Source organism: Myodes glareolus, chromosome 25 (assembly GCF_982192425.1).
Source record: "Myodes glareolus chromosome 25, mMyoGla1.1, whole genome shotgun sequence".
Lineage (NCBI taxonomy): Eukaryota > Metazoa > Chordata > Mammalia > Rodentia > Cricetidae > Myodes > Myodes glareolus.
This window is the reverse complement of record NC_142050.1, coordinates 29,828,485-29,900,573: the sequence shown is the minus strand read 5'-3', so window position 1 is coordinate 29,900,573 and position 72,089 is coordinate 29,828,485.

Below are 72,089 nucleotides of genomic sequence, written 5' to 3'. Positions count from 1 at the left end.
AAGTTCTTGGAGGGTCTTAAGATACCCACAGAAAGTAGTCTACTTCAGAACAAGTCTACAGAAGGCAGGTCATCATCAAAAGTGTCAGGGGATGGTGGGTCTCCATTCCTAGCTGATTTCAAAGACTGGGGAAGTCAGTGTGCTTGCCCTTGAAGTAACAGATCTCAAGGCCAAAGTGGTCTTGAAGCAGGAGCATCATCTCATGGAGTGGGAACAGTGATGGATGAGTTGCTTTTCTGATGCTGTGAAAATACACCATGACCAAGACAGCGTATAGAAGAATTTATTGGGGCTAATAATTCCAGAAGGCTAGAGTCCATGATGTCAGGGAGGAAGCAGCAGTCAGCAGACATGGGCCTAGAACTCTCACATCTTGAGCCACAGCAGCAAAGAAGAGAAAGTGAACTAGGAGTGACATGAGTCTTTGAACCCTCAAAGCCTTTCCCTGGTGATACACTTCCTCCCCCAGAGCCACACCTCAGCCTCCCCGAAGGGCACAACCATTCAAATTCCCGAGACTATGGGGCACAATTCTCAAACAATCACAAATGGGAAGCAGAGCCCTAAAACCACCTTGACCCCACAGGTCTCCTTTGGTTCTTTCTATGCATCCTAAAAATCCTCTTCTTCCTTCACTACCCTCCTCCCAGGAGAGCATCGATGAGTTACCACGTCTACGTTTTGCTTCTGTGTTTGATAAATCACATTAAAATAGTCCTTCACCACCAAGTTCATCCTTGGACCTCCTCAAGTCTCTCTTTACTTCTCCAGCCTAACAGGATCTCAGTCCCAAGTCACGATCCGAGCATCTTAAGGTTGATCTTACTTCCTCTAGCCTGGTCCCTAACTCATTTCCCACAAGGCTCTCTGAGCAATCGTCCCCAAATTCAAGCCTGCTGAGACTGACCGGATCTCTTCTTTTGAGCATCTCCCACTATGGCAGGGAGTCTGCATCCCACTTGCAGAAACCCAGCGGCTAGCACGGAGCAGGTGCGTGCTGTGGGTGTGTTGCACGGGTGATTGAAATGTCTAAGCGCTACCCTGCACCTGCAGCCGGCTGACGAGTTCAAGCAGTCCCGTCTTCAGCGCACGTGGCTTATTTTTAGCATTAGTGTTTTATTTCCCAGTGAAATTTGGTGCCAGCTGTGGTCACCTGTTTGATTGCTCTCTGAGCTCTGCCTTTAACTGGAAATTAATTTGGATTACTTAAGCTTTCCTTGCCCAGCGGAGAAAAACTCTGGCTGGGTAAATCCAAAGCCGCTGGCGATTTTTCTTTCTCTGTTTAATCTCTTTCTCTCATGTGCCAACTCTAATTTTGTGCTTTCTGGCTTCCTGCCCCCTCGGTGCCCCTCTTTAATCGGCCACATCTGACCCTCTCCCAGATGATGCAGGCTCACTGTAGATCTTCCTCTTTCAACTTATACATTCATTTCGGGGACACGAAGGTCAATCTCGTGGCGGGACTCAACTCACATGGCTTGGGAAGTCCAAGACAGCTCCAACAATGGAAAGCCAAAATCCCGAGTTCCAGTCTGCTGCCCTCCCAGCCCATGCCTTAGGGAGATCAAGAGTTTCAAAGGCCAAGTCCAGGCAAGTATTCTGATTTTAGCAGTAGGGACTCAGAGCCTGGCAAAGAGGAGAACAGGAGCCTAGTGCCCCTGAGGACTGAACCCCGGAACTCAAGCATATGAAGCAAGCTGTCTTCCACCCTACTTCAGCCCCAGTCCCTTTTGCTTCTCCTATTGCTGTTGAGGCAAAATCACACTAAGTGTTTCAGGTTGGCCTTGAACTCACTCTGCAGCTCACATGCTCCTTAAATTTGTAATTCTCCTGCCTCAGCATCACAAATAACTAGTATCATGTTCTCTTTTTGAAAAAAACAAAAAACAAAAAACATTTCTATCTGGAGTCCTTCCTGACTAGTGAAAATTAAGGAGTGTTTATGCACTCTAGTTGACCTGAAAACCCTACTTCAAGCCCAACTGGGTGAGCAAAACCGAATCCATCTGACCACCTATGTCCACTTCTCTCCATTTTTCCAGCCCGGGCAGGTGACTGACAGGTGAGCTTTCTTTTTTAATTTTTTTATTTATTGTTATTATGTGCATATGGGTGTGTGCTTGCTACAACATGTTTACGCAGGTCAGAGGACAGCTTTGTGGGGCTGGTTCTCTCCTTCGACCTACACATGGGTTCTTGGAATCGAACTCAGATTATCAGGCTTGCATAGCAAGCGTTTTACCTAGTGAAGCATCTCGCTGGCCCTGCCCTGAGCTTTCAACCAAAGTCTGACCACACTCTATCTAGGCTCTATAACTACATTGTCGTGTTCCTATCAAGAAATCCTACCAAGACCTAAAAGAAAGGGAGATGGGGGTACCCTTGGTCCTATATGAGATCTAGTATCAAGTAGGAAATTTATAGAAGCCAAAGGTAAGCTGTCAGGATGCTAGGAATGGTAACTCTGAGGAACACGCTGCTTTTTTAAAGCGTGTCTGAATATTGACAGTTTTATTATTATCATGACCGGTATTTGCTGTGCCTGATATGTCTGCTCAGGGGCTCTAATTTAGTAGACTTTTAATCCACTTTGATTTGGACACTCTAATCCAGGAGTACATATAACATGTGTTTTCAAACCATTTGCTTCACACCATTGATTCATACTAAACTTCTGAGAAGCCACACCGGCTCTTCTTAGTAACTGGATGGCAACTGTGGATTTCTCTCTATGTTGTAATGACCTTTGGTTCTATACTTTCGCAAAAAAATTTTAAAGAAATTTTCTCTTTCTTTTATAATGAAAGTAACATGTGGTTACTATAAAAAAAATTAAGAAGGGAAGCTAGAGAGAGAGGACTGAGTGGTTAAGAGGGCACGCTGCTCTTGTAGAGGACCTGAGTTGGCCTCCCAGCACCCATGTCAGGAGGCTCACAATCACCTGTTACCCCAGCACCAGGGGATCTGGTGCCCTCCATGTGGGTGTATATGTATGTATGTATGTACACATATGCACACACACATATACCCTCATAGAATGAGTAGATAATGTTTTTAAAAGGTCACTATTATTCAAATATACTATATACATTAACATATAGCCATTCTGTTCCTTGTCCAATCTTGATGCATTTTAGAGGGATGGAAGGGTAGATAGAAGGACGGATGCAAGCATGGGTGTGTGAATGCATGGGTGGGAGAATGGGTGGAAGGCTGGTTGTGTGTATGAGTGAATGGACAGATGGCAGATGGATCAATGGGTGGATCATTTATCTAACAGCTTGTCATCTCCAGAATATAGAATTATAGTTCCTTACTTTATCCTCTTAATTTACATTAAAATTATTTTCTTAAGTGACTTTTCTGTCTTCTATTTCTTTAAAATTTCATTACAATGCATCAGTTGTTTTATCAAAGCCCTTATTGGTGCATTTTGTAACTTCTCAGTTCTCGACGTTGACTTATGCAGTTGGATCTGTCCTTGTGGGGTATAACCAGCAACAGTGTTGAGAGAAAGTCTCCAACCAAGAGCCAGGGGTGTAATACAGTCAGCTGAGTGGAGGGGATAATCTCAAACCAATACCCATCTGAGCTATGAATAGTGTGCTGAGTGCTGAATCAGTCGTTCAATTGAGTAGCTGTGCAGCCCATGCCAAAAAGTGAAAGACGGGTTCCAAACAAGCAGGGCAGAGGATTTGGAATGACACAGAACCCCTATTCAATACAAAATTCAGCTGCAAAAAAAAAATTGGAAATAATTCCAAAACACTTGACAGGGGAAAATATGATTTCATTTAAAGTTTCTTTTCTGGGATTTCTTTGACTGACAGTTGGATGGAAAGTATACATTAAATGCAGCTTTTCTCCCATCTTAGTTCTTCTTTCGTGAGTTGTCTGTTATTTGCCTGGTTTTGCACAGAGGGTTCCTTTTCTTTGTCGATTTGTGAGTTCTCTACATATTCATTACATTAGTTCCTTATCCTGTAGTCTGTGAAATGTTTTTTTAGGTTTCCTGGCTGTTACTTTGAATGGCCGTTTTCAAATAGAACTTACAGCATACAGCTAGATAATCCTGTGTCTTCCCCTGTAGTTTATATTAAAATATTTTTATTACATTGTGTGTGCGTGCATGTGCACACACATGCCTGTGTCAACAACACATTAGTGGATGTCAGAGGACAACTCAAAGTCCCGGAGATCAAACTCAGGCCATCAGCCTTGGCTGCAAGCCCTTTTTCCTACTGAGCCATCTTGCAGGCCCCTCTTGGGGGTTTCTTTTTCTATTACCTTCCTTCCTGACTGGCACCGTGCCCTACTTCAGAGCTTCTCCTAAAATGAGCTGAGCAAGGAGAGGAGGGGGCTCCTTATCTAGCTATTCCAATCATCTCCCAGTATCTCCCGTCTTCCCACAATAAAAGGTCACGTGGAAGTGGACAGATCTCCCGATCTTTCTTAGTTGCAGCTCCAGAGTCTGAAACAAACGAACACTTGTTGAGCATTTACAAAGTGGCGAGAAGAGGATGTCCTAGGACTAACCCACCTCCACTGTAATGCGTATTTTTCTCATCTGCCCCTGCCCCAGTACCTTGAACACACACAACCCCCACTATTGTGTAATCCAGAAAGACGCCGTCTCACCCAATTTGTCAACCCAAAGCTACTCATGATATAGACTCTTTCTCCTACCTGTTGCTTTGGTTTGATTGTGAAATGTTCCTCACCGGCACATGTGTTTGAAGACTTGGTGTCTGGATGGTGGCTCTGCTTTGGGAGACTGTGAAACCTTCAGGAAGCAGGGTCTAGCTGGATGAAATTGAGTGCTGTGGATCAGGCCTCAAAGGTTATACTTGAGCTCTGCTTCCATCAGATTCAGTGCTTCCATGTCTGGGCCATGTAGGAAGCTGCTGTCACGCCCACTCCTCCATGGAGCCTCCTGACACTATGCCTTTCCCACCATGGTGAACTGTATCCCCTAAGACTGTGAGACAAAATAACCCTCTCTTCCTTTAAGTTGCTTCCTCTTAGGTATTTGGTTACTATGGGGATAAAGGGAACAAATCCACCTGACCATGCACACATGGACTAAAGGCTGCAAAGACCTAGCTATTTTACCGCTCTTCCACTTAGCTCTGAAACTGATGCATGCTGTTCGCTCTGACAGGACTGAGAAACAACTCTGAGGGTTCTTGGGAGCAAGTCCTTCGTGGACATGTCCCTTCAAGATGATCTTACAGGGACCTGGACCAGACTGCAAAGCAGGAGTTATTCCTCTGCCATGATACGTTGAGAACAACAGCCACTGTATTGACTTCATTATCTTTTAATCCACAAACATGGCATCCCAGATAATGCAAACATTAGTTTGGGAACCAGAGGAAGATTTCAAGGAAATAATCTTTCCTTGCATGACTTAAAACACATGCATGTGTGCTCATACACACACACACGCACACACACACATGCATGCACGCACGCATGCATATATAGTGTTCTTAATAATTCTTCAAGTACTTTTTCATAATGAGAGAAGTAGTTAGATGAGATTTTGTAGATGAGGACTAGCAAGATTATAGAATTTCGCATAAAGCACATAGGAACTAAGGAGAGGAGGTGTTACCCTCTCTATATTAATATCAGGTCATTTCATACGCAAATCCATGGCCCCTGAAATAAATCCATGTGAAATCAATGTTTGTATTTGGTACATTAGGATCTGTAGCGTCAGATGCAGCTGAGATGCTGCCTCTGAAAACACAGCAATGCTAACATGGGAATCAACAGCTTGTGGCTACTCTTGGTGATCTGCCACGTGCTTCCTTAGCACCCATTTGAGCAGTGCACATATTCAGCAATGGGACCCTGCCATGACCCATCCCACGCAGGCCTCCTCTCCAGAAATTCAGTCTTGTTGGGAATCTGACTTGGGCTTACACAGGAATGTACACCTTGACGTGAACATAAAAGATCGATCTGTAAAAATAAGTTTCTGAGTGTAAGATTACATAAGCTTTGAAGTTTATAAAAGGGACTCATGAGAAAAAAAATCAGCTACCCCGTCATTTTAACAAAGTCTAATATCTGTTCTGCAAATAGGGAGATTCTAGTGTCTAGTTCACCTGTATGCATTCAAGGCAGGAAGCAATTTACCTTGGGAGGAATTAGCAGCCACAGTCAGGATTTGCAAGTTCTCCTTTCATTTCCGCCTAACAAGAGAGAAATCCAACTTATTTCAAATTCATTATCCCCAAGGAGATGGACTTTGTCCCTCAATCTAATCCGGTTTGAAAAGATTAAAGTAAATTACGGAAGGGATGCTTAAAATATACTGACCATATGCTCCAAGGTCGGAGGCAATGGAAAGGAAAGGGCCCTTCCTTGATTGCCGGTACAAAACCGGCCATCACTGTACAAACACAGCCACAAGGCAGGATTCTAATTAATCTCCACCCCAACATGTGCATGGATAGCAAATAGACACCTCCAGCAAACGAAGCCAGGAGGAGTGAAAGCTAAAATCTTCAGAAGCCCAACTTGAACTTACTACTAAGACCCTCTAAAATGCATCCCTTTGATGAGTGGTCCTCACCTCCCTGTCATTGCCACCCTTTCCTCTTCATCTCTAGCATCTCACTGTCCTTGGAGAAATGAGACACTTCTGCTTAAACAGTGGATTGGTGGACAGAAAGCAAGGGCAACACTGCTGGCCTAGACTGGGCACTGCCAGTCACATGCTTCCAATGTTATTTTCATTATCTTTTAATTATGTGTATAGGTGGGGGTGAGGGAGTATGTGCACATGATTACAGGCGCCTGCAGAGTCCAGAAGAGGGAGTCAGATCCCTTGAAGCTGGAGTTAGAGGTGGTTGTAAGTCATCCAATGTGGGTGCCTGGACACGAGCATGGGATCTCTGCAAAAGCGAAGCGCACTGCTAACCACTGAGCATGCTCTCCAATCCTGTGGATGTCCACGCCTTTTGATCTCTAAATACTGTTGTCCAGACCTGACTCATGGAAAGCAGTCAACAATGAATGTGAATGCGTAGCTGTAAGTGCTGTTTGAGATAATTTAAAAACTGAACGCAACTTAAATATTCACAAAATTTGGCTTCCTGCAAAGTATGGCATGCCAATACATTGAACTAAAAGTGATATAGCAGCTAAGCAAGCAAAGTTAATAGGTTTGGCTACACAAAAGTCTGCATGGCAAAAAGTTATAAGATTTACAACATCAAAAGACAAATGGGTGTGTTCAGGTAACAAATGTGACAATTGAGCTAATTTATTTGATGCAAAGAGGCTCTTTAAATCAGCAAGACAAGAAGTATCCAATAAAACATGGCCAAATGACCACGAGAAAAGGCCACTGACACACAAAGAAGTGTAAACCACATTACAACTATGCTCAACTCCTTACATTCGAGCAAAGTAGCACCCAGGGAAGACCAGGGCTTAGAGAAGGATTTCCTCTCACTCATTTTGGCTGAAAGTATAAATCAGTACATCTTTTTGATGGTCAGTGTTATAGTCTACTAATTTTTAAATCCTTCAACATTTACATTACAGGGGTTTAGTCTTACACCTACACCATACACATAAATATATAGATAAGTGGTGAGGGAGAATTGTCTGTATTCTGTCAATCATATTTTAAATAAATGCTGATTGGCCAGGCAGGAAGTATAGGCGGGAAAACCAGACAGGAATTAGAGGTGGAGCAAAGAGAACAGTAGTATTCTGGGAAGGGAAGCAGGAAGCTTCCTCCGTCACTCATGCCCAGATCACCGAAGAAGCAACATGTGAACTGACAGCTGAAAAAGATACCAAGCCATATGACTAAGACAGACAAGAATTATGGGTTACCGTGAGATGTAAGAATTAGTTAATAAGAAGGCTGAGCTAATGGGCCAATCAATTTATAATCTAATGTAGACTTTGTGTGATTTTCTTTGGGATTTGCCGGCTGTGGGGTACCCGGCGGGATGGAAACCCCAACAAGCTAGCCGCCCCTCATGTTATGGATAGGAATATGCATAATACTGCCATTTATACTATCAAAACCTATAGTATATTAACTTAAACTGAAGTTATGGTAGAACACAATGCTAGTGTTAGAAAAAGTGATACGGTGTGATATGGGTGGATGTGGAAAGCAATGTCCAAGAACCATGATATGCTCATTGATAAATACAAACACATGTTGAAGATGAGGCCTAAATAGTAACATATATAGGATGCCTGGGTTTTGGACTGTCACCTGTGGCCGTGTTGAGGTCAGAGGGACTTGCCACAGCTGGGATGCTAATCTGGGTAACCTCCACTGCCACCCAGTGCCAGGATTTCATTCAGCCCAAACTCCTGCCAAGAGCCATGTCTGTGTCCCTGGCCCTACCGTAGCCAGGGTCTGCATTGATGTGCACGGCTCTTGTTACCGCTGAAGGCTGTGCAGACGCTCAGGGTCTGAGCCACCACCTAGGGCCATGTTGATACCTGAGGGTCAGGTTGCCACCAGGGCCTTACAGATTGGGGATGCCTGTACTATCACCTGGGGCCAAAGTGAGGTCTGACCCCAAGCTATGGCTAAGGGCCATGTCTGGGTTCTTGACCCTACTGCAGCAAGGGTCTGTGTTGATATCTTTGGCTCCTGTTACCTCAAAGGTCATGTGGCTGTCCAGGGTCTGGACTACCACCTAGTGCCGTGTTGAAGTTCAGGGACCACACGCTTGCTGGGCCCTTTCTGATCTGAGAGGCCTGTACTGCCACCTGGGTCCATGGTGTAAACTGAACCCAGCTGCTGCTGTTGGCCATGTCTGATCCTGTTGCAACTGGGGTCTGTGTTTGCATCTGTTGCCAGTGTTACCACAGACAACCATTTGTTGAACCATGTGTTAAAATAGTAGGGCCTCGCTGAGTTGGTTCCGCTTATCATGGGCCCAGGGAGAGCCAGCTCCTCTCACTGGAGAGCAGACTCTTCCCCCTTGCTGGTCCTGCCCTTCCTAGGAGAAGCTGGTGACACCCCTCACCATGGGCATGGAAGAGCTGGCTCTGCCTCTCACCAACTCAGCTACCAACCAGGCACACATTCAGGACTTTGAGTGGGTTCTCCCCAACATCTAGCCCATCTATGACTGTAGGAGCACGTGAAGAGACTGGCCTGGTGTAACTAAACACTCTGGGCAACAGCAGACTATCCAAGGAGACATTTGGTGAGGGTCCAGCACTGGTAATGTACCAGAAGCCAGAGGCCTTGAACCTGACCACACACTACACAATGAACATCTGCAAGTAAAGCTGTTTGGGCAAAAGAGCAAACTACATAATGCACTGTAGCTCCCCATGCTAAGAGGAACCAAGAGGCAATGGAAGGATAGAGCAGAGGAGGGGGCTTTTTTGGTTTTGTTTGTTTTAATATTTTTATTTTATTTATTTTTATTTTAAGTTTTCCTTTGGGAAGGATGAGACAAGGGTGAAGGGCAGATATGGAGGGGCTGGGAAATGAGTGGGATTGGAGTGCATCCGATGTGAAATTCCCAAAGGATTTGGGAATCAATAAAAAATATGTTTTTTTAAAAAAGAGTAACACATATGATATACACCTGTATACATAGATTTTTCTCACAGGGCTGCAGGAAATGTCTTAAAGGGCATGAAAAATACAAACACTGGAACTTCCAAATACATTAAAGAAGCAATATTTACATTTTATGTCATATGATTCTGAATTAATTGTTTTCTTATTCTATTATTGCATATTTACCTTAGAAATAAAACTAGCTTGAGCCACTAGCATCACCTCTCTGTTGGAGCAATTGTTTAACTACTAGGGATGCAGTGGTACCCAGGCAAACATGACCTTTTCCCAAGTAATAAGAGATAGTGTCTTAGTCGGGGCTTACTTTTGCTGTGAAAACACTCCATGACCACGGCAACTCTTACAAGGGAAACATTTAATTGAGGGTGACTCGCTTACAGTTTCAGAGGTTCCGTCCACTATGATCATGAAGGGGAACATGGCAGTGTGCAGACAAACATGGTGCTAGAGCTGAGAGTGCTACATCTTACAGGCAACAGGAAGTAGACTGACTGTCACACTGAGAACGGCTTGAGGAAAAGAGACCTCAAAGCCCACCCCCTCAGCAACACACTTCCTTCAACATGGCCACACCTCCTAATAGTGCCACTTCCTTTGGGGGCCATTTTCTTTCAAACCACCACAAATAGCACCAAATGTAAGGTCTGTTTCAGTGCCATAGACCGACTGAGGTTATCTTAGTCCCGTTTTTATTGTTAGAACAGAATTTATAATATTGTTAGAACGTTTATAATAGAACACGGGTTTATTTTGGCTTGTAGGTCTATAGGTTGGAAGTCCAAGTGCACACTAAACATGTCATGCTATTTGGAATCATGACAGAAAGAAGAGAAAGTTGGTGCGTGTTCAAGAGAGATAAGGCAAAAAGGGCAGCCTTGCTTTACTGCAAGTGAGCCCCTCTGGAGAAAGTAATCCAGGCTCATGAGACCTGCATGCATCCTTCTCAATGAACTAATTACCTTTGATGCCACGCCATTCTTCAGTACTATTTCACTGTGACTGTAATTCAGTTAGGGTCTTTATATTCCAGCCTTCGTGGGGAGCAGTCTGACCTTAAGACCTGTAAGCACCCCAATGATCAGGGAGAAGTGGAAGTTACTTTTACGGAGAACAGATGGGAAATGAGTAAGGAGATGTGAGGTAACCTGACGATTATTGAGGGATTTTCTTTGGGGTTGACCTATGTGCAGGTGAGGTGGTAAGGACTGGGTTTCTTCCCAGGTTGGTTTGAGGAGGTCACCAAGGAATCTGGTCCAGGTTCCACCAGAAAGAGCAATTGCTTCCAGAAGAATTCTGGGTAGACAGGTAGAATTCTGAAGACAGTCATGGCTTTCAAAAAGCTTCAGTGCTGGGAATTTTAGAACCCACAAACCAACAAAGAAAAGAAAACCGCTACCCTTGGGTACTTTCAGACAGGAATGGAATCTGGGGCCCTGAAGAGGCTGTGTCAATTCCACAGCCAGCTCTTCGCTCAGCGGTTTCAGAAAGGCATCTGCCTTTGCCGGGCATGAGGAGGAGTGATGGCTGCCACAGAACAGATGGCACCAGAATGGACCTGATTACGTGCGAAGATGTAAGATTCATTACCGCTCAATGAGGGGAGGAAAGCACTACCCAACCGCTGGTCCTGGGACAATTAACTGGCAATTGAGAGAAACAGTAATTTTAGAATCTCACTTTCCGCTATGCATTGAGATAAAGTCCAGTTGGGCGGGGGAGTTAAATGTTTTCTTTTCAAACCTTAGAGAGCTCCAAACGACTTCGAATCCAGCACTTTCCAAATCTCTAGAGGAGACAGATTAATACAGGCCTCGAAGTGATACTGGAAATTAAAAAAAATTAAGATCTTTATTATAAAGTTGCCTTACAAATGTAAGGCACAGAAGCAATCAACAAACAGAAATATTGCCACAAATGTAATAAAGGCTGGTGAATTTAATGTTTAAGCCCTTAAACATTGATCAGAAATAAGACTAAAATATAGGAGAGTCAAATAAGCTGACTAAAGGTACAATGTAATTAGTGGACTAAGATTTATGATGTTGGTCCCTAAAACAAAACAAACAACAACAACAACAAAATGTAATTTAAGCATGAAGGTACTGTATACTATTTTCAGTGCTGAATTGGTATATATTCTAAAATAATATCCGTGGGGCTGTGTTTCTATTTAAGACATGGGAATCCCAAGTGACTTTTGAAGCTTCCCTAGAAACAGAGCTAGTTACCTAAGCCGTGACATCATGGCTTAAAAGCCAAGAGACTACAATGAAGCCTAAATGTCCTACAATGCATATAGTGACACACACTTCTCAGGATAGATGAAGTCCATACCTACTTCTGTCTGTGAAGAAGCAGCAGGAAGAAGAAGCTGATGCAAATTCAAAGACATACTTTATTATTATTATTATTATTATTATTATTATTTAAGAGATAGCATATATATGATGGTTTGAATGAAAATGGCTTCCATAGGCTCGCAGGAAGTGGTACTATTAGGAGGTGTGGCCTTGGAGTAGGCGTGGCTTTGTTGTGTGGCTGGGAGTGGGCTTTGAGGTCTCAGATGCACAAGCCAGACGCTGTCTCCCTTTCTTTTCCTGCTGCCAGCCAATCCAGACACAGAAGTCTCAGCTACCTTTCCAGCACCATGTCTACCTGCCAGGTGCCATTCTTCCCACCATGAGGCTAATGGGCTAAATCTCTGAAGCTGTAAGGCAGCCCTAATGAAATGTGTTCATTTCTAAGAGTTGCTGTGGTCATGGTGTCTCTTCACGGCAATAAAATACGAACTGAGACAGCATATATGTATACAATCATACATGTAAGTTATCTTGGTCATATTTGCCCCTACTCCTTCCCTCCAATTCCCCCTCACCCACATCAACACTCTGAACAGATCTTCCCTCCCGAGATTCATGATCTTTCTCTTTTTATAGTCCACCGCGTCTCATTAGTGCTGTCTATATGCAGATGGGTGGGGGTCATCCAATAGAGCACAGGCACCCTAAAAGTGGCCATTACCCCAAAGAAAGGTGACTCTTCTTCCCTAAGCAGCCATCAACTGTCCCTCTCCCCTCCTTACTGGAATTTTTCACTGCTTGGTCTTATGCAGGTCTTATGCAGGTTACCCCAGTTGCTGAGGTATGTAGCATGTCATGGATGGAACAGCCGTGTCATGTCTAGAGACTGGCATTTCCCAATACCTCTTCTCATCCTTGGGTTCTTTTCTTTTGTTTCACCCTCGTCTACAATGCTCCCTGATCCCTGGCTCCGGGAGAGTGATACAGGTGTCTGTAGTATAAAAAATAAAAACCCAGAGACAGATATTGGGGTTCAATCTGAAGGTCAGAAAAACAAAACAGCCAGACGCTGGCTCTCGCCTCAACCTCAGCCTGAAATGGCGATCCTCCCTCCAGGAATCCTCAGAGTGAGACAGACTGAGAGCTGTCTCCTCCCATTTTGTGGTCTTCTCTAGTGCTGGGATGAAAGGCGGGCACCACTACCGCCTGGTTTCTATGGCAAACTAGTGTGGCTACTGGGATTAAAGGTGTGTGTTATCATCACTGCCTGGCTGGTAAAGCTGACCAGTGGGGCTGTTTTACTCTCTGACTTCAGGCAAGCTTTATTTCTTAAAACACAAATGAAGCATCACTACAGGTGTTCCAGCCACAGCTGAGCATTTATAGTTGTTTATCCTCAGCACTGTGAGCAGCTTTGAGTCTCTGCATTAACTACTACATGTAACATTTTACCGGCTCTGAGCTAACCTAATGGTTTAGAGTCCCCTCAAAGCTCTGGCCACACAGCCGGTGCATAGCACCCACATGGCACCTGCACAGGGCTCTTTATCAAATGAAATAGAACCGGGAGAAAGGTTAATGCAAGAGAGGACACTGGGTGACTTCAGGACCTTCCCATGTTCTTGACAGTGGTTTGTTGAAGCCTGGGCACGTGGCAGGGGAGCAGAAAGGACAAGTTCTACAGCAAGCACAGTGTAGTGACCCTCCTGAGAATGGGAGCGAAGGAGGCGGGAGGGGGAAGGTCTTCAAGGGAAGCCACATCTCTAACCCTACTAGTATGAGCAGGGCCGGGACACATAGACAATATCAGGTTTTACTAGCACTGAGACCCCAGCCCTGTTGAGGTGGAGCCATGATGCCACATGGGACACCTAAAGCCAACAGAAGCTTCTTGTCCAAAGCAGAAGCTTCAACAGAGCCTGGACTCTGCTTGAGATAATTGCAGACTTGGCTCCTCATACTGCAGGCTAATGGAAGACACCCTCTAGTCTGTGGATAATTACTTATAAGTATTCTTTATCCCAACGTCCAATATAAATAAAGAATCACATCATCAGAGAACAGGGAAATGTGGAGTAAGAAGAGAAACAGTAAATACGAGACTGATAGGACCCAAACCACTGTGAAAATGAGCAAGAAAAAGAAAGTATACAAGGCCCCTATTAAATTGCAGATGCAGAGAGCAAGACAGTGCTTCCTAGGGCTAGGGTGTAGTAAGGAAAAACTGGGGAGATGTCTTAGTCAAGAGTTTCTATCACTGTGCTAAAACACCGTGTTCAAAAGCAGCTAGAGAAGGAAAGGGTTTGTTTCACCTTACAATCCTCAGGTGACACTCCATCACTGAGAGAACTCAGAAGGGATTTCATAGTGTAAAAATGCTGAGAGCAAATGTTAAGTGTGCTTCTCAGGAAAAAAAAGTATTTGTAAGGTAACGCATATTCTAACTAGATATATTTAGTCATCTCATAATCTGTGCAGATTTCAAAACAGCATGTTGTACAATTTAAATAGATATAATTTTGATGACAAAAAGGGATAATAATCAAAAAAGAATCTAAGGAAAATAGGAAATTTTAGAGGAGAGATGAAAACTATAATAAAAATCAAATGGGCATGTTATTAAATCTTTAAAAGATCAACAGTTGTATAAAACCAAAATGACTACAATGAATTAGAGGGTTCATAGCATATGTAATAGAAAAACATGACAACATGAACACAGGACAGAAATGAGTCAGCAGCGAGGCAGTTATAGTTTAACATTGTTCACAAAGTGGTAATTTGAAAGTATGTATTTATAAATCAAATGATTCACAGGATAATTTGCAGAGATATTTTATAACTTCAAAAGCCAATATAGATGATAAAAACAATGTATTGAAGCATTCAGGTTACCTAAAGAAATGCAAGAAAGGGGAAACCGAGTAACCAGACACCAAGGTACTAAGCCTAAATGCAACCATGTCAATAATTGCCCTGAATGTATATGAGCTAGCTGCTCTAATTTGGAAGCAGAAAGCATCAGATTGTAGAAGAAAATTAACACCCAACTATAACCCATCCTAAGGAAGACATTTTATACCTAAAAATGCAGACTGATTAAAAATTTACAAGACGCACAACACAACCTCTACACGTAAGACTTGGAAAAGGTAACAGCCGGGCAGAAAGACTGTAAAAGCCAGAGGACCAAGACAGCTACTGCAAGAGTTTGTCCTTCTGTATATGACAGGGACAGCACCAGCTGACATGCCAACACGGAGGGAAGAAAGTTCAGGCGTTCCCACCCTTAAGTGAAGAACTACAGACCATTAATGACAGCCGAGAGAGGGAGAAGAGTCTTCCCCAGAGATAAGAGAACTAATTGGTTATCTAATACCCAGTGGTCAGCCCTAAACACACGCACACACGTATATGAGCAACACTGAACGGACTCAGCAGGTTGTATTTATAAATCCATTCGTATATGTATATACATAGCAATCATGATAAGCCATGCGAATACTAATCTCACTACAATTGTATCAACGACATCAAAGTGACTTTCAAAATAAACAATACTGAGTATAAAATAAAACATTTCATCATAAAATGTTAAATGCAAAGAGATAACATAGCAATCATAAACATCTATGCACCTTAAAATGGAACATGAAAATATACAAAAAAATGAGAAAGCAAATATAGAAAAACCTAGAGCTATGATTACATTTCGAATTCTCCCTTGGTAATTTGTGGATAAGAATAAGATGAACTCAGGAAGGCATGGTAGATTTTAAAGACTACTGAAAATTTGTAAAGCACTGTACCCAAACATTTATAAGGCTATCTTAAACACAAACGAGATACACTTAAAATTGTCCACAAACAATTATAAATATGTATCAAACAACTGAAATCAAACTAAGTATGTCATATTCCCACAACATTGAGTTTCAAATCAAATAATGCTATGTTATGATTTGAGTATATGTCTGTCTGTTCTGTAACTCATAATAAAATTTAATTGTCATTGCAAAAATATGAAGAGGCAGGACCTATCAGAGGTTAGTGGCCATGGGGATTCACCTCCACGGGTGGGATTGGTCCCGGGAGTTCTGCCCTCTCTTGCCTTCTTTCCACTGTGTGAAGCACAAAGAAAAGTCTTTTTGCCAAATGGCAGACACATAGTAATACTGGACTTCCCAGCATCCAGAAGAGTGAGCCAATTCACTGTGAGTCTTCCGATAGAGCAAAATTCTAAGACATATTAAGGGATTTTAAAGTGTCTCCAAACATTCCAAATTTAAACAATATATTTATTTAAGAGACATGAGCAGATAAGAGAACTCACGAGGGAAAACAGAAATGATGGACTGAATGGTAATGAAAGCACAGCATTCAGCTTCGTGTGGCGTGGTTACAATATGTATTTTAGATGGACATTTGTAGCTTTTGATATTTATATTAAGAGAAGAGGCCTGGAGAGGTGACTCGGAGGTTCGGAGCACTGACTGTTCTAAGAGAGGACTCAAGTTCAGCTCCCAGCACCCATATGGAGGCTCACAGCCACCTTGTACTCCAGTTCCAGGGGATCTGATGCCTTTTCCAGCCTTCACAGACACACCAGGCACACACATGGTGCACAGACACACCTGCAGGCACTCCTACATACCCATCAAATAAAAATACTCTAAAAAGAAGATGCAGAATATAAAGCCAGTTAGCCAAGCTTCCCCAAGAAGACTGATAAAAGGAAAAAAAGATAAATTCATAGAAAGAAAAAAAATGATAAAAAGAAGAGTAGATATCAAAGAAAGAGCTGAGAAAACGAACAGTCATGATAAGGCTCCAAGAACAGGTAATAAGTAACAAAATTGTAGCAAACCTGATCCAGGCCTAAAAAGGGGAAAACAGAATGAGAGATGTGGCATCACTACACACTGCGTCTGTGTTATCAGGATGATGAAGGACAAATACGGACATCATAAAGTCGACATATGCCAAAATGAATGTGAAATCAACTAATTACTTAAACACTACAATTTTTCCAAACTGATACAACAGAGAAAGTCTAAATAATATAGTCCTCAATCTACTTAAAATTGCATTTGTAATTTAAAAAAAAATCCATCAAATAAAGGTTACTTTCAAGTAGCATCACCAGTGAATTGTGTCAGGCATGCAGATACTAGTAACGCTGGTCTCACAAAGTCCCTTTTTCTTGGAAACGAAGGAGGACGCTGGGGCTCGAGAGGTTTAGGAACAGACGACAATGTGAGGATAAGGAAGAGAAACAGGTCAGGGGAAATGTTAACCTAGCCTGAGGCTATATGGAAAAGTCTGGCAGAAACCTACTCATTTTCAAACCAGTTAAAAATACAGCTTAAAGGCAGAGTTTGAATTGGGGCAACCCACATGGGTAGATGTCTTGGTTTATATTGCTATGACCATAAAGCAAGTTGAGGAAGAAAGGGTTTATTAGACTTATACTCCTACAGCACTGTTCATTGCTGACGGAAGTCAGGACAGGAACTCCAACAGGGCAGGATCCTAGAGGGAGGACCTGATGTAGAGACATGGAATATAACAGCCTACTGGCTTGCTTCACATGGCTTGCTCCATCTGCTTCTTGTGGAGCCATGGGCTAGTGCCTCCCCATTGATCACAAATTGAGAAAATGTCTTAGAGATGGACCCCATGGAAACATTTCCTCAACTGAGGCTCCTTCTCTTAGATGATTCTAGATTGTGTCAAGTTCACACACATACCCAGCCAGTACAGTGGATAATGCTGTTCATGATAACCGTAGGTTATCAACTGAAATTCCCAGTGTCAAGCTGGGATGCCTAACTGTGAGTCAGGAGGCGCAGTAGTAACATGACTGTTATTGGTGTTAAACAAGAGTTATCCGGTTGAATTTGAACTGTTTGCATGTAATATTGCAAACATGATCAGAAGCCCATAACTGGGGAATCCATAGGCCCTAAAGGGTAACCCACTAGCTTGGTTTTGCCTTATGACCATGTTGTCAAACTGCCTTCTAAATGTTTGTGTTTATAACCATAGATGGTTGTTACTCTCAGCCTTGGTCTTTGCAGTGGGCAACCATTAATGCAGAGACTTGTAGTTGATCAAAGTGCTGAGAATAAGTGACTACTGAGTGCTCAGCCTTCAATCGGGCATCTCTGTCGCCCCTGCCCCAATGCTCAGGGAACATTACTGATGGGGGATAGGAAAGCATATAAGAACCAGAGGATGGAGAGGACCAGCATCAAATGCTGTCTTCTAGACTTGACATAGAGGCTGCTCTTATGAACTGATAGCCGCTGTGGGTACCTGGGCAAGTTCTGCATAGATGAGGACCCGCCAACATCCCGTCACCATTGGGAGAGGCAGTCACGATTGAGGATCCTGAGCCACCTCCCTTTCCAGAGAAGGGGAGCTTCTGTTACTGCTGCAGGAAGGGGGAGTCATTTTCTTTAGAGATGTAGCCACGCCTAAGCTGTCCATGTCAGTAAATAATGCCCCATCCAGGCTCAGACAAGCAGCAGTAATTAAAAACAGCAGGCTGAAAGAAGAATAAATGACAAAAACATTTCATCAAAAAGTCATCCAAAAAAAGACATGATAATAGGAGGAACACATTGGGAAGAGAGGATTCAATGTCAGGTGGAATAAGAGAGGGTAATGGAAAGAGGCGGAATGACCAAAGTACATTATGTGCATGTATAAAATTGTCCAAGAGTAAAAGATTTTTAAAGGATCTTTAAAACAGAAAGAGGAGGGAGAAACAGTGTGTGATAAAGTGAGAGCCCTGAACCTGCATCGTAAAAACGACACTGCGAAAGAACAACCGTAGAACCAGAGCAATATCTTTCGTGAACAGGCTCACAAAAAACTTTAACAAAATCTGTGAATCAACTCTATCAGTGTATTAAAAAAATGCAACTTGGGTCTGCTTCCAGAATACAAGGTTACAGCATTCGACACGAAACCAGTGTAACTAGCTGAACTAATGAATAAAGAGAAAAGCCACGTGATTCCAATGGCTGTACTCGAAAACTTTAATATTCTTGCATACATTTTTTTAAATACTCCAGGATTTTTTCAAGCCAGGAACTATGTCTTCAATCTGTTTAAAAAAATTAAAAAGCCACTGAAAATGTAAAAAGTAAGGTGACGAAATAAAGCCAGAGATGGGGAAACTGTGATGTCTGTCACGCCTGTACAGCACAGTACTGAAACCCTATTCACTGCAGGAGGAAAAGAAACTGGAAAACTGAAGATTCAGCCTCTTTTTATTTCCAAGCCACATAAATTGCATATAATCAATGTGAAGAAACCAGTGAAATTATTACAGAAATAAATAGTAAAAGTATAAAGGTTCAAGCATACGAGATTAATAACAAAATCACCTCCATTTCGATATTCTCAAAGTTGGAAAATAGAATTTAAGTATTTAATAACATTAATTATATCAATATCATATATCAATAACATCAACAATACCAAATTTTAAAAAGGTAGTCTATACCTGTCTCTGAAATTATAAAATGTTTTAAAAGATCTAACTAAACAGAAGGGTAAGTCATGCTCATTGATGAAATAACTCAATATTGTTAAAGTACCTGTTCTCCCAAAATTGACCTACAAATTCACCACCATCTTACCAAAAATACTAAATTGAGCAATAGTGGAAACCTGTGGAATTCAAGGTTCTTGCCAAAATTAGAAAACTCCTCCCAACATGTAAAAGGGTATGTGAAGAATCCCAAATGGTCACACACCATTAACAGTAAGCAACAAGTCAGGAGGACTCATTCTGTCTTGTTTCAAGAATTATTTTAAAGCTAAAGCAAAAAGCACTGTATTGACATAAAGGTAAATAAACAGGTTAACTGAACAGAATAGAATGTTAAAAACTAGATCTAGATGTATATGATTCGTTAATTCTCAACCAATTCACCAAACCAATTTGAAGAGAAAAGAATTGTCCTTTAAAAAAAATCATGCACACACCTTTAATTCCAGCACTTGGGAGGCAGAGGCAGGCGGATCTCTGTGGATTCAAGGCCAGCCTGGTCTACAAAGTGAGTTCCAGGACAATCAGGGCTACATAGAGAAACCCTGTTTTGAAAAAAAAAAAATCAAAAATCAAAAGCAATGCTGAAACTGCTGGATCTTCATGAAGGAAAAGGGAACCCCCAACTCTGCCTTGCTCCCCACGGAAATAAAACTGAGGTATCAGAAACTGAAATGCAGAAGCTAGACCCATGGTCTGGAGATAACAAAAAAACTACCTGACAAACTTAATACAACCAAGATGTCTTAGGACACAAGAAGGACTGCTCTTGAGATTTAAAAATCAGTAAATTGTAAAAATAAAATATTTTGACTTTATGAAGAATACTTTTAACAAAATAAACAAGTCACAGGCTGGGAAAGAAATCCCCTTTGTACCTGACAAATGGATTATAATAAGCTACAGTAAATTAATAGTAAGCCAAACTTCATAAACATATACTTCATGATTGGAAAGATGAACTGCACATAGGGCCTAAAAAGTAAATTAAAAGGTGTTCAACATTGTAGATCATTAGGAAAATAGATGTGGTACAGGGTTTCAGTCCTGTTAGGTTGGCTAAAATAAAACCAAATGGCAACTTCGAGCTTTAGCAAGGATATGATAATGCCCAAAGTACATGGCTTTGCCTGACATGTAAAATACACAACTACTGTAATGATATTTATAGCAAACCAATTTACCTATCCTTTGTCCCAGCAATTACACTCCCAGGTGTTCAAGAGAAATAAAAATGCATGTTACGAAAAGGGAATACGTTTCTAAGTGTCCGTGGATGCCTGCTTCAACTGCTTGCATAATAAATCCAACTTTGAAACAACCTAGTGTTCATCACTGGGAGCCTGGCTAGACATGCTGGACAGATCCTGCAATAGAAAGCACCTCACCCTGAGCAAAAACGAACCGCTTCTGTATAAAGATGTGAGCGGATCTCAAAAACATTAGGTTGGAGAAGAACTAAAGCTAGACAAAAGAATTATTTCTGTTGACTCCCTTGGATCTAAAGTCCAGGAATAATCCAAGTCAATAGTGGTGGAAGCGAAAGGGACACAGGGGAACTTCCTTGGGTGAGGAAAAGATCCTACCGCTTATTTGGGGTGGTAGCTCTGAAGCTGGATGTAGCAATCAAAATGTCAAACTGAACTCTTAAAAATATGTTCAGTTTATCTGATGCAAGTTATACATTCATTTCCAATTTTAATAAGGCCTCTGGTGAGGGTAGAGAGAAACTGGTACTCTAATGAATTGGACAATCGTTTCATAAAGCATTTTGGCAATATTAACCAAGAATTCTAAATTTTTTTTTCAATGATTCCATTATATAATTTTACCGAGGGCAAATCTCCTAAGAAATCATCGCACATAGCAAACTGTGCACAGAATGCTAATCTCATAGTGTCGTTGCAATGATGTGATTGGAAACACTCCAAAGTCCAACACCGCACAGCAATTAAATGAAGCACGATAAAGCTACCAGACAGAAGAGAACATACATTAACCTTACATAGTCAGAGTACAAAGTACCATAAGCTGAAGTTGTCCTCATCCTACAGCCTTTTTACACCCTTACTAACACACGTAAGATGTAAGGATTTGCTCTTAGGTTGCACACATGATAGTTGTCTGCTTCTTCTTTCAGTTTGATTTATTTTCCTTTGATATCTTTTCAGTTTTCCTTGCTTGACATTTTTGCAATGTTGTGATTTTCTTGCTTGCTTTTTTTTTTATTACAATCTCACTCTGTAGCCTTAGCTGGCCTGAAAATTCACTTTTTAGACCAAACTGGTCTCAAACTCACCAACATCCTTCTGTCTTTGTCTTCTGAGTGCTGGGATTAAAAACGTGAACCACCACACACCACAAATGCTGTATATTTCTAAGCAATTCTTTCTCTTTAGTTACTCACCTGCCATTCTTCTCCATGATATTCTCATCTGTTTAAACTGTGTTTGTCTCATAAGAAATCCACCGCCCATTTTTCAGTATGTTTCTGTATACACAAGGAGTCCAGCTTTACCCAGTAGTTCTTATGTCCTAGAAAATAAAGCATTAAACTATGTTTTAATCTATTCGTATTGCACATGGGATGCATGGATCTTCTTGGTGATTCAAATGCTCAGTCAATTATGAAATATAGTGTCAATATAAAAGTTTACACCGTTATTTGGTAACCATCTGAACATAGCAGCGGGTGCGCGCTGCTCAGTGAGACCCAGTTAATGTCTTTCTTCTTGGTGGCTTTGCCTAAACACCTATTATTTTGTACTGTGGAGGAAAAGTACAGTCTGACACCCACCTCTGGTTGATCTTCCCAAAGCTCTGAGCCAATCCTAAACTTGGTTGGAGTCAAAGAAATACGGAGCCCCCAGTCCCTGAAGTTGCCCCATCCTTCCTCTTGTTTTAGTGACGTCCCTTCAACTTAATATTCCATGTCCAGTCACCAGACCATGACTTTCTCTTCCCACCCCTTGACGTGAATAAACTCATTGCTTCCGGAGTTCATCTCACCCTCAGACTTGCTTTTGTCCCACGCCTGATGACCGCACAGGCACTGTGGGATCAGCCTGTTCAGCAAGCACAGGAATCAGGAATCCTGAGACTGACCTCTCTCTCTCATGGTTCCCGGGCTCCTAGCTGCCTACCTGATGCTGAGCTGGTAACTACACCTACCTTCCCTTGATCCCCAGCACCAAGAGGCTGCAGAGTCTTTGTGGCTCCTGTTCCTGCCAGATCTTTATTAGCCTTGACAGCTTCTGGAAAGTCTCTGAAACATCATAATCGCCCCTGTCTCCTGTAGAAGCAAATAGAGCTAGAAGGGGCTGTGGAGGGCGGAGAGGTGGCAGAGATATCCCTGGAGAGCCGGTTCCAGCCAGCTTTCCTCCCTTGTCTGTGTCTCCCCCTCTCGGCTCAGATCTTCTCTTAGGAGTCTGGCCAAACCTGCTGGAGGGGAGCTAAAGAGGTGACAGCAAATTGAAGTGAACACTCGGCTGAAAAGAATCAGAGTGATGATAAATAGCTTCATGGGGCCCTGACGATTTAGAGATGGCAGAGGAGTCTTTCTCTCAACCCAGCCTGGAGCATAAATTAGAGAAAGAAATGTGTGGCTGTACCTGTCTCTTTCTAGCCATGGCAAAGAGAGAGAGAGAGAGAGAGAGAGAGAGAGAGAGAGAGAGAGAGAGAGAGGAGAACAACTCAAATTAGAGAGAATCTCATTAAAATATATCTCCTCACCAGCTATTCAATCACTAATTGACTTTCCCTCCTCGCTTTAATTTTGACGCTGGTGTCTTGATTAATTAATTCTGTCACCAAAGCCCCAGGGTGCCACAGAAAGACTCACCAGGAGTTTATCTCTCTGGGTTCCAGCCAGTTTGACAGGTAGGCTCTCCCTGGACAGCCCTCCGGATAATGGCCTGAGCTCAACTTGGTCCCTTGATGGTCACAGACACATGTAATTTTCTCGACGCTGTCCACCAGGCCCAGTCAGCAAGAAATGTACCTGAAAACCTGCATCGTCACCATCCTTTCTGACAGTTCAGTAAATTCCCTGCCACCTCCCCCAAGTGTGTAGGAAGCCTGTCGTGGATAACTGTGGCCGGGGGGGAAGATGGATCACCCATTTTGCTCCTAGACGCATCTCCTATGAAATCATTTGTTCATTCACTTATTCAGTCCCGGAGGCATTCTGCTTGTTTTCCAACCGACTGTGTATATGTGCTAGACTCCTTGGAGGGATGGATGAGACAATAGGAAGTATGGATGACTTCGGTTGAAGCGAAGTGACATTCCCTTTTAAAAATGAGAGCCAAGAGCTGATGCAGCTCAGTGGCAGGGTGTTTGCCTAACATGTGGAAGGCCACAGGCTCAATCTCTAGCACCACAAAAATAAATAAATAAAACAAAACAAAATCAGAGTTGCTCCTGAAGCAACACTATCAACAACAAGAACTCTAAGTGGGGAGAGTCCTGGGCATCAAGGCCATGCCTCTTGTCCTTCCTTCGAGAACTCTCTGGCACATTTCAGGCATGCGCTGAGTCACAATGGAGCCACCACCGGGTGGAGATTTGGCAGGAGGGGACAGTCCCAGCTCTGGTCCTCTGACTGGCTTTCTCCATCTTCACAGGTGGAAAAGGAAACAGTCAATGCAAAGAGAGAAGGAAGGCTCCAAATTTATGCACAGGGAGGAGGGAAGAGGAGCCACATCTGTTGGCTATGGAATGAGACTGGGCAGTCTGTGAGTAGAGCCACCCAGCCTACTGTGAACTGAAGCCTGCCCTGGTCTACTCCACACTGGGCATGCTCAGATGCTGTATGTTTTACTTCTCTTGTGTGGCAGAATAACATACAGAGCCAGGAACCTCCTATCCTCAAGCAGCTTCATCATCTTGCTCTCTTTTCTCTGCATTGGAAGAACATTCACTGGGCTTGACTTTGTTTTAATTTTTGAGTCACCCTTGAACTCTGCTCCAACTTTGTGTGTGCCAGGATTGCCATCAAACCAGTGGACTTTTTTCTCCTCTCATGGCCAAGAAGAGGTAATGCCAGCCACCCTTCTTTCTGTGTCCTCTAGCCTAACAAGGTCTAGAAGTCCTTGGTAGTGAGTTGCTTTTTGATTTCCCTCTTCCAATTTTCTCTTTAGATATCTTTCTCTTGGAGATGCCTAGGGTGACATGTCAGAGTCTCCTGCCCAAAGGGCCTCAACCATGTTACACTCTAGAGATGGAGAGGAAAGCCAAGGAGGCCAGGCCAGGGCTAACTCCTCCGCCCAGTGTGCCTCCTGCAGAGGTCCTGTCCCGACGGACGGTCTTCTCACGATTCTGCTCTAAGCGAGCTCTTGCCATGGACTTACAGCCAATGCATACTCTCCAAGACTGCCCAGTTTCTCACATTTCCTATTTTCATTCTCTGCAACAATGTTCCTTTATTAAAACAGAAAGAAAAATGGGGGCCGGGGCTGTGGCTTCCCATAACATTTCTAACAAAATCTGAAATTCTTGCTGCAGCCTGTGGGAAACCATATTTCTGATCTCAAAACTGCTGCTTCTCTCTATGAGAGAATGACACCACGTACTCAAAAGACACCGCCGACTTTGTCATTTGTCTTGGCCAATGGAAATGGCACCTTCGTGTCCATGAAGAAACTTTAAAGCCATTATCCTTTCTCTTTGCCCTCCTCCATGATACCAGAAATGCTCTTGAGTGACAGCTGTCCATCTGCACAAATCCTAGACTAGAGATGGGCAATCAGTCCATGATAAGTGTGCGATACCTGTTATACACCAATCTCTATCGTATGCTAAGGAACTTTGGGGGATATTTCTCAACATCTGCCTTTGCCTAATTTGAATGATACATTCGACCATGTGATCTAGGCCCGGCCCTCCAACCTCCACTACCCTACCTTCTCTCCCTGACACCATACACTAGACACCATACACTTTGAACATACCAAGCTCATTCTTCCCGCAGAGCCTTCGCACATACCATTCCCTCTGCCTGAAATGCTTTCACATAGCTGGCTCTTTGCCATGATTTCAGATATCAGTTTCAAAGGTTACCTTTCCGAGGCCGCCCTCCCTGAACCCCTCCCCAAGGAAATACTCTTATCATGTAATCCTGTTCTATTTTGCTTTTATTGATTATTTTCTCTCATTGAAAGATTTCTCAGCAAAAGTTGAGACTCTTTCCGTTATATTCACCACGGGGAACTTGTTTACCACCTTCACATGTACATAATAAAGAAATGCATCTCCCTCTTAAGCTCTGAACCAGTTTTGGGTCTCCAACTGGCCTCTTTTCCTGAAAATCCTCAAATGCAAAGGATCCCCATTCAGTCCTCCTCCTCTGATCCCTGATTAGTACCACATCACACACCCTGTCACCCAACCACAAGCCTCGGGGCAGCTTTCTACTCCCCTGCCTCCACTCCTTGTCCTTCAATCAGTCCCCAGGCTGAATGCCCTCTTTAAATCTCCCTAATCCACTCTGCCCTCATTCTCACGCACCTGCCCTCACACAGACCCTTGCTGTCCCGCTCCTGGATTATCACAACCTTTGCAGAACAGGGCTTCCTGTTCCCCGCACCCCCTCCCATCTGTGCCGCACCCCGCCACCAGAATTATCTTTCTAAAATCTGATCATGCCGCTTCTCTGTTGAGAAGGATTTCCAGAGAGCTCCGGGATAAAGCTTAACTCCTTCCAGCTTCCAGTTGTCTTTGCCTTCTGGCTCCTGGTGCTCCTGCGCCTCACTCCTACCACTGTCTGAGCCTTCGTCCCACCCTGACATGCAGATTTCAACAACAGCTGCATGCAGAGTGGGAGCGCGCTCTGGATTTACTGTCCATTCTGTCAACACGCACGCACGCTCGCACGCACGCACGTGTTCCGTGAGCAGCAAGCCACCTCCATCGCAATTACGTTATCCCCGTCTTCCTCATCCCCTCTGTACAGCCTCTCCTGGCTCCTCCCTGCCTTCTCCCTGAAAATGTAAAAATAACTCTAATTATGAACACCAGCCTACTTTACGCTCAGTTGAAAACCACTATTCCAAGGCTCACCGTATGGCATGGTGTCTATTGGGGGGTTCCGGCTTGTCTCCCTCACAAGTCTGTGAGTTCCTGAAATTCTCCCTAACGTCTCCTGTTCAACTCTCCGGGTTGTCACGCAGCACTAGATATTATGGGTGTGATAGTCTGCTCCAGAGGTCTTGTGGGATGCTCGGGGGTTCAGAGCACTTGTTCTTCCAGGGGACCCAGGTTCACTCAGTCCCCAGCACCACCATCCATAACTCCAGTTCCAGGGATCTGCCCCTCTGTTCTGGTCTCAGTGGGCACTGCATGCAGGCGATGCACAGATAGGCAGGCAAACAAATATTCATAACATAAGGATAAATAATGAATAAATAAAATCTGTCCCAGGAAATGGAAAGCTAGACTAGACGGCATTCCATATAAGGAGAGAGGGCGGTAAATGGGCTAAAGGGCAAGTTTGTGGAGTAGGATGGGGAAAGAACGCAAGAGCTAATTAGACTCACAAGCAACGCTGTCCTCAAAAGGCTGCATGGCAAAGTGTGTGCAACAGGAGACGATCCAGCATCTTCGCGGTCCTTAGCTTCCATCCATGCCTGCAGCTCTTGCACCATAGACTTCTCTGGCTCTCCCGCCTGCTATTAGTTTCTCTTTCCCCAACCTGTATTTCACAAGACAGAGCATTTCCAACATAGCTCCCACTGTATACATTTGAAAGGAGGCCCCCACACCACACCATTAATAAGTGGTCAGATTTAAACTCAAACAGAGTTGTTTCTGGGCCTGGCACCCCATCCCCAAGCTGGGCTGACAACTCCAGATGAGTGTTAAAAGGAGATTAACCCTGCTCCTCAGCCGGGAATATTCCCTCCGGATGCCAGTGCACTCTCCACCTGGGCTGCCTTTAATTGTTCTTCCTCCCTCCCTCCCTCCCTCTCACAGCCCCCTCCCCAAAGGCCTCTAAGGGCATCCTCCAGTGGGCATGCTAGGACTTCCTTCCTCCCTGGGAAACAGAGACCCCTCTCTAGTTGGGAGTCACAAGATAAACCCATGCTGTCCTTTGGGGAGCATCAGGCTCCAACAGAACACTGTTTGAGACTCAGCATAACCCCTCCAGCCTTCCTGCTCATTGCTTAACCGCAGTTCTTAACAGCAATGATGGCACCTGAAGGGGAGAAAGAAAGGGGGATTTAGCCTGAGAGCTGGTTTCATGTCACCTAAAAGGATTATTTTCTACCATCAGAAAGATAATTCCCTTCCTGCGGGGGAGGATGGATTAGGTCTCTCCCTCAGATGGGACTTCATGAAAAGATTATTTAAAGATTATAGGACAAAATGGATACGTCTGACAACAGCTGCTAGGGCCTGGATTTTTGGCTGGCTGCGGAATGATCATTATTGATGTAATTAGCAGAGTGCTTGTGTGGATGCTAATCTGTAAGCTATTTGCACAAATGGCCACAGGTTCCTGGTGTGGCGTTGCCTTCCATCTGCCACCATGGCTGCAAGGGGCACAACATGCCGCCACTTGCAGGAAGCCTTCCCAGCCGTTCTCACCATAAATGGTTCCTCTTCCCTCCAGACTCCTGCTTCTGTAGGAGAGAAGTTCCCTGACTCACTGCTCTCTCACTCTCACTAACGGGGCTCTCCCTGCCTCTGCTGTTCTTTCCCAGGCCAGTGGCATATTATCACATGTTGGCTCCACCTGCCTAATAATGCCTTGCCCTGGAAAAGCAGAGCGAGGTAGACAAGCCTCTCGGGACTCCTTGGGCTTCTACCACCTACCTGCACAGAAGAGGAAAGGAGAGCTTGGCAGGTCTCTGCTTGAGAAGCATTCTGCAAACCAATCCTGCATGTGTTATCCACACCGGGGATCTAATGACCAAGGAGTACATGGGGCAACTGGCTAGCACCAGGGTTCTCTGGGTACTGTTCTAACCAGGATGTCCTGGTCACACCCTGCTCCTGGTAGTTGCTGGCAGGTCTCGTGGTAAACAACTTTGAGGAAAACGTTGAAGGATAATCCTAGGTTGCATTTCTCATGGTTCCTGGATAGTCACAGTATGGCAGGAGCTGGTGCAGCCTGTGTGTGCAAGAAGGCTGCCTCCAGAGTCCACAAGCATATGGGCTTACTGCCATGCTCGCTCACAGACGTCCACCCTCACGACCCTGCCCTTTCCACACCTACCGTATCAATCCCCTCCTCCCCACACACACTATTGCCAGGCGTCGGGTCTTCCCACCTTCCCCAATTCCCCAGCACGAACAGGGTGTACCATTTCTTCACGCCAGGAAATCCCAGGGACACCCTCCAGCTCAGATGTCACCTTTTCCAGGTGACAACAGGACATTCTCATCTTCCTAATAGTCACTCCCTGGGTGCCCCTGACTTTGTGGTATGTATATATAGTAAGACAACATCCCTAGTCTTAGAATAGCCACTAAGGAAAGGCTCTCATAGTCACCAATCAGTGGATTAGTGCTGAGGACCCATGTGGATAAGGCCCACGTTGAGCCAAGCACCCCTGCTCTGAGGAGCCTCCATCCTAGGGGAAGCAGGAAGAAGACTCATCAAAACCCAAGAAATGCAAAGGTGAGTACGTGTGTAACAAAATCGAAAGGGCACGGGGCTAAGAGGCTGGGGAGCGATGAGGGGGAAGAGGGAAAGAGTTGGATAGGATTCTATAAGGAGGTCAGGACAGGATGCACCAAGACGTGGGGTCCAACCAGACGGAAAGTAGGGGAGCAATCAAGCTATCTGCAGGAGAATCCCCTTATGGGAAAGAGCCGGTGGCAGCAAACTGTGGTCCAGAAGCCAAGTTAGTACTGCTGTACTTTAGATATCAAGTTGTCGACAAAGGCCCAGGTCTTACCATCCTGGATGGCAGCAATGGAAGGCAAAGAACCTTTAAGAAGAGCTCTATGGGAAACCTTGGTTCATTGGGGGTGCGCACCAAGAGAGCCCTGGGACCCTGGGACTTTGCTCTGTCTCCCCTTTGCTTCCTGGCCATGACATGCGACCCTGTTAGATCACACATGCCCGCCATCACCTAGCAACAGCAACAAAGCCAACTGGTTATGGACTAAAACAAAAAGTCTCACTTTGGAAGTTGACTACTTTAATTCTTTTGTTACCGTAATAGGAAGCTGACAGATAGCTTAGGCATTTTCTTCTAGTTTTAAGGGTGGGGGGTGGGAGGACAAAACCTTAAAAACATTCATGACATAAGATTCATATGTCCATGTCCACAAATAAAAAGTATATTAGAATACATAGATATTATCTTTGCTTTCACACTGCAGGGTCAGAGGTGAGAAGCGGTCACAGAGACAGCAAGTGACAAAGCTGAGAGAATCCACAATCTGGCCCTTCGCACAGGGATCATGGGTTAAACATCCTACTCCTGAGCCTGAACAGCAAAGACACAGGTGTGGCTGGGGTGAATCAAGCCATCTACCGAGGGAGGGCACAGTGAGAACAGGCAGGCGGGGCCAGGGCGGGGAGCGGGGGATGCACAGCTGGTGTAAGCCCGCTAGGTTGTCAGGTTGAAACTCCAGCAGTGGGGAGCCACTGGTTTCCACGGCTCTGTTGAGAACATCTTGGGAGGCCCATTGCTGTGGTTCCAAATAGAAAGAATAGATCAAAGCAATGAAGGTCTGTGCCAGTGGTAAGAACCAATCTAGTCTGGCAATGGGAGGCATGGAAGTGAGATTTCTATCCCCTGGGACGTCCATTCTCAGGCAAGGATATGGACTAAAGAATCAAGGCTTGAGCCCTGCATAGTATAGCTTGAAGAAGTCAGAGAAGGGGTTGCAGCTCAGCAGTTAAGAGGACTGCTCCTCCAGAGGACCCAAGTTCAGTTCCCAGAAGCTGTATCCAGGGACTCACAACTACCTGCAACTTCAACTCCAGAGAGGGATCCAAAGCCTCTGGCCTCTGTGGGCACCTGCAGTCATATGCACACACGCGTGCGTGCACACACACACACACGCATAATTTAAAAATAAAACAAATCATTTAAAAATGAAATAAAGCAAAAAAAAGAGAGATATCCACACAAGAGACAAAAGAGAGGTACCAATGAAGCAGGGAAGATAAGCCTAGCAGAGTGCAGGGCAGGAAGCCAGATAGAGATGCTGTGGCCTTCTTTCTACTGGTCCATACAGGTGGGAAGCTTAGGGAGGAGGAAGCGTGATGGCTGGGGTGGCAGTGCTGTGTGAGCTGAGACACCAGCACCATCACTGCCTCTAGCAGCACCCAGGTCACCGACGGGCACCACCGCAGAGAGTGGTTTAGAGGCAAGGCCAGGTGAGAGAGGATGGAAGCGAATTTCAGATACCATGGAGAAACGGGAGATGAGGAGAATGCTCTCGTGGACATGGCCTGGAAGGAGGAACAAAGACACAGAGCAACTGTCGGGGAAGGAGCAGGAGACTGCTGTGGGCTGGAGCCTATCAGCGGAGGGAGACTGGAAGGATCTAGTAGACCTACAGACTCTGTAAAGCCTTCGTTTCTCATGGAATCCTAGGATCTGCTGATGCTCCCATGAAAGCACTCCCTCACCGCTCTTGTCAAATGGTCCCTTCATTCCTCCACTCCTGCGGTTTTTTTATCATGTTCCCTCCTTATGTTTGGTCCCGTTCCAGGAACTTGGGGTCCACAGGACAGAACACATCAGGTCTCTGCTCTCCTGTATATTCCTTCCTGGTGGTGGAGGATGACGGGGGTCCCTGAAAGTCCTGAGTTCATTTCATCTAACAAAATCTGGATGAATGTACATAGCTAGCTACCCAACTGAAGCAAAATGCCTCGGTTCAGTCTGTGCAGCTAGCCTGGCCCTGACCGTCATGGACTTTGAAGGTGTGTTTAGACTGGCAGCAGCTATTAGAGTGTCTGACCCAAAGAAGCAGCATTTAAAATGTGTGTGAAGTAATAAATAAATATATGAGAAACTTCCCTTTGAAATCCTTTTGTAATGTCCACTCATGGGCATTATAAAGCTGCAGTGATCAGATGTCAAATATCCCGATAGTGTTGCACGGTGTTGCGAAAGCAGTTTTTCACACTCAAGTGTGAATTCACTTCCTTATTCTAGTCTGTTTTCTGTTACTGTGAGAAATACCATGACTCGGAGGGGGAAGGGTTCATAAGGCTTACGTTTCCAGGTCACTCACAGTGCATCACTGAGGGGTATCAGCAGGACATTGGAGGCAGGCACTGGAGCAGGGGCCATGAATGGCTACACTGTTCCCAGTCTCATATACGGTTGCCTTTCTTACACAGGCCCGTCTACCTGCCTGGGGATGGCACCATCCACAACGGGCTGGGCCTTCCTACAGTATTGGCAATCAAGAAAGGCCCTGCAGATATGGCCACAGGTCAATCTCATGGAGGCAATTCTTCCTAGACTCCCTCTTCCCAGGTTTGCCAAGTCAACAACCAGCCAGGCTTGACTTTCTCTTGCCCACTGGATTTTTTCATGAAGTGAAATGAGGTGGAGATCGAGGAGGATAATCAGGGCATAGAGGCAGCACCAGGGAACCAGCGGTTGGTCCTGGTGGAAACACAAGAATACAAAATACAAACAGAAGGGAATGTTGGGGAGGCAGAGTCACAAGGAGTTAAAGGAGAGGGGAAAGGAGGTGAGGAGCTCCAGCCATGTGAGGGCGTAGTTAATCCTGGGAAGGGCCACTGAGCACAGCTTTTTAACATTGTGACCCAGTGGCTGTCCCTGTGATATTTCCAAGAGTGACATGAATGACCAGGTACTCACCTCAGATTGATTGGGTACTGACAACAGACCAAAGAAAGAATTCCACCACATCCACTTGGGTGAACCAATCAATTTTCTGGGGTTTCTTACAGAAGTATGTGATGTGGGATTCCCCTCTATTTGCTATGAGTATGTTTTATTACCATTAATTAATAAAGAAGTTGCTTCAGTCTACAGCAGGACAGCAAATAGCCAGGCTGGAAGAGATACAGAGAGAGAGAGTAGGCAGAGGCTAGGAGAAGCCATGTAAGCTGTCAAAGGAAAAAGACCCGGAATCTTTCCGGTCAGCCACAGCCTCGTGGCAATACACAGATTAATAAAAATGGGTTAATTTAAGATAAAAGACTTGGTCAGGAATATTCCTAAGCTATTGGCCAAGCAGTGTTGTAACTTATATAGTTTCTGTGTGATTATTTGGGCCTGGGCGGCCAGGAAACGAACAAGCAGTCTCTTTTACAAGTGTGGGTGAGTCAAAGACAGCTGCACCACTGAGCAATGTCACCCCAGCAAGTGTGTCAACTCAACGTCCAGAAGTTCCTTCCTCTCCTGAAGAATCTCTTCTATGTAGCCTTAGGCAGGAACCCTGGGAATCTTGTCACTTTATGAGGTTCTCAAGTCTTGTAAGTTCCATTCGTCTCCTGCCTCTTTTGAGGGGGACTGTTTGATGTCGGAGGAAATAGCTTGACACACTGGGGTGACTGTCCCAAGATGCATCGGGAGCCACCATCTCTGACACATGTCAGAGTCCTCTCCAGGTTCCAGGAAACAAAGCTGTAATTAGAGTTCAGGCTTTACAGTTGCTTTAATTAGGGGGCTGTCTATCGCTGATTAATTTTCCCAACCTTCCAAGCCTTCCATCGATATACAAACTTAACACCAAGCAAACGCTACTAACCTTTAAATGACTTGCACTTTGTGGTTCTGATGGTGGCTGCTAAAGAAAGGAAAAAGCAATCAAGAAGGCAAAGCCTTTGGGGTGGGAAGGAGGTGTGGCATTTATTATCACCCTCTGTGTTTGGGCTTTCTCTTGTGAAATAAGGCCTAAGTCAGTGGTTCTCAACCTGCCTAATGCTGTAACCCCTTTAAAAGGGCTCCTTGTGTTGTGGTAACCCCCAACCATAAAATGATTTTCATTACTACTTTATAACTGTAATTTTGCTGCTGTTATGACTTGTAACATAAATATCTTTGTTTTCCAATGGTTTTAGGCAACCCCTAGAATCCCAAAAGGTCGTGCCCCACATGTTGAGAACCCACTATTCTAAATTAAGTGTGGGTAGTCTGTAACCTGTACTCACTGGCCTTGTATACAGAACTGGTTTATAGACTGAAATCTCATCATGATTCTAATTTCCATGGGATAGCATGTCACCTTGGAGCCACCAGCTGAGGCCATCAAAGAAGGCTCTTTGATTTAAGGTTTCTACTCTTCCTGGTTGTACCATTTGGTTCCAAGCAGAGTTATTTTAGCTGGTGGGCGGTGCATAGTGCAGACAGCTGGATGCACCCCTATCTGAAGCCAGTTTCAACATTAGTCACCGTCCCTGATGGTGAGCTCTTAGAGTCCCAGAGAATTTTAATTCTTGCTAGATTTCACTTAGTGTGTGTGTGTGTGTGTGTGTGTGTGTGTGTGTGTGTGTGTGTGTTTGTGTGTGTGTGTTCATGTGCCACAGTGCTCATGTGAAGACTGGAAGACAACCCATGAGAGTTGATTCTCTCCCTGCATCATGTACCTCCCAGACATGAAACTGCAGAAGCCGGGTGTGCAACAGACACCTTTACTCACTGAGCCATCTTGCCAGCTGCCAATAATTGTTCTTTTTATCATTTTAATCATTTAGAGCTGTACAATTTAGTAACATTAAACACATTCCCAATTTGTCACCACTCCTTATACTTAAACTTTTCATCATTTTCCACAAAAATTCCATACTTTCTGGAGACAGTTACCTCTCCAGTTCCATCCTGGTTTTTCTGAATGTGACCTTTTCTATCCTAGGAAATAGACATCACAGAAGTATAAACAGATAATTACCCTTTCGTGTCTGTTACAATTGACATTTTCAAAATCCACCCGTTGTAGCCCATATCAAATGGTGTCCCTTTCATGGGTGAATACTATTCCACTGTAAGCACACAGCACATTTTATCTATTTACTTTTCCAGTGAACACGTGGATTGTGAATAATGACTAGCGATTGCAAACAGTTGTTGCGCAAAGGTGTATTGAAACCCCGCCTCCATTCCTAGGAGTGGAAATGCCAGGTTGTTCTTCACAGCAACTACACCACTTTCTTCATGGAGGGGTCCAGGTTCCTCATGTTCTTGTCCACTCTTTCTGTTCCCTGAGGTTCAGTTGTTATTTCGTAGCCATCCTGGTAGATATAAAGTGGCAACTCATTGTGTTTTGTTTTGCTGTTGCTAGGTTGTTTGGTCTGGTTTTTTCGAGACAGGATTTTTCCATGTAGCCCTGGCTGTCCTGGAACTGGCTCTGTAGATCAGGCAGGTCTCAAACTCAGGGTTCCGCCTGCCTCTGCCTGGAATTAAAGTCATGAGCCACAACTGCCCTGCCTAATTTGGTTTGCATTGCCCTGGTAATAAATGATACTGAGTGTATCCCAAGCATCATGTTATCCAAAAGATAAGAATGAGCTATCTATCTATCCTGCTTATTCCAAACCTCAGTGGATGGACCACATGACTCATAAAGACAGACTTTTTGGTGCTCTGTGCCAGCTAAAGACTCCCCATGAGGCACTTCGTACTGGGGGTGTGGGTGCTTTTCAAGAGGGACACACCTGTGTAGTTCACAAAGGCAGAGATAAGGGCTGCCTTAAGTTCCACAGATGCTCTTAGCTGTTTCTAAATGTCTGCCGTGGACAGAGGCAGCACTGGTCTGTCCCTCGCTTTCTGCTGCTTTGGGGTTCCTAACCTGCTTGGGATCTCTCTCCCTGACTTATTGCTCTGATGCTGTGGAAGGGAGTTGGGAAAAGATTTCAGAGATTGTTCCAGGCACTCGAATGTGAGGATTTGTTCTCGAGGCTTTGTTTGACTGAAGCTACCATGGTCTATCATGAGATGACATGTAAGGGTTTTGTGTCTGGATAGTGAAGTTCCCCAAAAGTCATGGCCCTGGGACTTAACTGTGAACAAAGCGCTGTCATCACACAGGGCCAGGTGGGCCCTGACTTTGCGGATCCTTTGGGGAAATTACCCATGAGTTTCTCCCCAGACCCCATCTCCTGTGGGATGCAAACCTTGGTCAGGAAGACTCAGGCGCCGAACAGCTGTCACTTTCCCCTCTTCCCCACGCCATCCACTTGTGCTGCCACGGTTTCCCTCTTCCCCACGCCAACCCCCTGTGCTGCCACGGTTACTCTCTTCCCCACGCCAACCCCCTGTGCTGCCACGGTTCCTCTCTTCCCCACGCCATCCACCTGTGCTGCCACGGTTCCCCTCTCCCCCACACCATCCACCTACTTAGTCCCTAGCTGATTTGGCCTCCATGCCCAGATCTACTGTACACTGGACAGTCAGGAATACCAAGTATGGTGTAGAAGCCATGTTCCCAAGTTCTAAAGCCAGAGACATTTCAGGGACCTCTGCCCTGTTTATAAACTATGTGACCGAGTAAATATGAACTACCTATAGATACTCACTAGGGTGGCTGGCATGAGGGGACAGAAAATGAGGGCTGACAAAGATGTGGGGAGATGAGATGGGGTGCTGTGCGTGCTGCTGGTGGGAAGATAAAATGGTGTCCCTGGTAAGAGGGGCAGCTCCTCACAAAATTAACCCTAGAAATTCTATGTGACCAAAAATTCAGCTCATTGGCATATAACACAAAAGGTTTGGAAGCAAGAATCTGGGCAGGTATTTGGTCATCTGTGTAAAATAAAAGCATCATATATAATCTTTAAATGCTAAAAATAACCTGTTGGTCTATTAAAGAGTAAATGGATAAGCAGAGTGGGTTCCTGTATTTATGCATGTACATTTATGTGCACATATGCATACACATGCATGTACCACGTTCTTGTATGTGTGTGTGTATGTGATTAGCATTTCCCTGATGATTAGAAGTATTGAACACATGTTTACAAATTTCTGTTTTATCTTTTAAAAAACTGTATGTAATGAAATTGCCCTTTTGTGTAATAATCTACAGATGCAAAAGTAATAGTCAAATTTGGCTCCATTTTACAGCTTTGTTTTCAGTCTTGGTTGGATTTCTATTGCTGTGAAGAGCTGTCATGATCATGGCACCTCTTATTTGAGGTTTGACTGGGTCTTGCTCACACTGAGAGGTTTAGTCCATTACTGTCATGGTGGGAAGTAGGCATACATGGTTCTAAAGAGAGTTCTACATTCATTTTGGCAGACAAGAAGAAGAAAGACAGACACTGGGCCTGGCTTGAACATTTGAAATACCAAAGCCCAGCCCCAGTGACACACTTCCTCCAGCAAAGACTCACCTACTCCAAGAAGACCACGCCTTCTAATCCCTGTCAAGTGGAGCCAGTCTTTTTTTAAAAAATTTATTTATTTATTAAAAATTTTCACCTCCTCCCCACCTCCGTTTCCCCCCCTCCCCCATCCCTTCCCTCTCCAGTCGTGAGAGCAGTCAGGGTTCCCTGCCCCGTGGGAAGCCCAAGGTCCTCCCCCCTCCATCCAGGTCTAGGAAGGTGAGCACCCAAACAAACCAGGCTCCCACAAAGTCAGTCCATGCAGTAGAATCAAAACCCAGTGCCATTGTCCTTGGCTTCTCAGTTAGCCTTCATTGACAGCCACTTCCAGAGAGTCTGGTTTGATCACATGCTCGTTCAGTCCCAGAACAGCTGGCCTTGGTGAGCTCCCATTAGACCAGCCCCACCGTCTCAGTGGGTGGGCGCACCCCTAGCGGTCCTGACTTCCTTGCTCATGTTCTCCCTCCTTCTGCTCCTCATTTGGACCTTGGGAGCTCAGTCCAGTGCGTGGAGCCAGTCTTTATGAGCCTACAGGGCTGTTTTCATTCAAACCGCCACATTTTTCCTAGTTTTAAAAATCTCCCTATTCTTCACCCAAGAGTTTTTCTAATAGCTCCTGCAGGAAGCCTCACTTTTCCCCACATCTCAGACAGGCTCAAACATCTGCGCTGAAGGTCGTTTCCTTGTATTGTGGTCCTCACAGCTACAACCCAGAGTCACTTCTAATGTCTGCCAGGGGCCTGTTGGTGCCAGTCTGTCCCACTCATCTCTCTCCCCTCGGGAGCCACCTGTTGCCTCCTCGCTCATTGTTGTCAACCATGATGCCTGGGTCTCTTACACCAGTAAGAAGACAATTGCCCACCAGATTGAACTGGTTTGCAGGATTTCTGCCTCCTGGGTTACTATGACCACTCCTCCAGTCAGTGAAATCCTCATGGCTACCCCTGTCCTTTCATATCTGTTCTTGATTGGTCTTTATAGGTATGTGATGAGAGCCACCATCTACCTGGTATCCTAGCCTCAGGAAGCAATGTCTTCTTCACCAGCACGAGCCTGCTGTCCCCTGGGTTCCCTTCCTCGGACTCTAGTCTCTTCCCTATCTTTGCAGGCACTGCCAGGTACTCCCCTTTACCAGAACCCCCAATACCAGATCTCACAGGGCTGTATCCCGCACTCGGTCTGCAGTCGCTTAGAAAATTGTATGTGTTCCCACTGTTTAAAAGGGCTTAAGATAATGTGATGATGGTCAAATCTAGTTTTCTATTCCACACCTCTTTCTCGGCACTCCAGATCACCATAAAACTGCCTCCGTGAAACGTCCCCAGTGGATGTCTCATTGCCACCTCAAGGTTAATAGCTCTGGCAATCTCCTCACCTCCACCATTGGAACCACAACAGCTACACAACCAGTGGTAGAAGAAAGCTGTGCCCTCTTTCGTTCCACTCTCTGGCTCCAATTTGATGTTACCAAACATGGTTGTTTCTACGTCCAAAATATTCTTTGACTCCATCCACTCTCTCTCATTCCCTTTCGAATGTTTTGAGCCCATATATCAGCCTCTCTTGCCAGGTTAGCAACAATGGCTTCCTTGTTGGATTCCCAAGCTTCTCTTGCGTCTTTCCAGTCTGTGATTTCTTCAGAAATCAGGTACATCAACATCCCCTGCCCCACCCCCCGCAAAAAACTCTATACTAAGGAACCGGAGAGATGGCTCAGTGGCTAAGAGCACTTCTTGCTTTGATAGAGGACTCAAGTTTGGTTCCCAGCACCACAGGTAACACATAGATACAGCCAAAACTCATAAACATAGTGTAAAAATTAATTCTTAAATCCTAAAATCAAAAAGCAACTTTATAAGGGACCTGGAGAGATGGTTCAGTGGATAAATTACTTACCATGCAAGTGTGAGGATCAGAGTTCAGATCCCCAGAACCCACATAAAAGTCAAGGAGGCATGGTGGCCACCTATAATCCTAGCACTCGCAAAGCAGAAGAAGGAGATCCCAGAGCAAGTGGCCAGCTACAGTAGCCAGTGATGGAGTTCATGTTCAATTGAGAAGCCTGGCCTCAATATGGTACAGCGCAATCAAGGAAGATATTAGATATCAACTGTGAGCTTCTACATGTCTGTACACACATATGTGTGCCCCCCACCACCACATACACATACACACACACACACACACACACACACACACACACACACACAGCCTCTGTGGTGACTTCTCTTTGTAGCTCAAATAAAATGTAAATATGTTTGACCTGGTCCTTGCCTGATTCTCCAAACTCACCATGACTGCCCTGCACCCACTGTTCTTCAGCCCCATCAGCTCTCTCTTTCCTGACAATCAGATCTTTCTGCTTCACGGTCCGTGCTCACTCTTAGCCCTGGGCATGTCTACTGCAGCTCCTCGGGACTCAGTGTTTCCTCTCCCAGGTAGCTGTTCTGACCACCCTAATTATCTGCCTTTTCTATGTCCACACTCTCGTCGTTTGCTTTGCAGTGTTTATTACGATGTGTGTTCAAATATGCTTTATGCTTTCTTAGTGTCAGACAATATGCAAAGCCCAGGGGATGCAACTGAGAGCAGAATCTCATATCACCCACGCTCTGCGGGAGCTTTTAGTGAAACAGAGAAAATACACATTAATTTTTTAAGAGATCACTAACACGGGCTCATGATGCAAAGTGGCAGGGGAGGGATGATGAAGTTCCTGCTCCTCGGCATAACGAAGGAGCCAGAGCTTGCCTGGGAGGGGTCCAGAAGTGATGCTTCAGCGGGCATCTGAGGACTAGCCAGGCAGGGGAAAGAGGATCATTTTCCAGACGGAAGGAAGGTTCTATAGCAGGACAGAGCAAAGTTCCTGGTTGGCAGCGGGCGGAGAATGAACTGGATAGGAGGGCATGGTGAGGCTGAGGAGCTGAGCCCAGAGCATCATGCCAGGCCCTCAGACCACGACAGGGATGTTGGTTTACCCCCAGGAGGAAAAGGAAGTCATTCGAGAGCTGTAAATAGGAGACAGGTTTGTGGTTAGGAGTCATAAGGTCTAACGTGATGTTTTTAAGTTTTATTTTTAGTTTTTCAATTGTTATCTGTATGGGTGGATGTGCATATGAGTGTGATTGCCTGCAGAGACCAGAAGAAGGTGTTGGATTCCCTTGGGCCTAAAAATGAGGAAAGAAACGAAAAATAGGAAATTAGATGTGAACCAGCCAAAGGCTGGCCACCAGAGGAGGATAGTAAGCATACTCTCAAAAATGCTTACTTTGCGTGTGTGCGTGCATGTGCGTGTGTATGTGTGTGTATGTGTGTGTGTGCGCGCGCGCGCGCGTGTGTGTGTGTGTGTGTATGTGTTTGTGCATGTGTGACGATGCATAGTATGCAGGTCAAGAGTCAATACTGAGCGTCCTCCACTACCACTCTCCACTTAATTTTTTGAGACAAGATCTCTCACTGTAACCGGAGCTCATCAATTGGCTAGCCTAATTGGTCAGTGAGGCCGCAGGATCCTCCTGCCTCCTCCTCCCTGCACTGAGATTACAAGCATGTGCCACACCTGGCTTTTGTGTGGGTGTTGGTGATCTGAACTCAGATCCTCATACATGTACAGAAAGCGCTTTACGCGCTGAGCCATGCTCTCAGTCCCTGGTTTTAGTTTGGTTTGTGACACGTGGATACACACACTGGGTCTCTGTGTAGACATCCATCTTTCCCCAGGTGACAGTCAATGAGAGCACAGCATGAATGTGGCGGCTGGGCCTGCAGGTGTGGATGGAGTGTGCATTGTCCCTGCAGCATCAGAAGAGACTGTTCCATACAGGACTAGTCAGCAACAAGAGTTGCAAAGAAGTCAAATAAGATATAAACTGGAAAGCCTCTATTAGATGCCTGGATACCTTGCAGAAATCCATTTAGTGGCGATAAGAGGGCAGAAGGCAGGTCCTCACCCCTTGAAGGATAGAAAATCAGGAAAGCAAGGCAAGGAACACTGATAACTGCTTTAGAAGAACTTGGTGGTGGGACTTAGAGGGAACAGCTCCATAGTTCAGACCACTAGCTGCACTTCCAGAGGACCTGAGCTCAATTCCCAGCACACACATGGAAGTTCACAACTCTCTGTATCTCTAGTCCCATGAGATCTAACACCTTCTGACCTCTGCAGATATCAGGCATGTATGTGGTACATAGATATACATGCAGGCAAAACACACATACACAGACAGATAAATTGAATTTTTAAAAAAAAGAAAAAAGAAAAAAGAATTTGATGCAAAGGTAGAATAGAGAAATGGGGTGGGAGCTGGGGTGGGAGCTGGGGGATTGGAGTGGGTGGGGCACAGCTAATCCCTAAGGTGATGTATGTTTTAGGTTTTGTTGTTCTGTGTGTTTTATTGACCCCCATGCTGTAATATATGACCTAATGTAAACAAAATTTTAGTCAGCATGGAAAAAAAGAGCTATTACATATACTGACAGTTCCTGAGAAAGGACGAGGGAAAAAGGGAAGAAGTTTACAGGACACAATTGGGCTGCTTCATATCACTGGGTAAGAGACATCATCTCTTACAGAGCCGGACAGAGAAGTGAGTTAGTTCCTCAATGGTAAAGTTGATAGCTCTAATTTTCTCCACCAATGATGACTCTAGACCAATATCATGTAGCACGAACAATAAAAACCCAGAGACAGAAATTGGGGCTCTACCCAAAATCCAGGAAAGCAAGGCCGCCAAGCCACAGAGAAGTCTTACCTCTACCAAGTCTGGGAGACCAGATGAAGCAGCCTAAGCCGCCCACTTCTCTCATTTTATGTTCCCTCAAGTGCTGTGATTAAAAGTATAGGAATCCCTAGTATTGGGATTAAAAGTGAGGCATCACAACCTAGATTTGTTTCTGCATTGATCTTGGTAGCCCTGGGTAGCCTTGAACTCACGGAGATCCATCTGACTCTGTCTCCCAACTCCTGGAATGAAAGGTGTGTGTGTCACTGTTGCCTGACCTCTAGAAGCTTTAGCTTTACCTCTGGTCTTCAGGCAAGATTTAAGTATCAAAATGCGAATAATAGACCACTACAATACCATCCAGTGGAATTTCAGCCATGATGGAAATTGTCTATCACTGTACCATCCAGCAGAACAGCCCCCACCACCTGTACCCGCTAAACCTTTCAAATGTGTCTACTGGGATGAGAACCTGAACTGGGCACAGTCTCTTATCTTAATGCGTATGAATAGAACAGGCACGCGTGGTAATGGCCGCCACACCGAAGGGCACAGGTATTAAGCCTGATGCTAAGTGAAACAAGGCATAATCAAAGGAGAGTAAAGAGTATTTGGATTGGCCATTCCAGAGACTGAGAACTTGAAGCTAAGATGCAGAAGATTTCCCAAGCTCGTGAGGCCTCCTCTGCACTTCCGACAATGGGTTAACGGTGACGTCAGCTACTCTGTTCAGCTTACCTTTCTCCTCCCCTATTAACTTGCTGTGTTACAAATGCAGTTTCTAAAAGGAACAAAAGGTTCCATCCAGGGTTTTCTTTTCTAATTGATGCAATGACAAGAAAGAAGGTCAAGGGAATTCGGGGCCTGGATAGAAGCGTGTTGGAAAGCATAGAACTGAAACCAAGCCAGATAAACCAGTGAAAAAGAGGATGAGAGCAAGGGCACATGATTGCAATCCTGGTGGGAAGAAGAAAGTTCTAGTCTAGTTTAGGCTAAGTCTTAGTTAGGGTTTCTATTGCTGTGAGGAGAAGCCATGACCACGGTAACTCTTATAAAGGAAAAACATTTAATTGGGGATAGTTTATAGTTCAGAGGTTTAATCCATTATCATCATAGTACAACATGGTGGCATGCAGGCAGACATGGTCCTGGAGCTGAGAGTCCTTCATCTTGATAGGCAGTGGGTTGTCAACAGGACAGGAAGACAGTGTCTGTCTCACTGGGTGTGACTTGAGCATATATAAGACTTTAAAGCCCGCTTCTACAGTGACACATTTCCTCCAACAAGACCACATCTACTCCAACAAGGCCACACCTCCAATAATGTCACTCCATTTGGGGGCCATTTTTTCTAAAACAACCGTAGGCTGTATAGTGTCTCAAAATATACACAATGGGATTTTATTAAATAAACATGTAATTGTGAAATTTGCAATAGATAGGTGGAGCTGGGAAATATAGCAGGTAATGTAACCCAGGTTGAGGAAGATAGAGCACTGCACATTTTCTAGTATATGTAGATCCTCACTTACAATCTTTATATATATGTATCTATGTGGGTAAGTGTGGGTCTAGGCCAGGAAACTATCATAGGGAAAGAGGCTCTAAGGAACAAGGAAGCAGACAGACCAATATGTGATAGGAATGTGGCATAGAGAATGCTGGGAGTGGGAGGGTACAGTGGCAAGGGAGATGGGGAAGTGACTGGGAGGGTCAACCAAAACAAAGAATATCTGTAAATGTCATAAGGAAACCTGGTAGAGCTTGCTTATTTGTTTTGACATGTGTGTATCCTAATTAAAATCAAGCCACACAGTCAGGTGATGGTGGCACACACCTTTAATCCCAGCACTCCGGAAGGAGAGCTAGGCAGATCTCTATCAGTTCGAGCATTAGAACCCACCTGATCCTGTGAATCCAGGTACAAAGCCAAGATGGTGTCAAACATCGGAAGGCGCAAACAAGCTGTAGCAGTTAAATGAGAAGCCCACCCCACCCCTAAGTCTCAGGCTTTTGAATATTTGGTCCCCAGCTGGTGGCTGTTTGGGGAAGCTTAGGAGGTGTGGCCTTGCTGGAGGAAGGCCTGGAGTTTTCCACAGACTCATGCCACTTTGAGTCAGTGCTCTCTGTCTTCCTGCTTACAGTTTGAGATGTGAGCTCTCAGCTGTTTCTGCCACCATGGCTTCGCTCCACCAGCATGGACCCTCTGGAGCCATAAGCCTAATTAAACTCTTTATTCTAAAGTTGCACTTGCTCATGATGTTTTACCATGGCAACAGAAAAGTAACTAAGACACGGGTGGCTCTCTAGGGCTTCAACTAGCTTAACCTACTTAGAGAGACCCTGTCTTCACCAGGAGGAAGAGGTGATGATGTTGATGATGATGATGATGATGATGATGATGACGTCGATAATGATGGGTAGGGCCTAAGAAATATTACCTGAAGACAATCCTCACACACATACCATATACACACACACACACACACACACACACACACACACACACACACACACACACAATTTTTTAAAAAAAGAAATAATCCAATAAAAGATGCATGACTGGGAAAGAATACACAAATAGTGGTCCCAGTGAAGATAAAATGCCACGGCAGAAGGTGAATGCAAATAGGGAGGAGGAACCGAAACACCGTGGGCACATGCTCATTCATTACATTTTGAACGAGCACTTGCCATATCAGGTTTGGTTGTAAGTACTGGAAACCATAATAGCTACTAGAGAAGTCGCAAAAATGCTGCCTTCAAGGAAGCTGAATTCTAGATGGGAAACGAACACAGTCGTTACGCATCACATCAGCGGCAGTGTGAAACAGGAAATGAAGATGGCTTGTGTATCAGTCACGGTTCTCCAAAGAGAGAGCAAAATCAATGTGTAGGTATATGGGATATAAGAGAAGGAACTTACTAGAGAAACTGGCTGGCGGGGTTAGAGAAGGCAGAAATAGGCCCCCTGTGAGTGGAGACTCTGGGGTGCTGTTATTAATTTCAAAATCAAAGTCAGAAAATATGGCATAGCTATCAATCCAGAAGCTGAAGATCCGAGAGCCCAGGGGGTTTTTGCAGTGGTTCTGGAGTCCAAAGGTTGGAGAGCCTGCTGCTCTGATGTCTATGAGTAGTAGAACATTGTATCTCAGGGCTCAGAGAAGAATCACCTTTTTGCTTCATCAATTACCCCCTGCTGGTGAGAATGTGTGCACACAAAAGGGACAGGTCTTCCCCGCTCTGTTCATCACCCAATACTCCCAACACTTTAGGATACATCCTCATAGACACACACCCAGAACTGTTCCTTTACCAGCTTTTTGGGCATTCCTTAGCCCAACCAAGATGACATCTGAAGGGGAACTGTCATAGTAAGGAAGCGAGGGACATCCAGTGTTCACGGTTTCAATAGAGAAGAGATATCTAGAGGCTGAGGGCCAGTTATAAATGGATTGTCTCTAGGCTGCAAATCTTCCCTTCGCTGTCTGCTTTGCCCTCATGGGAATGAGCCCATTTCGCATCTGTCCTTTGTCCTGAGAAACACACACTGGTCATCTGAGTGGGGTGGCTAGCTTCACTGTCAGCTACAGTGATTGCATACGAACTTACCTTGGAGACAGACTGCTGGCTTTGTCTATGAGGATGGTTCTGGAGCAGTTTAACTGAAGAGGAAACGCCCACCCAGACTGGGTAGTCCTATCCTAAGGGTTGGTTCCCAGACTGGGTAAAGAGGATAAAAGCAAGCTGAGTGCTAGCATTCATCTCCCTCTGCCTCCTAACTGCAGACAAAATGTGACCTCACAGCTGCCCAACACTTTCTTGGCCATGATGAGCTGTGTTGTCAAACTGTGAGTCAAAACAAATCCTCCCTTCTTTAAGTTGCCTCCGTAGGTATTTTTGTCATACACAACAATCCAAAGAAATAAAAAAACAAGTAGATTCGTGAAGTATAAGGTATTTTTAGGCAGTGTTGGGGCTCCACATAGACTAATGACCAAATATTGAAAGAAGTTTTGAAGAGGAAGAGTTCCAAACATGGTCTTATGGCCCCGAGGAGATGGATAAATGGATAAAGTGCTTGCTGCCCAAGCTTGAAAACCCAAGTTTGGATTCCCAATGAGCACATAAAAAGCTGGCTATGCCATCACACTGCCAGAATCCGAGTGCTGGGAGGAAGAGCTAGGAGACCCTGGGGGCTCCCTGGCCAGCCAGTAATCTCTTTATTTAGAAGAAACACTGTCTGAAAACCTAAGGTAAAAGCAATTGAGGCACCCACCCAACATCAGTCTCTGGTCTTCACAGAAGCACACACTGGCATAGCAAGTCACACACACACAAGTACACACACATGCACACACTACACACAAATAGTGTCTCAGTGAGGGTTTCTATTGCTGTGAAGAGACACCATGATCATGGCAACTCTGATAAAGAAAAACATTTAATTGAAATATCTTACAGTTCAAACGTTTAATCCATTATCATCGTAGCAGGGAGCATGGCAGCATGCAGGCAGACATGGTGCTGGAGAACGAGCTCAGAATCCTGCATCGTGATCTGCAGCAATGGAAAGTCAATCCTCACGCTAAGTGCATCTTGAGCATAGGAGACCTCAAAGCCCAGCCCCACAATGACACACTTCCTCCAACAAGGCCACACCTCCTATGTGACACTCCCTATGGGGGCCATTTCCTTATAAACCACCCCAGAAAGGAAGAAAGAAAGAAAGAAAGAAAGAAAGGAGGGAGGGAGGGAGGGAGGGAGGGAGGGAGGGAGGGAGAGAGGGAGGGAGGGAGGGAGGGAGAAAGGAATCATTTATTTAGAGGGAGGAGCAGGTTCAGGTGGTGCTGATGTCCAGGTTGTGCTTGTGCAAAAGGGTATACGAGATGGAACCAAAGAGGCCCATTAAATATTACCTTTTTACTTAACGATGTATAATCTCCAAAGCAGCGGCCATGTCCCTTTTTATCATGCCTACACTGGGTACATGGATGTGAATCATGCCTATATATACCTGCCACAAAGTGAGTGTTGAGTTTGACATCATCCAAATATTTTATACTGGACAACTACTTAATATACCACACTCTACCCTCTCCCCATTCCAACAGCTTTCTGTGCTAAATCCTTCCCCAAAGACTCTTCCACGTCACCTAGAAGTTGAGATTTGCACAGAAGACATGCCAGCAAGAGCCCTCTGTGATGATCACAGCCAAATCTTGGAGAAGCCTAAGCATCCGTGTTATCTGTGAAGTTTGGAAACAGATTATGCACTCTGGTCACATAGGGATTTTAGTCTCCAGAACACATTTCTAAGCATTCTCATCTTTACAGCAGTTCTGAGTCACCATCCCCTACTTCACTGTTCCGAGAAGCATGGAGGATGTCCCTGCACCTAGGACAGGACAGGGCTTACAGGACTCAAGAGCTGTTCCCTACCCCTTAGCTCAGGCTAAATAAACTGTTGACCTTCAAAGAGCAATACTCTTGCTGCTTCTGCTTTGTATAATACCATGCACCTGTTAAATTTTATCTCCCCCTCTGGCATCAGCCTGTACATCAGCTTCCTTCTCCATGGAGCCTTCCTTCCGTGCCACGGTTCAAGCTTGGCTGTGAGGGTTAGAAAATCCTCTGTCTCACTCTAGATCTGTGTTAATGACCTTGGTCATCACAGTGACACAGTTACCTGATAGAAGGGACCTAAGGAAAGAGAGATCGCTTTTGACTCACAGGTACAGTCTGCCTTGGCCTGGAAACACAGCAGCACTGACCCCTGGTAGAAGTGAGAGTGTGAAGCCACTGCCTGTCCACATGATGGGGGGCAGGAAACAAAGCCAGACTGGAAGCAGGGCTGGGTTTTACTAAAGGTTCTGTGTCTTCCAAAAACAGTACCACCAGTCAGAGACAAATGTCAGCAATTTCTAATAAAATTAGGAAAACTACCTTCCTCAAGACCCAGCGATACTACTTTTGGGTATATATCCAAAGGATGCTCAATCATGCCACAAAGACATGTGCTCAACAATGTCATAGCAGCATTGTTTGTCATAGCCAGAACCTGGAAACAACCTAAATGCCCTTTGACTGAAGAATGGCTAAGGAAAATGTGGTACATTTACACAATGGAGTACTAACTACACAGCAGAAAGAAATAACGGCATCCTGAAATTTGCAGGCAAATGGATAGAACTAGAAAACATTATTTTGAGTGAGATAACCCAGACCCAGAAAGATAATTATCACATGTACTCACTCATAGCTGGTTTGTAAACATAAAGCAAAGAAAATCAGCCCACAAATCACAATCCCAGAGAATCTAGACAACAATGCAGACACTAAGAGAAACATACATAGATCTACTCTACATGGAAAGTAGAAAAGGACAAGATCTCCTGAGTAAATTGGGAGCATGGGGACCTTGGGAGAGAGTTGAAGGTGTGGGGGGGGGGAGAGGCAGGGAGGAGAGTAGAGAAAAATGCAGAACTCAATAAAAATAATAAAAAAAATTTTAAAAATGTTCTAACACATGAACCTGTGAGGTCATTTCAGTCTCCAATTGTAACAGGATCTCTGAGCAGAGTTGGAGAACTGACAGGAAATGCAAGTCAACATCTCTGATCCCCAGCAAATTATGATTCACCCTTCCCCATAGAGAGCTGAGCTTCTCAGAGAATGTCTGGACCACCCAGCCATGACGACTCGCTTCTGTTCAGGTGTTGGCGCCTACTCGCGCCCATTCTCCCTGAGTCTTGGTCATGCTTTCCCTTGCCCTATGTGACCATTATGGTCTCAGTGCTCTGTAGCAGGCACCATGTTTATCACTGCTTTTATTATGCAGCGAAAACACAGCAAAAAAAAAAATTCTACTCCTATTTTACACAGAATGGAACGGATGCAAGGGGACCTTGTAACTTACCTGCTGTACCACAAGTTAATGGTGGAGCTAAGACTAGAACTCAGGACTGAATCCAAAGTCTTTGTATCAGTGGCTGTTGTACTGTCATCATTTTCCGGTGGAGCAGAACAGAAGCAACTTGTAGGTTTAAAAAAATTGCATTAATTATCATCACCTTCCTTCTCTGAAATGTTGGCAGAGCCAGTGTCCTCCAAGGGGATGTCTCAATCAGGTTTTGACAAGAGCACAAATGATCTGCATATGAATGGCAAGGAATGGCTGGAGATTACTGGCCAAAATGCTAATGTGCCCAACACTCTGGGCATGGGGAGAGTGAGGGAAGAGGGAGAGCAGGGTCCCCCACTGTGTCCAGCTGCTGGAGTCCAGCACCACCCCACTGCGAGGAAGTGGGAAGACAGAAGCAGAATCTGTAAGAGGGTCCAGGGAAAGTCCGTCATACTATGCATTTCCTCTAATGTGTAGTATTTGCTCCCCAGAGTGATAATTTACCTATTACCTGTGAACCAGCTAAAATCCCATACATCACCATTCTGCTCCCAAAGCCCTGGGCTTCCTCTGAGTGGTTTCACCATGGTGCGATGGTTCCTTCCTTCCCTGCACAGGCTACAAGTCACAACCAAACTGGTGAAGAAGAGAACTTTGAGAGAACAGAGAGAGAAGTAGAAGTTGGCTTCACTGGCCTACTTCTTTCAGAACCCACTGGGTGCCACTGAGGCAGTTCTAGAGTCTTCCTGGCACCCAGACAAGGAAGAACGTCAGATTTCTCTTACATTTCCCAATATACATTTTTATTAGAGAATAGAGGAAGAAGAGACGTTATTGTATGAGTAAACACATACATTTGGTTCCTTTTCCTGGAGTACCAGTTACTCTCCTCACCTGTGATAAAATACCCAGCTAAACTAGCATCAGGAGGGAAGGTTTTATTTTAACTCACCATTTCAGAGGGAACAGTTCAGTACAGCTGGGACCCTTTGGCCTTAATGTTCCTGGAGTGTCTCCTCACAGCAGACCTGGAAGTCAAACAGCAAGAAATATGGCAGAGGTAGAACCCTCAGGCCTGCCTTCCAGGTACCCACACTTCCTTCGCTAGGCTTTGCCTACTAAAGCTTCCACAGCCTCCAGAGAGAGCAGCACCAGCTACATTTTATACTTAAGCCGTTTTACCTGATACACTTAAGTTATATGACCTCCGGTTGTATTCCCGTTTTTTTGTTGCTTTGGAAACTTTCTACAGTAAGTATGTGTTACATTTATCATCCGGGTGGGTTGGAGGGGGAGGAATTCCACTGACATTTGTTTTTAAGAGACAAAGCTAGAACCAAGTTGTCCCAAGACGGCAGCAGAGTGTGGTCAGCCTGCAGTAAGATGTGGGCTCCAGCAGAAATGCCTTGCTCAGATCCAGATGTCATAAATACAGATGCTGCAGTACACTGGGGGTCATTAGTGTGGGGGAGCTGAGGGCTGCACTGCACAGAGGCTGCAGGAAAGAGATGGAGCTGGTTCTGGGGATAGGTCTGAACTTCCCCAGTACAACTGGACCCATTTCAGTTTTCTCAAAGGACAGTGAGGGAGATCGCACTTATGCAGGGATGAGGGAGATAGCACTTATGCAGGGATGAGGGAGATGGCATGTACCCAACCTGAGCCAGTACCCACAGTCCCTCAAGGCAATGACCAAAAAGGACAGTTCCTGTAATCTCCCTAGAACATACCCCGTCTGCCCAACTATGATCAAAAATGGTAAAACTATAACCACAAGCAATTAAAAATATACTAATGTCGCTACAGCCTTCTTAGCCAATTGTGTTTGAGATGATCTATCCCTAGAATTCCCCTAGCTGAGCTTAAAGGGGGTCTGCGTGCTCCTTTCAAGGGGCACCATTTTGTACAAGTGGCAGACCCCCATATTCTGGATGTTTCTGCAGAATAAGCATTCTTTTCTTTTACATATTTGGATCTGGGGTCTTTTTCAGCAATTCTCAGACCCTTACACTGAGAGTGGGAAGAGCAATTTCACTCATCTCCAGCTACTCAGCAAGAGGAGAATAACCCGCACAGGGAGCCAGCACATGATGGAGTGAATTAATCCCTCCCTGGCACTTGAAGCCTGGTTAAGAAGTTGCTTTTCCTTTGAAGGGAATGGTGGATTTTCAGATTATCACAAAAGAAACTTACTGTATTTAAAGGACATATATATGCCTGAAAAGTTGTTTTCAGTAAATTAAATTTCTGTATGCCAAATCCTGCTTTCCAATACCCTTTTTTATTATTAGATAAAGAAGCCTTCTTGAGAGAGCAGCCAGTCCACTCATGGGAATACGGCACAAACAAAATACAGCACACTGGTTTTTAATATGCATGTTTTAAAAGATAAAACTGGAAATAAGGTATAAACACAAGTCGCTCCAAGTAAGTTTACAAAACATCAGTAACCAGAAATATCTCCTTGGCTCCAAAGAGCTTTATGGACCAAAGGATGCTGTACAAAACCTGCCTTGGATACAAGAACCCACAAGGTCTCTGTGACATGCGATGAGGGTGAACCCCACACCTGTCCTGTTCTCAGAACCGAAAACCTGACTCTGCTTTACTGGATAGATTCTGATGGAATCAGAGAGCAGGGGGTCCCAAAGAGAGGCTTGGTGGTTAGAGGGTAAACTTCCTGTTTCTGCCAGTGCCACCATAGCAACCCTCCTTCGTTCTGCTCATGACAGTGGGTTCTAGTTTCTAGAACCTTCTGGAAGGGCCCATGCTTACAATAGTGGGTTGAAACAAACTCATACCAACTAAGAGAAATTCTGAAAATTTATGAGCTTATTTTTGGTACTTAAAGTTAACTCAGACAGAAGTACCAGTCAGCTTGTTAGAGCTGCTGCCACAAAAGACCAAGGGGAGGGGAGGTGGTGGTGTTACAGGAATTTACTGCCTCACTGTTTTGGAGGTTGGAAGCGTCTCTCGAGGCTGTAGGAGACATTCTGGCTTCTGATGGCTTGTTGGTCATCTTGCTGCTTTGGTTTGTGAAGCCCCTGATCTCGGCCTTGTGTTCCAAAGACATTGTGGGTGTGGGCGTATGTGTGTGTGCCTATGTGTGCATGTACGTGTGTGTATGTTGTGTGTATTGTGTGTGTGCATAAGTGTGCATGTATGTGTATGTGTCCGTGTACATGTGTGTGTGTTCTTTTTATAGGATTCCTGATGTTTTTCAGACAGGCCAGCCTAATGGCTGCACCTTAGCTCCTGATTAGAGACCATTTCTCCAAACATGGTCATATGCCGAGGCCCCGGGAGTAAGGATTCTAATATATCTTTCTTAAAGACTTGATTCACCTCACAGTTCTTATGACTAAACAAATCTTGTTTCAGAATTGTAGAGCTGTGGAGCAAACAATGACGGCTCTGGGCTAAGGAAAAGAGAGAGAACATGGCTATAAAGGAGAGGATTCTTCGGGGGTAGTGGGACAGTTCAGTTCTTTATCCGGATTGAGGCTGCGTGTCATAGGGTTATAACATTTTAACAAAGAACATGTATAAAAAACTTGGAAAAACCCAAGTCTGTAATCAATCAAATTAATTGGATTGTTCCCATCTATTTCCTGGTTTTGATAATGTACAGATGTCACTTATGTGGTCAAGCTCGGTGCTGTGGACAGGTTCACTTCTTTTTTAAAATGCCCTCTAACCCTGTAATTTAATAAACAATGTAACCAATGAGGCATCTTGGGATGGTGTTCACCGATAAACACGTGCTTACTATTGAAGAAGTTCTGGATTCAGTCTCCAGTACCACCAATGCAGAAAAAGGAGTTAGTGAACCCTGTTGGTTCTTGCATGCTCTGCTAGGCTCTTGCAAATTCCCACGGCCTTCCCTTTCTGCCCCACCCCAGCTCGGGGATGCTGCCTCAGCTGCCTAGCTCAGCGCCATCTTTGTTTCTCTCTCTTGCGTTTCCAGTTCTCCAGCACCTGAGTAAGACTGTACAGTAAATTCCCTCTGTGAGCTGTGTTTCTGTTCTCCCAATAGACGCTGACAGATAAACCCAATCAACACACTGGAGTCTGAATATGATGCCCGAGGCTATGTGATGGGAGACGTTAGAACAATCTCATTCCAAAAACTACTGTGAGTCCAGACTTCTGATCTTCCTGCGATTGTTCTTTGGAAAACTGGCGTCCCTCCCACTCCCCTGCCCCCCCCCCCAAAAAAAAACAAAAAGTGCTGGGCCGGAAGCAGAGCTTGTACAAGTCCTAGGAGTAGCCTGGACGCTAGCTGGACACTGAGATCTGTGATCACAGGGTGTGCTCGGGGAAGATAGTTTCATCTAAAAATGAAATACTCTTGATGGTCTAAAGTAAATCAGAATGATTTCCTTGTTGATCACAAAAGTAATCACTGCTTGTATACAATAGCACAAAGACCATAAATAGACATATAATCCCAACACGCAGAGACTAGCACAGTGAATGTTTTGATGTACTTTCTGCCGGAATTCTTAGGCTATCCAATAAAAGCAATTCCTGTCTGCTGACAAAGTTACACTGCTACACATGTAGGCAAGCTTACTACAGTTGCCGCTACACTTGGAAGACAATTATTCACGACTGTTCGCCCCCTGTTTAATTGTTGTTGTTCTTCCTTTTGAACTGTCTGGATCCATTAATAAGTAAGTAGAGACTTCAAATAAAGTTAGAAATGCCAGCCTTAATGCTCGCAAGGAGAGGCTTGGGACTGTAGCCAGAAGTAGTAGCCATAGTGTTTTTTTCCCTTGTCATTCATTCCGACTTCAGTCCTCAGTAGAGTAGTGCCCACTGCAGCCAGCAGAAAGTGGGTGTTTGCTGCTGCATCTGCTCTGATCCCCAAGGCAGGAAGAAAGCAGAAGGCAGGTCTGGCCCTCTGTGGCAAGCTCAGAGCTGTAGGTGGGCAGTAGAACCCTTCCCCGTCAGAGGTCTTGCCCTGGCATACAGACCTGTCTATCCCAAAGGAGGGACAGAGGAAGCCGTGGGGCTCTGGTTGCAGTATTTCCCCAGCCAGGAAAATCACCCCACCTCATGTGCAGAGCAGCAAGAAGAAAATAAAAGAATAAACTGATGGGTTGTGTTGCCAGCAGCACCATGTTCTCAGAACCCTTCACGGAAACTATCTTTGTCTCTGCAGGTCGGAAGGACCTATCTGTCCTCAACATGTCTTCCAAACACGGTTCCTTTTTATTTTTTTCTGAATGTAAAACAATCCGTAGCCATCATAAGAGTCTGAAAAATAGGTGAGCTACAAGAAGGAAATGAGGAGCTGATTGTCCTGCCTGCCATTCAACACAGCCTGTGTCACATTTGGGCACAAGTCTTGTCGGTTTTGTTATGTGCACACATTTTTTTTTTGTTTGTGTGTCTGGTGGAATTGCACCCTATGCATTGTTTTGCAACATGTTTTCCATTTAATGTTTCTAAAACATCTCCACATATTTTCCAATGTGTCATTTGCTGCAGAGCAACCCACATCAAAGCTCAGGGGTTTAAGATAATAATTGTATTTGGTTATGACTTTTTTTTTGGTTTAGGGGTCAAATATACAAAGACATGGAGGAATGAACTCTTCTTCTAAAAGACAACAGCAAAACCACAGGGAAGGACTTGTGACCCAGACGATGCCTTTGAGATACCTACTGGAAGCCTTCCGTGTCTCGGGCGCTCTTAGAGCTTCTCCTTCAGAGCTGTAATGGCTGAGATATTCCAACACAACATGTTCTTGCTCATTTGGCAAATGCCAGTTTTGAAAGTTTCAGAAACAATATTATAAATGTCTTTATGATGAACTCTTCCTCTCCATAAAATTTTATGTGCACCTTGGAAAATTTTTATTAGGCTAAATTATTAAAGATGGAACTGCCAGGTTTGCCTCGTTTGAGACTTTTAACCGAGGAGATGACTCGGAAAGTCTGATAATGTTGTCTTTTTAAGGCTTGCTTTTGGCAGGAGGACACTACCACCCCGCATCAGTATAATCTCATTCGGGAACAGTGTGATTTGAAGTGAGGCTGCACCCCTTCCAGGCACTAGGAGACTTCCCATTACACCCTCTCTACAGTTTCTGCTTTGCCTGTATTCCAATGAGGTAGTCATCTATAGCCTTGACCCTTATCGTAGAGTTCTTTCAGGGACCCCATCCTTGACCGGTACCTAGTTCCCCACTTCTGTTGAGTTGTGCTCAGCCTTTCAGCCTCACCTTATGAGCCTGGCCTATGCTCTAAAAAGCAAAGCAGCTAGAAAACCCAGGCCCACCTCAGTCGTCTCCTTCTCCTACAACCCGGGCCAGTGATTTTTCATTGATTTCTGATTTCTCTGAAACTTTCAGAAAGTTTTTTTTAAAACATAGTTTCTCTTTTTTAGTCATTATAATAGGGGACCCAAATTAAACTGCCATGTCAGCTAGTAACAGTATCACGTCAACTGGCATTTGCAAGAGGTCAAATCAAAGAGGAGAGATAAGGAGAAGGGGTGCACATCTCAGCTAAAAGGGGACCTTGGGGAGCTTCTCTTGAGGGCCCACCACCTTTCTACTTGTATCTCCTTGGCCAGAAATTAGTCACATGGCCAGCCTTGACTTCAGGAGACTAGAGAACACCAACCCTCATACACACACACATACACACACACATACACACACACACACACACACACACACACACACACACACACATGTGCTATGGTGCTTTAGTGTAACCTGACTTTGCTGCTTTGAAGGGGAAGAACGGGCATTAGATAAGCAACAGTCTCAGCCACTTCTATAATGGAAAAACCCTGAAGCATAACTGACAGGGTGGGTGTGAGAGTTAAAAGACACAGTCCGGACCGTCTCCCAGCACAGCATCTGTGTAGGGCCCATATTCCATGCATGGTAGTGGTTACAACATCATTTCTCTCTAGTGTAACCAATCATTTGCATTTCTTTTCTCCAGCTTCCCACCTATCATAATAGATGGCCTTATTGAATAAGCTTGGACAACATCCGATAATCTTAGGGCTACATTTTCCAATGTTAGTACTGTACCCAAAATACCTGAGTATCTATTTTGTACTTACTGCTTGTAAATCTGACACATAGTATGTATTAAAGTACATGCAAATACTCTTTATAAACATGCCCTCGATCTTCTTAGCCCAGTCACATTTTATGTAGATTCATTCTTAGTCTAACGGGTGCAATACTGACTTACTTTTTGTTCTTGTATTAGTTATATTGCTCACTGCTATGACAAAATACATGACAAGAAACAGCCAAGGAAGGATGGAAGAAAGGTAGGCAGGAAGGAAGAAAGGGAGGAAGGGAGGAGGGAGGAAGGAAGAAGGAAGGGAGGGAGGGAGGGAGGGAGAAAGGAAGGGAGGGAGGGAGGGAGGGAGGGAGGAAGGAAGGAAGGAAGGAAGGAAGGAAGGAAGGAAGGAAGGAAGGAAGGAAGGAAGGAAAGGCTCTTTTTGGCTCAGAGTTTTTCACAGTGGCAAGACAGAAGAGAGTCATTCCCAATGCAGCAACAATCAGAAAGGGGAGCTAGACAAATGCTAGTGTTCTGCGCACTTCCTCTTTCCTGTTCAGTCCAGGACCCCAGGCCATAGGGTGGTACCACCCACATCCAGACATTCCCTCCTCAGTTAGTCCTCTGTGCAAACACCCTCGCAAACATGCCCAGAGTCTTGTCTCCTAAGCGATTCTAAAGCCAGCCTAGTTGACAATCAAAATTAGCCATCATAACCTTTGTAAAGACGACCCATCATATTAAATAGCAATACGACCCACCTCACACTTGAGAATGAATCCTTTACTAGATAAAGTCCTGATTTATAGTTGGCGGTTATGGAATATTACTTTAATGCAAAGGTGTGTTACATTTGTTTATACTGCATTTGTTTAACAATGAAAAGATGTGTTGCTTTGCCTGCCTCAGGCACCTGATTGGTCCAATAAAAAGCTGAGTGGCCCATAAATAAGCAGAGTAGGGATAGGTGGGGCTGATGGGCAGAGAGAATAAGTCGGGGAGGAGTCTAGGGGAAGAGAATGAAAGAGAAAGAGAGGGAGATGCCTGGGACCAGCCACGGAGCCACCAGCCAGCCAGACATGAAGTAGGACATACAGGATGAAGGAAAGGTAAGAAGTCCCAAGGCAAAAAGTAGATGGCGAGAAACAGGTTAATTTAAGCTATAAGAGTTAGTGGGACAGGCAGAAGATAAGGCAGAGCCATTCATAATAGGTAATAAGTCTCCATGTCTTGATTTGGCAGCTGGTTGGTGGTCCAAGAAAGCCGGTTACAGTTGCCAATACAGACAACCACCATTCTCTAAAGAGCCTGTCTCTCTGCCTAATTTCCACTTCTTACAGCCTTGCACACATCCTCTTACTCCTACAGTAATGGACCATTCATATATGGGTCATAGAACTTTGCAATTCAACAACCACAACAGAACCTGTGCTAGCGACCTTCTTCCAGAGATCAAGAAGGAATGTGTGTGTGCGCGCATGTGCGTGCACACGCGTGTGTGCTCACGTGCTCGTGTGCACGTGTGGGAACCCAGCACGGCAGCAGTGTCACTGCCGGTGATTGCTGGAAGGGGAAACATTACCAGAGTGACACAAATTACTAATTACTTTATTATGCAGTGAGAAGAAGAAGAAGCTGGAGTTGCTTCAGCAAATTCTATTTTTAAGCAAATAATTGTTGGGTTTCCGATGCTCTAAATTAAGTAATTCTCTTCAAGACCTTGCTGGAGTCTCCCTCTTCGAACTCCGATGGCTGGCAAGGAATTGCAGCTGGCTCTGGGATGGGCTTCAGATTTCGTTTGTAATTGCTCTTCCCCCACCCCCCAACACACTATTCTCAAAATGAGCTGTCTATTTTTCTCCCTCTCGGTAATTATGAATGGTTGTACTAAGTCATCCAGCTTTTCCGCTCACTTTATAGAAAGATAAAATAAACGTGGGGCCAGATTTCAGGCTGAGCTCCGCCACCTGACTTTGGGGCTCTGGCTATTGTACTCACCAGTGTTCTCCAGACAAATGGAGTCACAGCCTGTATTTTACTACAAAGCATTGAGTCGCAGAGTTATGGAGCAGCCCCAAGATGTGCACTTGGCCAGCTGAAGACCTAGGAGGGCTAATCGTGTCATTCCAGGCTGAAACATAAAGCCAGAGGAGTGATGTCCATTCCAGCCTGAGCCGAGCTCTGCAGACGTTACACACAGGTCCCATTGTCACTTGCTCGATGATACACAGTGATCCCTCTGCTAACCAACTGGGTGGTCGGGTCATCCCGGAAGAGGGTCATCTGCTCTGCTCGGCCAACCAATTTCAATCTTCATTTCATCCGGAAATAACATCACAGGCACACCCCCAGTAATGCTGGACAATTGTCTCAGTACCCTGTGAAACACCATCACTAGTGCACCCCAAAACATTATCCATCTTGTGGAGGGACATGAAATAGTCACACCTCTTAAACTGAGGAAGTGCACACCACTGTGTCATCCAGACAGCCAAGGACGGCAATGGCAAGAAGAATTACAGCATCTCACACTGTTTGGGGTGCATTGCAGGTTTGTTCCATGCCTTGTACTGTTCTAAATGCTGTGCCTGCATTAACCCATTCAGCCGTCATCGCAGCCCTCTAAGAGGTACTAGAGTTTCTGACTACAGAGAGGTTAAGTAACTTGCACATGATCACACAGTCAGTGAACAGCAGGGCCCAGTTTCAAACCCAGACATTCTGGGTCAAACCTGACTGTCCTAACTGGGGAGTATCACCACCTGTCCGGGCTAATGGAGGCAAAAACAACCCACAGGCGTGAACACATAAGCTCCATTCTCTGGCTTATTTTTCAACCATGAATTCAGATATCCTTTAAAATGCCTTAAAGACATTCTATAATAATAGTTGCGAAACTAGCCAATGTTACCAGGAGGTTCCCAAGGTGGAGAGAGAAGAGACAGATATGACCTGGAATCATGGACCAGGAGTGGATAGAATGAGGCCAGTGAGTAGCTACAGGGGCCAGGACTTGTACTGCTTCAGTCCACCTATCTACCATTCAAAGCCAAGAGAGCAAGGGGGCTGTGGGTAAGTCAGCTCTACTCCTTAAATCATTTTATCTGGGCTCCAGCAGGACTCGAGTGTATGGAGAAATAGGGTGAGTGAGACTTGAGTGAGTCAGGTGTGTGTGTTGTGTGTGTATATAATGTATATTTTGTGTGTGTGTGTGTGTGTGTGTGTGTGTGTATACATACATACATATATTTATTAGAGTGACTTATGGGCTGTCTACCAACAGTAAGTCCAAGAATCAGGAGTCGTTCAGTCCATGAGGCTGGCTGTCTTGGCTGATCTTCAGTCTATGCAGGAATCTCAAAGAAGTGGGCTCTAGTGCCAGTGAAGGAATGGGCATGCCAGTGAGGGCGAGGACAAGCAGGCAAAGAGCCGGTGCTTCCTTCTTCCACGTCCTCCATGTAGGCTTCCCCAGGACGGGTGGCCTGGATTAGTAGATCTTCTCACCTCAAAAGATTTGGATTAAATGTGGATCTTCCCACTTCAAATTGTTTGGTTAAGAAAAATCCTCCCCAGGTGTCTCCAGCTGCTAGGGTTTTAGTTAATTCCAGATGTTAAGAAATCTATTCATTGACGTGAGTAGCCAGTGCCATGGTCAGGTCCCCTGTGTGAAGACAGCCATGAGAAACTGAGTGTGCTACAGGGGAAAGGGTGCAGGCTCTGCTAAAGGCGTATGTGACCTTGGAAACTACCGTGTCCTCATACCACTTGAGAGGACTGTCCCTTGCCTGCCTTTCCTCCTGGGAACCGCAAGAAGCCACCCAGCAATGTGTTTTTGCAGACGACATTCAGGAAGCCAGACAAAGACACTGACCCTGAAGGAGGCCCTTGTCTAAAATGCCAGGACTCTGAGTTGGGGCATTTCTGCCTTACAGAGGTCAACTTTGCCCTCGGTTGTCAGGAAGAACAAGAATACAGATGGTAAGCAAAGCATGGGACACGTGAAATATTGCCTTGCGTTGATTCCAACGTTTGAAAAAAAAAAGCTATCAGAATCCACCCTGGTCTTTGTACAGCCTCTGAAATTTCCAACTATCAAGGGCGGCAAGAAATGGCACAGGTGTTCCTTGGCCCAGGCAGCTCAAAACCTTGGCCAGGTTGCCAAATATTTCAGCAAAACTGGTGCCAACTTAAATGACTCCCCTTGGTGGCTCTGGAGGGGGTGTCTGTGCTCACACTGCAATATTTTTTTTTGTTGTTGCTATGCATAGAAAAGGAAGGGCTTTCCGCACAGACTCCAGCAAGAAGGCTCCGAAGACCGAGGTGGCCAGGTGCAGAAAGGGTGCAGGAACTCCAGGGAGACTAGGGAAAACCTGGCCAGACCATCAGTGCTGTGAAGAATACCAGCTCCCAAAAGGGGCAGACTGGCTCAAGTCCACCCACCAGGGTTCCAGTGAACTCGGGGAAGCAGCTTTGCTCACTGACAATATTGATAAAGGAAATCTGTTCCTACCCTGAGCCCCTGTTCTGAGTTTTCTTTAAGCAGAATAGGGCACAGTGAAAGTCTGGATGGCAGAATGGGTTGAGGGATGCCACAGGCAAGCCTAGAGCACATATGCAATCATCCCTAGTGCCTCTGTCCCTGCTCAGACCCTCTGGGTTCCGTAGCAGATGATTTCTGACCAGTATGAAGAATGTCGATGAACCCAGGATTGATTGTGCCTGACCACTGGCTCCACGCCTTCTAGAAGCCTCACCCAGTGGACAGAACTGTATCAGTCACTGTTGACTAAGCCCTGTGTATTCTGTGTTCTTTCATTCTTTCCTTAGCCCAGGAATCATTCCTAAAGGAGATACAAGGAAGACAAAGAGGGGAAAGAGTCAGTGGGCTTCACTGCTTGAGACTGGAAATACCAGGGGTTGGCATTAAGTATGTGGAGGCTAAGAGGAAAAAGGGACTCTCAGCCTTGTCCTTGGACCTGTAAGATAAGACAGCTGCAGCTAGCTGAAGCAGAAGGGAGTTGGTGGGTGATCTCCAAGGGCTCTGGAGGCCAAGAGAAGGAATTCCACACGGTTGGGCTGTCAATCATTTCACATCACCCTATCAAACTCTCTTCTTTGCTCTTCAGTCAGCCTCTTCAGTAGGAGTGGGGAGGACCAAAGAACTTAAACTCATGTATAACAGAACAATCTCTATGTGGTGACGCAGATACGAGGCACAGCTTAGTAGGCCTGTGTCCTCCCTAGCAGATATTTCTGGGGATTGGAGTATTGCCCCATGCTCTTCTGCAATCCCTGCCCTACCAGAGTAACTGGGACACAATAGGTATCAGCAAAATGTTTCCAAGGCGACAGGTGAATGAGCCAATGAGAGAAGCCCCTGTAGCCCAGACGTGGGCACAGTCTAAACTGCTGAGCTCTTGAAGAGGTTAGAGACACATGAAGTAGGGCAGTGGGGACGCTGCCTCACCTGCCAGTGTGCTTCCACTCCCCAGGACTCACATCTCAGCTGCTGCCCCCTCACAACATCCTGCTTCTCCTGCATGGGGAAGGCGCCCATCCCTTACAGAATTAAATCCCCCCTGGTTCTTAGGCCTTCCCACTCTTCTAGTGTGATGCCCCTTTCCCTCTCCCTCCCATTAATTCCCAGCAACTTACTGCACAAGCCACCATTACACCCTCACTCCTTGCCTATTTTCTCACTTCCTAACCAAATCCAAACAGCTTCCCAGAGGCCACTTGTCTACCAGTTCCAGTTGCTGTCAGTTGCCAAAAAAAATCCAGATGGCAGATGTCTGGGCCGCACCTCTTTTCTAAGAGCCCTCATTCTCCCGACCAATCCTCTCTTCTCTAGGTCTCCAAGAGTCTAAGGTAGACTCTATGCCTAGAGGAGAGAGATGAATCCCTTCACACATCACCAATACCCCTCCTCCCAGGACCTGGTTCATGATTGACTGACAAATTGCATAGGAGATAATTGTAATGTAATTGATTAAATTTAACTTCACAAGGGCCTGGTGAGTTCCAGACAATGGGAATTCACAAATGGGGAAGATGGAGAGCCTGTTCTTAGGAGGATGCAGCCACAGTCAGCCTGCAGGAAAGCAGAGTGGCCTGAGTTAGTGGGGACACTCCATCTCACTACATGAAGCTGACAGAGTGAGCCCTCCAGGGAAAGTCAGAGAGAGGAGATCATGCTTCTGAGCCCTTTGGGGCCTCATTCTTTCACCTCCCATATCAGTCAGGTTTCATTATATGTATGTATGTACATATGTACGTGTATATGTATGTATGCATGTGTAGATCTTAAAGAAAATGGCCCCCAGAGGGAGTGGCACAATTAGGAGGCGTGGTCTTGTTGAAGTAGGTGTGGCCTTGTTGGAGGAAGTGTGTCACTGCGTGGGGCAGGCTTTGAGGTCTCTTTTGCTCAAGTTTCCCTCAATGTGACACTGAGTCCACTTCCTGTTGCCTACAAGATGTAGGACTCTCAGCTGCTTCTTCAGCATCATGTCTTCCTGCATGCTGCCATGTTCCCTGCCATGATGATAATGGACTGAATCTCTGAACTGTAAGTCACCTCAATTGAATGTTTTCCTTTGTAAAAGTTGCCATGGCCATTGTGTCTCTTCACAGCAATAGAAACCCTAAGTAGGACAATGTGTGTGTACATGCATGTGTGCGTGTGTGTGGTGGGGGGATTGGAGTGGTCCCAACGCTTAGTTGCCCAGCCTCAAGAATTGAGTTACTTCTAGGTCTCAGACTTGCAGATGTGAGACAGCTGCTATTTCTATTTCAGTGTAAGCTGATTTAATAAATTCTTTCTATACACAGTGGCCATCTCATACTGGAGAGGCTGAGAAGCCAACTGCCATCCCAATCAGACACTGAAAACCTGGAGGGTTCCTGTGGAGCCAATAGTCCTTGGTCAATGATGGAGGCCTGGAAACACTGGTCCTAGGATCAATGAAAGAACATCATCTTGGCTAAGCAAGCAAAAGGCGAATAATCTTCCTTCTGCCAAGACCCTTTTATCTGGGCTCCTAGCATAGGGTGCCACCCATATTTGGGATGGGTCTTCCCACATCAATTTAGGTAATCAGACCAATTCTTCAGCTGAGGTTCCCTACTCAGGTGGTTTTAATTTGCGACAAGATGACATTAAAACCAACCATCACACCCTACTGGGTTTTCCCAAACTCTTCTTTCGGCAGCCAGTCCTGAGCCAGGCCCCCAGAGATTATGGCTCACATCCCTGCCTCGTGTGGACAAGTCACGGGTGTCTGGGACCACCAGGACTCCATTTGTCAGTAATCACAGGCCACCTTAAATCCTGTTTCTAAGCCCAAAGCTCATTTTGCCCCGAATGAAGCTGAACTGTGGAAGGGTTACGTGATAAAGTTCAGCCTATACTGGGGACAGTAGGACCCATCATTAGTGACCTCTTTGTCCTGCTGGGTCACAGACCTGAGGTTCAAGGCCCAAGTCTGTTTATCCTGGAGCCTCGCTCAGGGTTTGTTGAGCTAGCTGTCTTTAACGTTTCAGCTGAGCAGACAGAGCAGACTGGGCTCTGTTTAGGACTTCCCTGCCGGGGGACCTTGTCAAGGAATCATCACATGTAAGGAACCACTGACACATGGACTCCCCGTCACCCAGGTGGAGAGGTAATGTGAGGGACTGCTGCAGAAATATCCAGGGCTTTTGTATTTTCATCTAATTCTCTCTGAATCGGGCAAGTGGTTACAGTGGCCATTGTAACAGGTGGAGGGCGCTGTAGACTCTAGGTATTGAGGGGTTCATTTAAGGGCTCACAGGTCACTAGGAGAGCTGGAATCAGAGTTTCCCCAGGGGCACAGACCCCAGTGCAGCTGCTACATCCAGGCTGTCTGGTGGCTTCTCAGCACTCTCATTCAGGTGATGAAATCAAGTCTGTCATCTCACTCGCTGGTCAATAACACTTTGGGCCAGGGACTTTTCCTCTGTGACCTCTGGGTTTACTTGGCTGCTGGCTTGCTTCCTTTTGATCTGTCTATGGGGCAAGGGCAGCAGCGATGGGGTGAAGCTGGGGGTAAGGAGGGGCACCAGAAAGCAAATGATCTCCAGACTGGCCCAGCTTTACAAAATTCTCCAGGTCATCTCTTCTCATTTGAATACAGATCACAGGCCTCATTTTCAGTATGACTTTCTCCAGTGCCTTTATTCAAATCAAGTCCCAAGTTGAATTTCCCTGCCAAAGTCAAGGCTGGTTTTAACAGCACTCAAGTTGCTGCAACAGCTAGCTAGCTGGACAGCCCTCGGTTCCTTGCTGCCACCAAAACCGACCATGGGGAGAGGAGCCAATAAGGAGAGCTTTTAAGAGCTTGGGGTACCCTAAGAACCAGTTGTAGTTCCCCTTTCTACAGGCAAGAAATGGCCCCAGAGGGCTAAGAGATTCACCCCAGCTCCGCAGTCCACCAGCAAAGCAGCAATGCCGAGATTGTGTGCATTCACAGTCTCTGTGCGTTCATGGGTCCTAGAAAGCCCCAGGCAGCAGGGAGGGAATGGAGGACTGCAGGCATGGCCATCAGGAAAAAGCTGCTCACAGTGACTTAAGAACACCTTCTGAATACTCATGGTGGGAAGCCAGCATTGAGGATGTCCTGAGCATGGTGGAGAATCTGGAGTGTCTGAATTCACCCCAGTGGGACCATCCATTGTTTGTGACTAGTCGTCTCTACCGAGAGCTGTTCTCTCTCTCAGAGACAATTTCCTGATCTGTCACAAAGCACGTTAAGACCTAGAATAAAAGCCACATTTCCCAGCCTCCCTTGCAGTCAAGAATAGCAAAAAGTTTTAAGTTCTGGCCAGTGAGCTATGAGGAAGGAGGGCTTCGTGCAGCATTTAGGACCTGTCTTTGGGGGAGGTGGCCATGGCATGGGCTTGTCCTCCGTTTTGGCTCCCTTGAAGGCAGATGTAATGGTTGAATCTTGAGCAGTCATCTTGGGTCATGAGGTATTATGCTAAGGAGAGAAGAGCCCTAAGAGGCTATGGTCACAAGCCACACCAATTCAGACTATCCACACCCACTTTACACTTCAAATCTGAAAACACGTCTCGTTTAAACCATTGATAGTTGGTTTTCCCCCTCAGCTGAACCTGATTCTAGCTAACACCAAAGTAGAAGAATAATTAAGTCATACTTCCTGATAAATATCCAGAAACTTCTGAGAGGAGCTGGGTTTACACTGAGAGAAACACTGAGCTGCAGAAGTGCTGGCGAATCTGTGTTTTTGTTGTTGTTGTTGTTGTTTGTTTGTTTGTTTTGTATTTTGTTTTTTATTGATTTTATTGAGGTACACATTTTTCTCTGTTCCCCTCCCTTTTAACCCTCTCCCATGATCTCCATGCTCCCAATTTACTCAGGAGTTCTTGTCTTTTTCTACTTCCCATGTAGATTAGATCTATGTAAGTCTCTCTTAGGGTCCTCTTTGTTGTCTAGATTCTCTGGGGTTGTGATTTGTAGGCTGGTTTTCTTTGCTTTATATCTAAAAACTACTTATGAGTGAGTGCATATGATATTTGTCTTTCTGGGTCTGGGGTTACCTCACTCAATATGATGTTTTCTAGATCCATCCATTTGCCTGCAAATTTCAAGATGTCATTATTTTTTTCTGCTGTGTAGTACTCCACTGTGTAAATGTAACTTATTTTCCTTACTCAACTCTGTTCACAGCAGCATTGTTTGTCATAGCCAGAGCCTGGAAACAACCTAAATGCCCCTGGACCGAAGACTGGCTAAGCGGATCTGTTCTTAACTCTCTGACCTTAGCTTTACATTAGTGCAAGTCTGTGCCAGGCCACTTGTGCTAGCCAGCCTGCATCTAATACTTCCCATTCCAGTGATAACATACCATGACCAAAGCAACTTATAGAAGGAAGAGTCTCTTTGCACTTATAGGTGGAGATGAGTTTGTCATGGAGAGGGCAAACGGCAGGTATGACAACCAGAACAGGAAGCTGAGAGATCACATCTTCAAGCACAAACTCAAAGCAGAGAGCAAAGTGGATTCCGCTGGAAGGGGACCAAGGCTATAAACTCTCAAAGCCAGCCCCCACTGAAGCCCTTCCCTCCAGCAAGGCCACATCCCCTAGTAACTCCCTCAAACATCGCCACCAACTGGGCACAAATGTCAAAATATGTGAGCCTGTGGGGGACAGTCTCATGCAAACCACCGCACAGATCAAGGGCTCTAGGGACTGATTCTGGGTCAGCACACCGGAGAGCTTGTTCAAACATTGGAACACCAGGCCCCGCCCCAAGTTCCTGATTCAGTTCCGTGTGCACATGTCAACAGTGGCCAGCGTACTCACGCCTGTGGCTCACGGGACCACACCTTGAGAGGACCATTGTTCCAGACTTTTCAAAAACACTCTTCCCCAAACTCCATTTGCTTGCATGAATTTCAGCTTTGAAACTCTAGCAAGGAAACGCAGTGATTTTCAAGACCAGGGAGCTCCGGGGAGGCAGGAAGGGACTGACTGCACAACAGCTTGGGTGAGCTGAGCATCCAGGGAAGAGGAGATTTGTGATGCAAATGATTTACTGGTGTTCAGCTGGGAGCAGAAGGGATTTCAGGATGGTGAGCCAAATCGAATTCATTACCTGACAATTAGCTCTAAATTAATGCAAGACTGTGCCGGCCCAATGTGCTCCAAGGAAGAAGGGCCTTGACAGCTTGAGATGGGCAGGATCTAAGGCATCAATCTTGGTTGGATCCAGGAGCACTCCTTCCCTCCTGGTTTGTCTGGGTGTTCTGAGCTCGGAGCACCGTCAGCACCCAACTCGGGAGCCAATTACCATCTCTGTCACTCCAAGTTTAGCCCCTGTTCACCCCTTCACACCCGACCCTATCCGGGATGGACCTGGGCTCGCTCTGTCCTCACATGCACAGGCTTACTCCTCCGGGGCTGTGCTGACCCACACAGGCTTTCTGTTGATTCTGCCGCGGAAGATGCTGCAGGCTGAAGCTCCTCGTGTTTGACTGAGCAAACTGTTAATTGAGTGTGAGTGTGGTCCACTCTCCTCAAGCGGAAGCTGCATACCCGCGGAGGATAGAAATTCCTTTTCATATTTAAGTAAAGGCATTCTAGTGTCCTCTCCTGCTTCCTTCTCCTTTTCTCTTCCTTTACATCGTGCGGTACTCTTTCCTCTGTTGCTTTCTCAGGGAGTCTTCATTGATTGTGCTTCTAGTTCTTCGGATGCTTCCCATTTTACAGATCAGCAGTGGGGATGTCATCACCAGGGCCTGAACTCTGGCCTTTGACCCTCAGTCCTACATTCTTTCCATCACACCGTTCTCCACTTGTGCCCACCCAGCGCACCACGTCCAGAACACATGGTGATCTCGGGAAACGTGTGTGCTCTCATCCGACCTCCACTGACATTGTCATCACATTTGGAACCTTGCCAAGGGGCTGTCACGGGGAATAAACCTGTCATATTCGTGGTTTCTGCCGGGTCAGCCCTGGTTCTCAGAGAACTATAACAACAGGGTGAGTGTATGTGCCCATATACATGTATGTGTGTTTTTAGAACTGGCTCACGTTCACGGGGCTAGGAAATGTGAACTCTGTAGAGCAGGCTGGAAACTCAGGCAAAAATGGGTGCTGCAGTCTTAAGAAATATTTATTTCCTAGGAAGTCTTGGTATTCATAGGTTCTTCAACTGATAAATGACATCCCCACTTTCCATTATAGGAGTGGGGGCACGCCGGTAGGATTTGCTAAAGGAGGCAGAGGCAGGAGGATAACGAGTTCGAGGCCAGCCTGGGCTACACATTTTAGGGCGTTTTCGTAGAGTAGTGGTTGTCACGTTCACCTAACCCTTGTTATTTAAAGGCAACTGATTATAGATGTTACTCAAATCTGTATTGAATACCATCCCTGGGTTAGTTACTATCAGAGCCCAGACAATCAACACCCAGAACTGACTGTCACACAGCATGCCAAGTGTTACTCCCAAGGGTCAGAGAGTATAAAGGAGAAGAGCTAAGATCCAGGCATCCCTTCTCATCAGAACCCAAAGGTACAAAAGTCCCCAGATGAGTGTCCTTCTCTAGCATTTCAGGGAGAGGGTGACTAATTGGTACCATTCCCCTAGCAGGAATTTGATAGATGTACTTCAATGACAGGGGTTCTGGTCCCCAGCACAGCCCCTGTGACCTCACACAGTATCTGCTTTGCACAAGCATGTCTCTGATACCAATTGCAACCAACGCTGTACAGAATTCCATGCTAATAGAAGATGGGTTCACATTACGGACATAGGATTCAGATGCATCCTAGAACCAGGGTGTGGCCAAGACTGGGAGGCAAACAGGATGAGGACACTTTTTCTGGAGTTCACCAGAGACTTTTTTCCCCGACACTTTGTCTGGAAATGCCAATGGTCCAAGTGCCAGGTCGTAAAGCTTCTGAAAGAATCATTAAGGATATAGAGAAGACGCAAAGACAAAACAAAACAAAACAACAACAACAAAAAAAAACCCCTCTGCTACTGAATAGGATCCAAAAATCTCCACATATGCACACTGCCTTTTGCTTCTCAAGTCCTGGGTAAGCTGAGCCCCTACACTTTCCCTCAGTCTCCCCTGAAATAGTCCCTTGGAATTGATGTTCCCTGACAAACTTTCCCCATGTGATAAATGACACCTGCCACCCCACGGCTTCACCCAGACTCTGTTTATTAAACAACAGTCGAGATTTCTCTTCTCACATGATGGGTCCTGAAAGCACAAATCAAGCCATTCAAACAGAGGAGATGTCACCAGACATCCGTGGCTTGGCGCCAGGTGGTGAGTGACATTTTATTTGCCAAGGCCTGAGTGAGGCCACGCAACGTCAGGTGGGGCTGAGGCAGGCCAGCTTTCACAGAACTGTTTGGATTTGGGGGGGCAGACGCAGGGTCATCCCAACACTGCCTCAACCTCTGTACCACCTTGGGCTGGTACTTTACTTCCGTAAATCTCCATGAGATAATCTGAGGATGAGGTTTTGCAAGGAGGTCCGAAGCACAGGAAAGCACATTATGGGGGGGTGTGGTGGTTTGAATGAAAAATGTCTCCCATCATGACTTGCCCTTGAGTACTAGATGCCCAGTTGGTGGCTCTGCTTGGGAATGTTATGGGACCTTTAGAAGATGGAACCTTGCTACAAGACGTATGTCACTGGGGTGGGTTGCCTGATAACCAAGCACTGTGTGCTTCCTGTGAACGGATGGAAATGCGGTGAGCTCGCCGTCTGTCCTCTGACTCTACTTTCCCTGCCACAACAGACTCTGCCTCAGGAACAATAAGTCAAAATAAACCTTGTATTCCTTACGCTACTCCTACTGGGATATTTAACACAGCAACAGGAAAGCATCAAATACAGCATGTGAATTAGAAGCTGGCATCCTGTCCTCATTCTCTAAGACCCCAGCAAGGCGGGCAGCAGTGGCGCAGGCCTTTAATTTCAGCACTTGGGAGACAGAAGCGGGTGGATCTCTGTGAGTTGAAGGCCTGCTGGTCTACAAGAGCTAGTTCCAGGACAAGCTCCAAAGCTACAGAGAAACCCTGTCAAAAAAAAAAAAAAAGACAAACAAACAAAAAAACCAATCAATCAATCAAACAAAACCCAGCAAATCTTGTAACCACATTGTCTCAGGATCCCCCGTGCTGGGGTTCATTCTGCTTACAGCCGCTGAGAGGCGCACTGTCACCATTGCACAGGCTTGGAGAACAGTTGTTATATTTGGCTCACAGGTCAGGAGTTTCAGAAGGGTGCCGCAAGAGTGATTTGTGTCTGTTCCATGAGGTCCTAGGCCTCAGCTGCAAGAATCAGAAACAGGCCGAAGGAGGAGGGCTCAGTCCCTGAAGACTGAAGTCACCTGATCCTCCCAGCACCCGGCCTCACTTGGGGCTATTGGTCAGCCACCAGCATGAAGCCTCTAAAGGGGCTGCCTGGGCTTCCTCATGGCGTGACAGCTGCATCCCAAGAGTAAGTGTCTCAGGAGACTTGGTGCATGCTATGCCAGCTTGTGTGAAGCCTGACTGTGCCCATCACCTCCGTCTCTATTGTGTGTCACCCCAGATTCCCCAGATGAGACCCCAACTCCCATGCAGGAAGTTCCATGGCAAAGAGAACAGGAAGAGTAAAAGATATTGCTGCAGACATAAGGAGTCACACAATGAATGAAGAAGTCGGAGAGTTGAAATTTTGAGCCAGGGATGGAGTTTGGGCCAATGCTGTACCCTTGCTCTTGGTCCTTCTGATGAGATCAGCACAGGTGCTCCTTCCACACCTGTCGGCCTGCCTCCCACAACCCTGAACTGGCCTTGACCTTACAGCTCCTGCCTTCCAAGAATGCCCTGTTCTAGGAATGGCACTGTCCACGGGCAGCCTCCTTGAGCTCTCCGTAGGATATGCTCCACCCCCTGCCCAGCTTGGCCATCCCTGGGCACACATGCTCTGGTTCCCAGCAAAACCTCAGGCTACCCCAGGACGAAGGAGTCAGAAGACATGTTTTAACCTCATCCCTTTGAGTCTTGTGTTGGTTAACGTTGAGATAGGAAAGGGCTGTTCTGGGGGAAAGACCCTGATTTGAAAAGGAATACGACGGGTGTCCAATGACAAAGGAACGGATAAAAAAAACTGTGGTTTCCATACACAATGGAATCTTTTTAACCATAAAGATGACTGATGCTATGTCATTTGCGGGGAAATGGATCCAATTGGAGATAATCATATTAAGGGAATTAAGTCAGTCTCAGAAAGACAAATATCTTGTATTTTTTCTCATTTGTGGTTCCTAGATGTTATAGATACACAAAACCAGTATGTAGTAATGACATGAAAATAGATGAGAAATTGTCTTGGAAAGAGGGTACTAGTGGGAGTAGGGAAGAGAAGAGGGAGGATAATGGGGCACTGGGGTGGGGGGAAGGTGCTCAAAGTATGATACATGTGTGCATGCAAAGGGCCTCGTGCAACTCTGTATAATAAAGAGAAAAAGCACCATTGGACTCAGTTCTGACTTGTACATTTAATGCTGGGTAAACACTGGCAAGTTGTTTCACATCTACGAGCCACAGTTTCCCTCTATGATAACAGCCACTCAGAGGAAAGACATAGGTGGGTAGCTGGGTGTGCACCTCTGTCTCCTGGACAGACAGACATTCATTTTAATACTGAAGGTCAAAAACTGCCTTGAGCCACATCCCTAGCGGTCCAGGCCTCACCCCACACACAGCCTCCATCGGGTCCTAGCAGGCACGGGCCTCCTTAGCACCTCTGGGCCCTGAGGACCTTGAGGGCAGCTCTAGCTCACTCTACAGGGAGCCATCCAGGCAAACAGTTCCCTCTGGACCTAGAGTCTGCCTTCCCTTTGGAGCACAGCTCTCTCTAAGAGGGAGGGGCTCGGAAGCCTGCTCCCTGCGGAAATGCTGTTTATTTTATTTCTAATAGACACCGTTTATCGTCCACTTGCAGGAGTTTGTCACCTTTTAGACTCTGGAAACTAGGTCAATCGCCTCCAGAATTCACTGGAGCTAGGAAACCTGACTCACTGTGGCAGTGAGGGGCTCCCAGCCAGGACAGGAGGCTTAGCAAGGATTCATAGATCTGGATCCTTTGCCCAGGGCTGCCTCGGAGGTCATCCTCCTTCTCCTGGATGTGACAGCCAGTGATACAGATTTGTGAGGCCCTAGGTGTATGTGTTGGGATGGGAGAGACCTTTCAGTAAAGCCCGCGTATCCTTATGATCCTGGAAAGCAGAAGGGCTGGGGGGAAATGTTAAAAGGGTATTAAAATATTCAATACCTCCAGGTTTTATTTAAAAGGCACCCAGGAATGATCTCATCCTTCATCAATGCTTTAAGTAAAGTCCAGACAAACCCTACCCTATAAATATTGATAGCTGGAAGTCCTTCTTTATGGCTAACTTGAAGTGTTACTGCTCTAAGTAACTGCTCTGAGAGTCATAAAGAATAATAAGTTCTCAGCAAATACAAGCAAGGCTGTAGTTTTGGAATATCACTCCCCCAGGGCCAGGACAAAGCGCTCTACCTTTGAGGCATTTCCAAGAAGCCTGATTCCTTTATGATGGCAGGGCGCCAGTGTGTGAAGGAACTTGCTAAGCCTAGTTGGTCCCCTTGTACAGGAAACCATCCAAATCTTGGATGATCAAATTGTCCCTTATACATAAACACATCTGATGGGGCTTTCCCCCAAATAGTAGAGGCAGTGGGGTAACTTAGTCCAGATGGTACAAAACCTAGGGAGGAGCCTGCCTATGTCTTACAGCAACCAGGAACTTGCCAGCAGAGCAGTTCCCTGGGAAATAGGGATAACCAAGCCTCATGTCTCTTCTGACCTACAGTCTTTGGGTCACCCTGGCAATTTCCCTGTATTGCTCATGATGGTCAAACCTATTCTGTTTGCTTGCTTTGCATGGGAGACAGGTCAATATCAAGCATCTCCCACCATTATTTTCCACCTTACTTTTTGAGACAGGGTCTCTCACTGAACCTGGCGCTCACTGACTCAACTAGGAGGGGGCTGACAGGTAAACCAGCGGTTCTCCAGTGGGCACCTCTCCCCGAGTACTAGGCTTACAGACCCAAGCTGCCATGCCTGGCTTCCATACCAGGTGCTTGGGGTCCAAACTCAGGTCCTCGGCTTTACTCAGTAAACA